Consider the following 70,338-nt stretch of genomic DNA (forward strand, 5'->3'; position numbering starts at 1 on the left):
TATATGGGCCGGTCAGACCCGGTATGCCAGATGGTCAGTCCGTCCCTTCCCCTACATATATCTGCACTTTGCGCACTTCAGGGTGAGACACTGTGTTTAAGGACACCTTATCAATGCATCATACCCATATCGTCATCATCACCCCTGACAAATGTTTTTAAAACTATGATAATAATAACAACAACAACCTGGGCCGGGATCCAACCCGGGGATCTGACCCGGGACACACGCTGATGATGATAATAATAATGATGATAACAGCTGGGTCCAGTCAGCTTGAATTAAAGGCATGAATCAGTTTTTCAGCATCCGACCCGGATCCGACCTGGTACCTACCCGGGTCCGACCCGGAACTTTCCCGGGTCGGTCCGGATAAGTTCCGGGTCGGTCCCGGCAATGTCCCGGGAAATTTCCGGGTCGGTCCCGGTAAAGTCCCGGGAAATTTCCGGGTCGGTCCCGGATAAATTCCGGGTCGGTCCCGGGTTAAATTCCAGGGACTTACCCGGGTCCGACCCGGGACCAGACCCGGGACCAGACCCGGATCCAACCCAGACACGCACTCACTAACAATAATAATAATATTACTAATACTACTACTACTGCTACTACTACTAATAGTAATAATAATAATAATAATAATAATAATAATAATAATATCTATAATAACAATAAGCCGGGAAGGGATCCGACCCGGGACACACACACACACACACACACACACACACACACACACACACACACACACACACACACACACACACACACACACACACTAATAATATTATTATTATTATTAAAACAACAACAACAACAACCTGAGAATGAGAGGATCATCTGTGTCTTTTGCATTACATCAACTGTGATCATCTGTGTTGAGGGCCGGTCGGTGGTTATGAACAAACTATTGCTCTGACTATTTTTTATTTTTTTCTCCCGAATGCATTATGGCCAAAGCGAACGCGGTTGGTGTTTAACGATGTGACTGGACCAGCCCAATGTCAATCGGGCCGCTGATCGACTGTCTGGTATTATGGGCTAGTCAGACCAATATTTAAAATAAAAAAAAAAAGGCCGACTATCGGCCCAAATAGCACGTTGGCCCACCGGGAAAATGCCCGCTATGCCAGATGGTCAGTCCGTCCCTAGTCCTCTTGCTGCATGACTGGATTACAGGCAGGATGCTGGAAACAGTTTTATTTTATTGTAAATCTGTTCCATCAAATAAGTGCACATCATCCCACCAGGGCTATTTTGCTCTTGTTAACTGCTATCTGCTTGGAAGGCTCTTGACTTGAGGGGCTCTCAATATGTTGTTATGAATTCCACAACATTTGTGGCCAGAGACGTGGGATCCAAAATCGTCTGTACTTGACCGGGCAGGTGCTCAGTGTTCAGGTGGTATGGTAGACTATAAGGAACTTTCTTAGGTCTATTTGTGAAAATGTATTTTGGCTCACCACAGTTACATTAAAAAGAAATGTATACAGATAAAACAAAAATGGCTCTGCCTCCAACGTATTATATTCCCTTCCAGGAGAGAGTTTACAATTTTATTGAGCAACAACAACAACAACAACAACAACAACAACAACAACAACAACAACAACAACAACAACAACAACAACAACAAAGAATATAAAGAACTGCATGCTTCATGGTTTTCTGCCTGTTACAGAGCAAACACTGACTCTCAGCAGCTGCCTCTGTGCTTTCCCTGTGATCTTACCAGCCATATTCCCAGACCTTGACAGTTTATTTCTATTCTTACCCACGGCGGAAACACCATACCAAGTGGAGACACTGTATGTCTGAACACTTTCTGTGACACTTTGGTAACTGTAAAGTATCTCAGCCTCCAGAAAAACTATCCACCTTCCTAAACTTTCAGCTCTCTCAAACGTTGCCCGCATGAATATTCATTCAGTCACTTCAGTGTCCTCTTTTCAGTGGTGGCTGCTGGCAGTGTGATGAGCACAAGAACGGCATGATCTGGGGCCACTGCCTGAATAGCAATTGGTATTGATTACTTGGGTTATAATATGAATAATTTAAACTCATCAATATAATGTTATATGTTATTAATGTTAAACTATATCATATAATTTCTCCTGCCAGCCTCTAAAACGCTTTATTTCCATCAGAAAGAGCAGTGTCAGGAGAATGCATTTGTAAGTTTGGCCACTAGGGGTCGGTCTAACACAGCGAACCGATGCGGCGAAGAAGAAAGTCCTCGTTATAGACATGAAGCGACTGGAGTGACAAGCTAAATACATGGAAGTAGCACGATAGCCGACTTCTAAACACAAGATTTATCTTCCAAATTATGGTGTATTTATGCTATCCGCTTTCACCAAGCAGTTATACGCATACCAATGCAGGAAAATGGTTGGGAAAATGTCAACTCATAGCTCTATGTGCTAACTGAGCTAACTAGCTAACGTGTGGCGACTGGGGAGGGATGGTGGCTAGCTTGCTGCTGCTGCTACACTGTAATTATTCCCCATAGTCATGAGCGAAGATGACAATTCAGCATCAGCAAACAAAGACTCAACCCTCCTGCTCACTAAAGACGGACAGAGATACTACGTGAGTAAAAGCGGAGTAGTCGACAGCAGAAATGTGACCACGCCGCACGAACCGGACAACAACGTCTCCTCTTACGACATGGATGATCCGGACGAGGAGAGCGATGTTCTGGACACTTCGGATCCCAGAGATAGCGCTGCCAGCCCGGAGGAGCTCAACGACGAGGAGACCTCGGAGGGCGACAATGCCCCCAAACAATGCACTTATGAGGGATGCACGGAGACCACAACGCAGGTGGCAAAGCAGAGGAAACCGTGGATGTGCAAAAAACACCGCAACAAGATGTACAAGGACAAGTACAAGAAGAAGAAGAGCGACCAGGCCATGTCCAGTGGCAAACTTGATGTAAGATTACGCTTCATAGATACTTCCGTGTTAAAGCATTCATCTGAATCCGTCATGATGTGGTGGAGACATTCCATACAACCCTTAAGTAAACCTTTAATACAACCCTTGTCTGCATGTAGATGACTGGGGAAGAAAGGAATTTGAGAGGTGCATCGGGGGCTGAACTTACTGGCACATGTGGTTCTCTGGTCCTGTTTTTCCAGACTTTACTGAACCACAACACAAATAAAACTCCCCCAGTTAATTGCTTGTTTTTGTCTTTCTCTTTTGCTAAACAGGAAAACTCAGAGGAGAGGCCTGTGTCTGTGAACAAACAGCGTCTGGGTGCCATGGGGGACCGGCCAGCCAGACCCTCCCTCATAGAGCAGGTCCTCAACCAGAAAAGACTGGTAAGTCAGAAGTGGTCTGATTATGCCACTACAGATGAGTGACACGTTAAAGGGAAAAACAACATGAATTATCTCTGTAAGAGATGCCAGAAGAAAGAAAGTCTCTGCATTTGCTACTCTTCTGCTCTTATTTATTGAGGTTTTTCCAGAGTCATCCATTTTTATATGCCTGGCCTTATGCTCAAAGCTATATCTGTCTTTTTCTTGGTGTTTAGAGCCTTTAATTTTGATAATGATTGTGTTTCTTGTGTCCTTCCACCTTGGAGTGGGCGATACGACACGGTGTATATATACAGTATATATATATATTTATGGTGATGTATCATATAACAGTATTTTCCGCTCAAAATGTTATTCTACCTCTTTTCTATTAACAATGTAAAGGAAATATCTTCAAAAAGAAAAACTGATTGAAAAAAGCAGATTTGTGAATTGGCTCCAAATAGGAATGAAAATGAGGTCTAGGCCTACATCCTCATTGAAGGAGTAACCTGCCGTGTAATTTAGGTTAATTAGTAAATGTAGTGTGGTTCATTCTCACAGTAAGACCACAGGGCATGTCTGACAAGTGCATTTACAGACAGCAGCAACAGACACAAATACTGACGTAATACACTTTGGCAGAAAACCAGAAACTTATTATCTAAGTACAACAGTCAGTGTGCCACAGGGCATGTTTTATCAAGTACATTTACACACAGCAGCAACAGACACTCACACCGATGTGGCAGATGGGGCTTTCCTTTGAAAACAAGGTGACAGTATGAAGTGATGAGATAATGTCAGGTCTGGCTGAGATATGAGATGACACAAAAATCAGTGTGAAAAAGCAGTTTTCACATCCAACTTACACCTGTGGTTATTTAACTGACTTCAAATGAGACCTAATGTTCACACTGTTTGTCTTGACTGTCCGGCAATATTAAATACTCCAGCCTTGCTGCAGCATGTTGGTCTACAGTGGATGTTACAAGCTACATTAGCTGCTAACAGCAAATTGTAAAGGCTAACCAGCAAAATGAGCAGTAAAGCAACATAAAAACTGCAAAACCTGCAGTTTTTAAGTTTGTATTGATCCATCTTTGAGCTTCAGTTTTGAAGTAATTCCTGCTTTGTATTGGCCCTCAAAGCAGCCTGACGTAAAATCATAAGCACACAAACACATAGCTTCAGAGTTTTCCAGTTGCTGCTCGTAATATTATCTTCCACATTTCTGTTTTACTGGAGTCAGTGTTATAGTGAGGAAAACAGTAGTTAGTGGATGTAACTCCAGTCCTGTGGGTACGTGCATAGCCCTCTACCTCTGTTACTGTAGTTACAGTAAAGCATATTATTTTTAATATGTCAAATCCATGTTGTGGCACGTGACACCAGTGATGAAATCAGTGTACCGCTGTCCCCTGCTTCCACCCAGACTGAGAGAAATTAGTTGTTAATGTATAGATACATTTATTATACAAAGGCACAAGAAGACAGCAAGGCTTTCTTCTGTAATATACGTTGTTGTGCTCTGAAATTTCAATATGTGTGTGTATTCTGCAGTCACTGCTCAGGAGTCCAGAGGTGATCAGCTTCCTGCAGCAGCAGCAGCAGCTCCTGGCCACACAGGGCCGCAGCCAATCACAGCAGCAGTTCCAGGGATGCTGACGTCGGCCGGTCGATGTATTTGTGAGAACACTGAAGAAACACTGGTACTGATGCACACATGGATAGCTGTACACCGTAAACACGAATCTCCTCAGCCAGATGGCCGTGCCGCAGAAAGAATAACGTGGTGATCAAGCCATGTTTTAAAATTGCAGTGAGACTGGTGGACTGATCAAAGCCCCTCAGAAGGTGTGACCTCCTGAAGTAGCACACTCGTGAAATCAAACCTGGTGCTGTTTAGGAAATACAACTTCCTAAATACAAGCCAAAATTTCCTTTCATGTTTACTTATTGTGAATTTGTTCTTTAGTTAGTCTGTCAAATCCCCTCCTTTCTGTTAGTTATCTTGTTTCAAGTGGCAATAATGAAGGAATTAGATTATAATAAGAGTAATTTCTAACCCTAATCCTGTCAAATTCGGTTAGATTTAAACCTCAGTTGTTGCCAAAATAAACCTGTGAGCTCACTTTGATGCTCCTGTCTTTTCCTTTGCTGAAAAAGAACATTGTTTGTTTGTGTGTCTGAGTTTCAAATGTGATCCTTTTCAGGCAGTTTTCTCTTGATTTGATCATCTCTGTGTTTTTAATGTTTACTCTTGAACATGTATTGTTCCTCGTGACAATCTATTGTGTAATGCATGTCTGTAGCCTCCTCTCAGTCAAGTGGGGCCTTTAAGGACCAGTGTGAAGGATTTAGTGGCATCTAGCGGCAAGGGCTTACATTTCAACCAGCTGAATATCTTCTGCCTCAACCCTCCCTTTGTGGTGCAGGAGAACATATGATAGCTGGGAAAAGACGCTCTTTAGAGCTGGTGTCTAGTTTGTCCATTATGGATTACTGTAGAAACATGGCGGTGATTCAGGTGATCATACACCAATTAAAGCATAATTAAGAATATTACGATCAATTTCTGCCAATATATCCCCTAAATCCTACACACTAGACCTTTTAAGAGACTCAAATTTGGTCTGGCGAATATTGGTCATGCTAGCTCTGTTGGCTTTGTGTTGGAAAGCGGCAGGGACAAGTCATGGACTGTGTGTTTCTGTATTTTGAAGTCGAATTGTACGTTCTCTGCTGTGAATGAGTAAAATTACAATGCTAGCACTGAGAAATTTGCATTGCAGTGTGATGCTTTTGTTCTTTAACAGGAGAAAAAAAGGTGATATTTAAAGAAAAAACAACTTTAATGGAACAAGTAAAAAGCAACCGGTACGCAAAGTCAGACATGAGTCAACACATGGAAATACAGTACATACTACCATAATAACATTTACAACACATAATAACAAGTCTTTGAGTACCTATAAATATATCCCATTTTTTCTTGTTTTGGAGTGCAGTTAACGTCCCACTGAAAACTGAGAGAGAGGATAAATGCTTTATCATAGTCTTACTGAAATTAAGGAACGCTTGATCATTTATCTACGAGCTGTAAGTTGTCCACATATCTTTGGTGATTTTCAGTTATGCGGCATAATGTGACAGAGCTCTGGCTAACATATTTTTGTCATTTTGTTTGAGAGGTCCGGAGAGGGACCATAGGACAGAAAACCTGGACATAGCAGAACATACGACTACCTGTTTGAAGGAACAAGAGCACACCCGACAAAGTGTGAGTGTGTGTTAGGACACTGAAGAAATAGGGTTGTGCGGGGAGCCCATCTGTGTGAGAACCTTGTCCAGCCACTGCAGGGGCCCGTGCAGATGTACCTCGATCCAGCAGGGGGTGCTGGTCACATCTTGACGGTGGTATTCAGCACCCCAGCCCTGATGAGAGGAGGCAAACATAAATCTCAGTTAACTATTAAAATGAATGGGTGCTAAGTGAACAAGTATAATCCCAGCTTGTGTATAATAGGATCTGACATGCTCAGCAGCACATCAAGGCCAAAATAACAACATATTAAGTTAGTGTGAGAAACTCTTGAGTGGATATCCAACCCTTCTCATTAAGCCATTTCTATTGTCGCTGCCTGCACCCAAATGTTTGATTTCACAAGAGGTCTCAGTACCTTAACAAAGCTCATGCGGATGGTACACATCTTAGTGAGCTCGTAGACGACCTCAAAGCCGTGGTTGACGGACTGGGCAAGGAGCTGGGCAAACAGCTGGTTGTTGAAGATCTTGAGGCTGCAGCCGCTGGGGATCTTGCACACGGTGGTGGCGTGGAAGCCATGCTGGAAGTTGCAGTTACGGCTCTGGACGAAGATGCTGCTGTCGCTCAGACACTCCGCGTACACCTCGCCGCCAACATAGTACAGATGTAAGCCTGAGGAATGAGAAAGTTGAGACCAAGTGAATTAACAATGTGAATGTTTAGGGAAAGAAAAGAAAAGTCAGCTTACTGTGGCGCAAATGCTTACAACATGTCAAACGAGCATTAAACAGCTCGTCCATCCAAGAGAACGTAACGCAAACATGTAATCAAATATATACATATTCAATCACTTCAAACTGAAAGCGCTGCATTTTTCTCATATTCTGCCGGAGGAAACCACAGAGACATTTACGCTTGTAAATGAGGAATGTCTGAGTAGTGTCTGTGAATTGGGGAGCAACTACCCTCAACCCTTTGTGTCACCCCTAGCATTCAAAACCACACACATCCTCACAGTGCACGCTTTAAGCCAGAGGCGCTTGATGTTTGTCCAACAAAGGCAGGCTTTCGAAACTCTTGTACCATGAGAAAAACTGTTTGTCCTGAAGGTTTCCGCACAAGGAAACGAGCTGAGCGTGTTCAGTGCCTGCTTACGAAGACACGTGCACTCACTGAGGGTCTATTTTTAAAAACACACACACACACACACACACACAGCCATTTCTGTTACGAATAACCTGCTCGAGTCGTCAGGCCTACCTTTGCCTATGTGCCTGCGCGTGTGCTCGATGGTGGAGTTGCGGTTGACGTTGGACAGCAGGCCGAGGCAGAAGCGGTTCTTGTTGTTGGATGGGTCTGTGAAGCCGTCCACCAGGACGCTGCGGGATGACGCGTGGAAAGTCTCGCCGACCCGGTTGTTGAGCTCGTAGTAAGCTATCGAACACCAGTACTCCGGCTCCTCGTAACATACGGGCCGTAAATCTAAACAAGTGGGCAGCACAGATGAAGTATTCTGTTGTAAATTCAATTTTGGATAATTAAATACTCTGATACAACCAGAGATGTTAAAGATTACAGCAGATGCTCAATTTAAACAGTCTTCAAGATCTCTAATTAAGAGACACATCTCTATAATCTGATGGATGCTACTTATATGTATTTCTACTTTCTGTACCTACCTCTGTGCGGAGTGGAAAATGTCAGTTTGATGGTTTCTGTGGAGTTGCTGGGCTTCACATCCTCTGGAGGGCTGCTCTCCATCATGCTGTACGGAGGCGGGGGAGTCTCAGCTGGAGAAGCATGTCACGTGTGACGGGAAGAGGATAAAAACGAAGAGAAGCAATTGATGCGCACTCATCAGAGAGTTGCGTTTGAGTCTGAGGTCATGCGTAAAGTCATGGCAAAAGTGCGACCTGCATGCGTGACAGGCGGTGATGCTTACAAGTACACTCGCTTGTTTTGATCCCTACCTGCGATGTGATACGGACTGCCGGGCTCTGCGGAGCTGTTGGGGGAGTTGGGGTAACTCTGAGAGGTGGGAGACTGGGCGAGGGAGGAGGAAGGGGAGGAGGAGAAGGAGGAGCAGGGCAGCGGAGGGAAGGAGTCCGGGTAGGTGGCGTTCTGGGGCATCAGAGGCTCGTTGTGCAGGGAGGCGTTTCTGAACTTTGCCAGCAAGCTGTGCTGAGGGTTGAACTCGCTGTGGCGTGGGACCAGAACTGGAGGCAGCACTGAGAGGAGACAGAGGAAAGGAAAAAGGTAGAGAGGGAGCAAGCAGAGGCAGATGAGAGCCAGATGCTGTTAAAAAAAAAAGATCACATTACTGCAAATCCTTTTGGCTTGGGAACACTGTATTAGATCACTGTCATGGAACCCACAAAAGCTCCACTCTTATGATATTAAAATTCAACAATAAGATTATTTTTTGCATCAAATTTAGAAGATGTTCTCGGATATCGTGTGTACCTGGAGTCTCCACGCGCCTGTAGTGGTAGGGGTTGACGCAGATGTCCTTCTGCTTGGAGCCGAAGGGGAACTCGCAGCACTCCAGGGCTTTCAGCTCGTGGTGGGACTGCAGGTCGGGCCAGCGCCACACCCTGCAGTAGATGACGTGGGGCAGACCCTTCCTGTGGGACACCTGCAGCCTCCCGTCCAGCGACCGAGGGATCGTCACGCACTTGCCTGAAGGGTTCAAGTGAAACAGCTTGAGGAAATGGGCAGCTTGTGTGTTTAAACTGCTGTTGTCTGAAGCCTTAATCATGATGACACATTTGACACCATGATTAGACAGAAATCAACACCCTGCACTTTGTCTCGTGTTTTGTAGAGTATGAAAATTGTTCCTAATACAGTTACTGCCTCTTGTGCACCTTTACAGTGTAAATATGCAGGGGGCAAGAAAACAGAAAACTGCTGTACTTTTATATTTTCAGCTGTGTCTTTGTTGAATATGAATATATACATTAAATACTGGGAGGCAGATAATCTCCCAATGATAAGACGGGTACTTTCTCTTTTCAGGCTTTTAGGCATACTATATTATGGTGGTGCAGGTTTCTGACATCTGCTGCAACCAAACCCGTGAGCTCACAGGTACGAAACATCCCCTTCACTGACTACACCTTTTTACCTTCTCACCCCCCTAATAAAGCAGTACTTGCACCCCCCCATCACATGCTGCGTAATGTGTCAAATAGTTGTGAGGCCACCAAAACATTACAGTGTTGACATTGGCAAAATATGATTATTTAACACAGCAGAAGCATGTTTTGTAAATCATATTGAGGCCCCTCAGGTTTATCTTGTGACTCCCCTGGATTGGCTTGGACCTCCAGATTGGGAAGACCCCCTCTGAATGTGTGACACTGTGCTACTCACTGGGCTGCCCAGGGCAGCTGAGGGCTCTCTCCAGCTCCTCCATGGCCCCTTTCTTCTTCTTTAATTTCTTCACTAGAGAGTCCACAGCCTTTTCCGCCCACTTCTCCTCCTCATCCCCTTGTTTCCAGCCGAGCAGGCGCTTCACCGCCGGGCTGGTGAAGGAGAAAAGGGACGTAATGGAGGCAGAGGAGTTCATTATGAGATGGGTAAATGGGTGGCGAGATGGGCTGATGAGCGCTGTAAAAGGGATTTAAAGTTCCCTTGAGGACAGGAGCGAGGAGGCAAATAATGAGAAGCCAGGACAGAGGTAAGGATAAAAGAGACAGCGCGATGAGTCTGTGTAAACAGAGGCTGCTTTCTGTATCCCGCTGTTGCTTCCAAGCAGCGCTGGTGGAGGACTTGAACTCCCGCCAGTGCAGCGCAAACACCCAAATCCCCTCTCTGTGTTGGCACAGAAGGGATCCGGCGGCTCTGGACTCGAAGCCTCCTGCAGGGAAGGTTGTTCCTCGCACAGTCAGAAATCCAGGTCAGGTTTCAATCATCTGGCAAGAGAAGTGAGAGATAGAATTAACTGCTAATTTAGCTGAAACAGATGCATGGCTGGAGAGAGAGTTCAGAGGTTAGGTAGGAAAAAAGAGCTCAGGATTTAATTGTGAGGGGAGTTTAGCCACAGCCACTACGGTGCTATGGTGATAAGCTGGCCTGGAGTGAAATCAAGGACCGAAAACCACATAACCAAAATCTACTCATATTTAACAAGGCTTCAGAGGTGGACTTCCATCATAATGAGGCTGTATCAGCAGGACATGGATACAGACACCGCATCACACTGATTTCCCACAACAACGAGAACATAACATACATAACAGCAAGGTTATTATTCTCTAAGGGGAAAACGAAACGTCCCGAAACTCTTCTGAGAAAGAGCCGGCCAAGATGGCCAAGCTTGTTTCTAGATTCACCAACAATGAGGAATGTCCTCTCTGGCCTCTGTTTCTATGATCATGCCACTGACGCCCAGGAGCCATACTGTCTGGCCAGAACACATCACAGGACAGGAGGGGGAGAGGGAGGCAGACACACACACACACACACACACACACACACACACACACACACACACACACACACACACACACACACACACACACACACACACACACTCACACACAGCCAGAGCTCTCCCTGTTTTTGTGTTTGTCTCTTTCAGTCCATCTAAAAACTAGGTGGTGTAGAAGTATTTAGTCTTTTCCACTATATTTAGGTAGCCTGCTCGAGTCCCACTCATAATCTTGGAATCATTTAGCGTGCATCACTCCAGAAGCATCTTACAGATAAGTCATAAACATTCATACAGTGAAGAATGTCTGAGTAAGTTTATTATGGTGATCTGCTTGTTTTGTCTCCTGTTGCAGAACATCCTGCGGTACAGAGTATCATGTTTGACCCATGTGGTAGACAAGATATGTCCAAGCTTTTGGCTTGTGTCTGTCATTCCAAAGTGCACAGCAGAGCCACGTTAGAGGCTCCTCTTAAATGTTGGACTTTGCAGCTTCTCAATAAGATGGATCTTTAAAAAAAACAAAAACAAAAACGTGAGTTATGTGCATCAACATACCCACATTATGTCCCCGTGCCGACACTGGTTTCCCGCAGACTCACGGACAGCTGGGGTTTACAATGACAGCAAAGGCGCACAAGCTCAATGCGGCATCAGTCTGCCGCTGCTGCTTTATGGAGCCTGGCGTCACTCAGTCTGCAGGCTCAGATAGGCTAATTACCTAATGCTTTATCACCAGGACACCCCTTCCCAAAAAAGTAAACACGCCAGCTTCCTTTTACTACTACTACACCGAGTCACGCTGCCGCCGCAGAATCCAGGTTAAACGCACACCTTGACGGTACCGATGTGAGCAGAAGCTTATTATCATGGTTTGATAACTTGTCACTAGAAACTTCAGTCCAAACAGCCAGTCCAGTAAATCCATCAAATAGAGCCCCATTAGTAGTGTGATTTTAATTTTAGTTAAATATGCAGAACTATTGATTACTGATCAATACTCAGCTATAACATATTTTTCTAAACTCAGTCATGTCAATAAGTGATAATAGAATATATATTCCACAAAAAGTTGCCCTACAGCGACAGTGAGCACATTATGACGAGTTTATAACGACAGATATTTTAAATATTTACCTGGGAAACAAATCCACGACATCATAAGACACAAAGAGGCAAATTACAGTTTCGGGAAAAATGCAATATTTGGTTATTTTCTCACCTCTGTTGTGATAACAAGTGCACCGCAGACAGTCCTGTGCGCACAGAAACTTCCCCGTCTGTGAGTGTTCAGGCCAGAGCACTGAGGCAGCCAAGGTGTGTGTCTGTTTGTGTGTGTGTGTGTGTGTGTGTGTGTGTGTGTGTGTGTGTGTGTGTGTGTGTGTGTGTGTGTGTGGATTGTGTCTGTGAGCGTAAACGTTGACATTGAGGTGTCAAGTGAGCCTAAATAAGAATTGCATCCTGCTACTTTTTTCAAAATAAATGTTTTGTAAAGTAGATAATAATATATAGTGTACGCTACACGTACACTATATATTATATTTTTATGTTGAACAATTATTACTGCTATTTTTGCATACGGACTATGCATCTTTTTGTATAAAAAGTAGAATAACAACAGTACCGATAATAATTCTGCTTCAATACAATACGTAGAAGCTTTTCAGTTTTACCTTCTTCTGTGTTGCAGCTATAAAGACGCACTAGAATGCACATTAATTTGGACATTTGAACATTTTTTACTTTTAACTTTTAATTATTTGCTTGTTATTTATTGCATGCCTTTTACTTAAAATTTGTGGAATATACTGGAACTTGTGAATTTCCCTTCAGGGTGAATAAAGTATCTATCTATCTATCTATCTATCTATCTATCTATCTATCTATCTATCTATCTATCTATCTATCTATCTATCTATCTATTGAATGGATAAACAAGAATCAATATTCATTATCTAAACTGCTGATAAGTGAATATAATGAGTAAATCGCACATCAACGTGCAATCTTTGAAACACTGAGTAAAAGTATAGACCGCCATTAAGGTCTATATGTTTTTATTTGCAATGAATTAATATATAAGTCTACTTTACCACTATTTTTTTTCCTCCAGTAGCCGACTCATGATTAACTTTTCTTTTATTATGAAGGTACGGTTGCACTACCTTCCGGTCTTGTCCTGGCCGTTTGCTGCCGCTTGACGCAGGTTTGCAGAGCCCGGAGCCTGAGCAGCCCCAGCCGAGCGCCACACAGCCTCGGCGGCGTCAGCCTGGCTGGAACCGCAGCGCCTGCATGTAAGATCCCTCCGCCTTCCCCCGCCTGGAACTTTCCCAGGATTTCAGGGATTTCTGATGCAGGTCCCGCAACAGCAGCACGCGTGTGTGCGTGCGTGCGCGTCCCACCTGAGCCGTCTCCCAACGAACAGACAGAAAACCAATCACACCTGTCCCCCTTTTCTGTCCCTGAAGAACAAATGAGTGAACATATAATGGTTTATATTTTAGTGTGTTACAAATCTATCATTCATGAAGTGAAACGACTGCGGCAGGTTCCTCCGTCATATTATTCTTTTAGTAATGTTTGTCGTCTTGTTTGCCCATATTGTATAAAATTAGGAAGGATTAAGGCGGCGGATCCGGAGTGATGGAAGCGACATGCAGCCTTTGAATGAGTTATTTTGTGCCTCTGCGGCGGGCTGCGTGTTTGCCGATGGTGCAGCCTGGATTATCGGTGCTGTGAGCCTTTGTTTAAACTGGTTTACAAGCAATAATTGCTTATCCTTTATGTTCGCGTGTGAAGCAAGTGGAGTCTGGCCCAATCTGACATGAAATAACAACTTCGGTTGTCACTGCTTTCATGTGCGCGCGCGCACCTGCACGCACACCGCACCTGTAGCCTGAAAGAAAGAAAGAAAAAAGGCTAACAGTGATATTTCTCCAGGATGAGGGACTAACTGCAGCCTTCCAGCATGAATTCAGACGCGTTGTGAAATCAGGTTTCGTGTTTTCTCCCTCTTATAATAGGAGTTGCTTCATTATCTGCTGCCGTGCAGAGGTCTCGCTCATTGCGGATGGACACGATCCTTCATTGGGAGTGCCGTGACTGGTCCAGTTAATGACGCAAGCCCGGCTGGCGACAGTGAGTCTACAAGTTTGACATTTTCAGTTTACAGCAACTGCTGCGGAACCTAACAATACTCCAAACATGAAGTAAAACCACTCGCGGGCTTCCTGTCAAAACCCTCGAGATTTCCCCCCCCTCAACCACCTGGTGGATGATCAAAATGCACCATAAGGTGCCGGTGCGCCACAAATAGGTGGTGGTGTATCAGAGCCAGGGATTTCCAAAGTCTGGTCGTGGGACCCTTTGGGAAGCCAAAAGGAGTTGGTAAAACTAGGAACAGTGCAACCAAACTGTTTAGAAACGAGCATGACAGAAACAGAGCCAATGATAATGATCAGTTCCTGCAGCTTACTACAGTTTATCACCTGCAGAAAATATGCAGGGAGTGATAGCAATCAATCAAACACCTTTCTCGTGTAAATCTTCAACTCTTTTCCATCTTTTCACTGCAGAGCGGACAGCTGAGGCAGGAAACCAGAAAAGCGCAGATCATGATTCATGGCTCTGTGTGTCTTGTCTGCTGGCGGAGTGCAGACAGACAGACAGACAGACAGACAGACAGACAGACAGGATGCGCACCCCGGGGCTCCGGGAGGCCCCAGAGACATCCGCATCAGCGCGAGCTCTGGACCTCAGAGTTGCATAAGCAAACAGCACGATGCAGAACTTCATTTACCCAGACCGCAAAAACGCTTGCTGGACTCTTTCCAGGAAGATGTCCGCCCGAAGTTACAGATGATTTGAGCGATAAACAACGTGATGCAGGGTTTCCCGCTCTCTTTCATGTCCAGAACGGCTGAAGTCATGATAATGCAGCACCCTACACCCATACCATGTCATACAGCTGACCTCATCTAGCTTCAGCTGAGGAGTTTAGCTGTTAAATCTAACTTTAGATCAAATTAAATGAACTGTAAGTAGAGTCAGATTCTGCAGCTTTCTACTAATAATATGTGACAGTTTCCTGAGTGCAGTCTGCTCGAAGGAGACCCTGGTCCTCAAGTGAACCTGACTTAAGATGAAAGCAGACAGTTATGCATACTCACGCAGTGCATCCTGTGTTCAGATCTTCTGTTTTGCAGGCTAATACGAAACACCTCATGACGGAAGACATTAGCGGGGTGTGAGGAGACAGGAGGCCGACTGATAGAGGATCGAAAACAACCTGCGAACGCTCCCCAACTTACAAATTCCCAGTTTTTAATGTCCTTTAAAGTGCACTATCTTGCTTTCTTTGGCTCGTTCTTGATTTTCTGACTTTATATTTGGTGCACTTCACCTCATTGTTTCCTGTATTCATTCTCTCTTTTCCTCCACCTGCTGTTTTGATGAGTGATGTGTAAAGTTTAATGGTGTTTTTATGCTGTTGATAGCAGGACTGCAGCTGATGATTACTTCATAAATAATAAATAATATCACTATAAATTTATTGATTAGTCAACTGAGTTTGGTCTATAAAAAAACAAAACAAACAAACAAAAAAAACCAACAGAAAATGTTGAAAAATGTCCATTACAGTATCCCAGAGCTCAAGGCGATGACATCAGCTGACTACTGACACCCCAAAATATTCTTTTTTTAACAACCTGGAACCATCAAACATTTTTCCCATTCTTGCCTGTAAAAATGTCTGTCCATTAACTAATCATTTGATCGTCTAATTGCTGTGGCAGCAGTTCGTAGGCTAATAATGATTATCAAATCATAAATCACCAACATTTGTTTTATTTTGGTTCAAGTCGTCCAGCCCATCAACCCACGGCCATTTCTCCTCAAGAATACAACCCCTCCCTTTTGGAAATCTCATATAATAACATTCATTCTTCCTTCGCTGATCCTCCACATTTCACTACAAGTCTCTCACTCACAACTGATTGGCCACAAGATAAACATTAAGTAACTCAGTACACGGATCGGACGGTCTGTACGCCGCGGCAACAGAAATGTACGTGTAACGACGGCCATCACGAGCCAAGATCCAAATTAAAAAAAGAAGGCAGGACCATGAAGGACTCGCAACTGTGTCATCGCTTCACATCCAGTGACGTCTGGAGAGGAAACCGATGTGATATCCTGTACTCTGTTCTTTGTTGTTGATTACAGCAAATGATGGACACAGTTTCCAATCCCACCTCATCTGAAGGTTTGACAGCCCTATCATAGGCTGTCTCTATGACACCGGGGCTTGTCTTGATTGGCTAGTCAGTCTTTTGCGGTGACTGCAGCTTCCAGGCTCCGGTGATGTAACGCAGACGAATGAAGATCAGGTCCAGTCCCATCTGCAGCCAGCTCCAAAAAGGGATCAGCTTGGACCCTGGCAGAGCAAAAACAGAGACAGCGATACTGTTATCTGAAAAATAATGGAAATCCGCCAGTTTGCTGACATTTATTGCTGATGCATGCAATATCTTCCTCACAGCAGTGCTACGCAGGCTTAGCTTAGTAGTTGAATAGATGTTCTATAAACTGGGTGAAACATCGATAGGAAAGCAGCACCCACACAGTTCATTTGTCAGTCAAAAACTCAAATGCAACAATCAAGCAAGCGAAAGAGAACAAAACTGGAGTAGAATAAAACACACAGAGGTGAACCGCTATGAAACGACATAAAACAACATGCAACAATGAAAACAAGGAATAACTACAAAAAAAATGAACTAAAATCAGCCAATCGCAGCCTGGCAAACACATCTGACAGAGATATTTATAGAAGTAGAGATAAGTGGTACAGTGGGAGGACGCATGTCAACATATTCCATGAAAAACCAACCTTCTATTTCAGTCCAGTTGACCGCCACCTCTGCTATGGGGATTTTAAAACACTGGGCAATGTACAGGAGCTCCACATCAAACGCCCTGTGAGAGGAAAGACAAAGGCGCACAGCAGATGTTCAAGAGCTGCTTTAAAAATTCATGTTTCATTTACAGCTTTGAAAACAAAAACGCCAAGGTGAACATGTTAATTGTTAATTATCACCTGTTTTCCAAAGATCCAGCAGATCAGTTCAACAGGTTTATTCTTTCCACACAAAGGCATCAGCACTAAGAAATAAAGTGCGACTGGTGGAGTCCTTACCATCGCTCTACGTGGAGAGAAGAGAAGGTCTTGAGTGCAGCCTCGCGCGTGAAAAGCTTGAAGCCGCACTGCGTGTCCTTGATCCCTCTCACACAAAAGAACCACACCAGGAAGTGAAATCCATACATAAGGAATGTACGGAAGACAGATCGCTGCGGCAGAGACACAGCAGTGGTTATTTCATGCTTAGACAGACATTGTATACTATACTCTCGTCTCCAAGCAGACAGACAACTACCTGAGCTACCGACTCTTTCTCCAGGTGAGCTCTGGATCCACAGGAAATAGCCATGTTCTCCTAAATGTACAGACAGGCATTGTTAGGATTGGCCCCACACTCTTCGATTAATACGCGTACGTGAGACAGAACAACAAAAACTGAAGACGGCCGCACCGGTTTGGGGTTGAGCTCATTCAGTCCGGCCTCCACTTTGTCGAGGTCAGAAAACTTTGTGGCTCCGTCAGCATCTGCCATCAGAATGACTCTCCCTCTGGAGCTCATAGTTCCCTTTAGGTGTGACAGAGAAAACACGTGAAATCAACACCTAATCAGTTCCATACTGCTTCAGTGCCGCATTCAGCCATGCTGACGTTTGACATCTACTGTCTCACCATCCGCACAGCTCCTCCTTTCCCCCTGTTCTTCACCAGCGTCAGGACCCGCACTTTATCTGCACCGTACTTCCTTGTGTACTGCAAAGCAACCTGGTGGGACATCACAGCAAATTAGATGTAACGTTAAAATGTTGAGGGAGCTGAGGAAGAATAGAAAAGACCAAAAAGGTTTAAAATGATCACCTCTGTGGTTTTGTCTTTACTGCCATCGTCCACTACAATGACCTCATAGGTGAAGGATGGGTGCTGCTTCTGCAGCAAGGAAACAGGAGGAACAATGTGAGGAACTTTAAGTCGAATGCTGCCACCTACTGGCCCCTTTCAGAATAACTGATTGTAAGAGACAGAGAGATGAAACTGACATATGAGGCCGAGCACTGACCTGTCTGTTTTCCAAGTACTCCATAGCTTCATCCAACATCGCAGGCACTGCAATGACACACAGTCACACACATTTTAGCACCTATAACCTACTGCATGAAGAGACCAGGATTACGGGATTTAAACTGCACCGACCTGTGTGGTAAGTTTTGCCAGTCAATTAATGGTGCACAGTTTGTCATCCAGCGCATAGTAAACTTTGCATTTATTGGCTTTCGGATGGAGGAATATTAAAGCACTGTAATGTAATTACATAGCTGTTTCTCCACTGGTTTAACTGAGTCTGCATACAGGTAAAGCTGCACTATTGGGACATCAAAAGCACCGGTCACTGTTCCTGACAGAGACCTGGGTGGACCCTGTATGACTCACTTCGGAGCTCCTCGTTGTAGGCCGGGATCACCACAGAGAGCTCCCTGGAATGGGGATCATGCAGGCTGGGGAAAAGCTCCTTCTCTCCTGTGGCTGTGAGGAAGCTTTTCTCCTTCTCGTGGCGTGTCAGGTTCACCATCCCGGCAGTGACGTGAGCGACGACGAGCACCTGAAAAGGGAGACACGTGAGAATGGCGCTCTTCTTTCTTGCTTCATGCTTGACTTCCACCTAAGTCTGTACTTGTGGCTGAGGTACAGCAGTCTTTGCTGATTTCATGATTTGGGGCAAGCCAATATCTGGTTTGTTTTACTTCATTTCATATCTATTTCTTGTCTTTGCATGTCCATGTCACATGTTGGACTGAATCTGTGTTTTTGAACTGTTTTCTGTGTATGCTGTTGTAGCACAGAATCAAATCAAATCAAATCAAATCAAATCAAATCAAATCAAGTGTCTGTCTTTATTTACTAAGTAAAATTTTAGTAATTTTACAGAATTTACGACTTTGCTGCTGCTTTGGAGCATTTAAACTAAACCACGACTGCCTCAGGATTAACAATCAAAAGGGACTGCTCAGTGACTTCTTACATGTAAGAAGTACACAGAGAGGTAATCCACTGTCAATCAGTGGGGGCAGAAATCGGGGAATGCATTTGGAGAGCATTTGCTTCACATTACAAATATCAAACACTTGCTAAAACAAGTTACAGCAGATCTCTGGCAACTCAATATAACAACTACTTACGATAATCAAACCTAGAGCTGCCAATGCGACCAGGGCTTGAACTATTTCACAGAGGAAATCCATCATCCATAAGTTATCCTACAGCCGGACAGACCACCAGTCCAAGGGGCTAGCTAAAAAGCTAGCTTGGTTTCTCCTTTCTTTGCTTCGTGTCTGGTTGCCGTTACTCTGACTCATTCAAGACGTACAAGAAAATACAAGCTTGCGAGGTTGTTTAGAAGGTGGAAGTACTAAATAAAAGCTCTTTCCATTGACTTCCAATCACAACTGAACACAACGCCGACGCGGAAGTGTCACGCTGGTCTCGACACATCATCAGTTTGAAACAAGAAAGCACCGAGCAGCCCTGCGACAGCCTGCAGCGCCCACACCGCCACCTAGTGAACAGGGGTGGTAACAGCTGCAACGACTCAGTTACTAGTTGATAAAAATAATAAAAGAGGGGTTTGAAATTGGTTGTGTTCAGCCTCCTTCATGTCATAGAGGCTAACTATGAAGGAACAAATAAAAAGCACAGGCGTAACTAATTATTTTTAATAATAATAATGTTGTAATTAATTAATTATACAAAGCACTAAAGATGTTTCTCCTTGTCACATATTCATCAGTCAGATCCACTATGAAAAACTGCCCCGGAAATGAAGTGGAGTAAAAGTATGAAGCATGAAAACAAAAGACTCCAGTAAAGTACAAGTACCTCGAATGTAATTAATGTAAATGTACTAAGTTACATCCCACCGCTGCATGCCTACATCAATACAAAATAGTCACAGATACATATGAATCTCAGTCGCTTAGTTTATAACAACAACAACAACAACAACAACAACAACAACAACAACAACAACAACAACAACAACAATTACTACCTGTGAAAAGGGAACTGGACATACGTTGTGTCTTTAACTTAAAATCGCTTCCTCCGCCAGGCTTCCGTAGTACGTACGCCAAACCCACGTGGTCAATCAAAACATCATGGCGGCTGGTTTCAAGTAAGAATGATGACTGTAGCTATTACACCGAAAATATCCGTTTTTCCTGTGTTTTATGCCCACCTATGAAATAAACTGATGAGTAGCGCCACATGATTTCCGATAATTGAAGGCTTTTATTTGGGACAGTTTCAGTCTCTCGAAGCGACTCACCTCTTCCTTCTTTCCTTGTAAACTTGTGCCCTTCCAGGACTGCCGAGCCTCTGGAGTACCACAGGAGCTTTCTGGTCAGTGAGGAGGACACTCGACAGCTGTCACGCGCTTTCTGCTGAATGACTGATTTCCTGTTTTGTACTCACGTCATGTTTTCTCCTCCAGAAAGAAAACTGTCGACCTGACGGACGGGAGCTGTCAGAGTTCAGAACCACAACACTGAACATAGGTGAGACACAGCGATCGAGCCTCGTGCGATCGAACCACAGTGTACGTGTGTGTATTACTGTGTTTTTCTGTAATCCACGTGGGATCTCGTTCTCTGCTCAGGGTCCGTGTCCACAGCAGATGGCTCGGCCCTGGTGAAGGTTGGAAACACCACAGTCATCTGCGGGATCAAAGCGGTGAATGATCAGGAATTAAAAAGCTTATTTCAGTCAGTGTGGAGCAGGTGAACAGGTGCCCACTGATTTCTTACGTTGCTTCATCTGCAGGAGTTGGCAAACCCGACAGTGGAGGCGCCTGGGAAAGGATACATCGGTGAGTACCACAAGTTGATTTAAGGCAAAGTGGATATGGGTTGTTATTTCTATTATTATGAAACTTTCCATGATTAAAATGATCATTAACACTTATGACATACTTGCATTTACACCCTCAAATCGTCAGTTTCTCTCACTCTGTATATTTTTATATGATGACACAGCAGCTCATGGACATCACTGACTCTTTGCATCCTTCTTTAGTCCCCAACGTGGACCTGCCGCCTCTGTGCTCCTCTCGCTTCCGGCCGGGCCCCCCGGGCGAGCAGGCGCAGGCTGCCAGCCAGTTCGTCGCTGATGTTATCGAAAGGTGTGACAGACGTTAACACACACGTCCTAGTTTTCATTTCACAGCAGCATAAGGTGTGTGTTAACGCTCTCAGTGCCTGCCGCTGCTTTTACTAACCTGAGTGGTTTTTATTTGGCTGTTGCAGCTCTGAACTGATACAGACGGAGGACCTGTGCATTGACAGAGGAAAGGTAAAGCCACAATCGTGCACACACTGGTCCTGTTGGATGTAACTGTTGTTCATGTTGGGGGTCATCAGCTGATTCTGGTTGCAGCTCTGCTGGGTGCTCTACTGCGACCTGATGTGTCTCGACTACGACGGGAACCTGTTGGATGCTTGTCTCGTTGCCCTGCTGGCTGCCCTGAAGAACAGTATGTGCTGTAAAAGCTCAGTGAACTCATTCTTTTAGGCCTCAGAGAGATTTTCAAGATGCTTTTCTATTGGAACACTAACTTCCTGCTTCTCTGGTCCCCACAGCACAACTCCCAGAGGTCACCATCAACACAGAGACGTGCGCACCCGAGGTGAACTTAGAAAAGAGACGAGGGCTGCATATTCACAAACATCCAGTTGCTGCCTCTTTTTGCGTCTTCGATGAGTAAGTGAACGATTTTCAGTTCGTCCAAGCAGGATACAAACTCTGGTCTGTGCTGACAAGTTTGACGTGCATCTTCTGTGATCCCGTCGTGCAGCTCCATACTGATCGTAGACCCCACGGCCGAGGAGGAGAGTCTGTCCACTGCTCAGCTCACTGTGGTGACGGACGAGGACGATCGACTCTGTGCTCTACACAAGCCAGGTCAGAAACAGGCTGCAGTGATTCGCGCGTCTTTCTTGCACTCTGTGACCTCATATTAAGTCTTTTCTTTTAAGAACACAAAGGTTGTATCTCAATTTCTACAATTAGTCTGATTTATCTTGGATTCTATCATGCACTTCAGTAGTTCACTAAAGCTTTTAAACCTGCGTTGACTGCGATATCACATCTGATATATTCTTTTTTTTTGATTGACTGATTTTTAAAAAAGCTATTTTACATTATTATTTTACATTTGAATGCATTCAGAACTTTTATCGACTACATTCCCACTATTGGGAATGTAGTGCTCCATCTCTTTCCTTTGCAGGTTGTCTGCATTTCTGTAGATTCATATGATACAAATGGCACATTAAAAACTACACACCAAAGAATACTGCTCCAATATCAAGTCCTCTCAATAGAAGAATGAGGACTTAGTCCCAAACTGACCAACAGTGCATGAATGCATCTCCTGCAGTGCAAGCATCAAAACAAATGGATGAAAAACAGACATTTCTAACAGTCTTTCCCTGTGGTCCAGGTGGGACGTCGCTGTCGGGAGAGAAGCTGCAGGAGTGCATCGGCAGAGCAACAGCGCGACAGAGAGAGATCCAGAAGCTCATCGACAAAGTCGTACATAGTGTGAAGACGGCGAAATAAAGAGCCTGACAAAGCTTTTTTTTGTATCTAAAAGCTGTATTTTCCATTGTCAATATATATTCTTTTTTTTTAATAACAATAAAACTGCTGACAAAGACTGCTTAAAAAATTATTTCTCAGTGTCCAGAAATGTGTCACACACTCACTCAGTTGATGTCTCGTAAGAATACGCTCAAGGCTCCTGAACTCATTAAAAGGAAATGCCTTTTTAAAATGTGCTGTACAAAAGCAGGTATGCCGTCTTGCATGTTTATCGTGAGTCCCCCGGTTGAGCCCTGTGCCGAGATGGCTAACAGAAGAAAGACTTCCGACAGACAGACTGAGAGGTAGAGAGCAGCCCCCGGGCACTGCTCCAAGATCAGATTTGCATTTTCACATGTAATGGTTATGTGGAGGATTTGGTGTCAATAAGCTCAGCTGGGATCCGTGCTTTAAGGGCAGTTCCTACCGGGGGTTGACCGAACAGAGGCAGGCTCATGAGGAAACCTCTGAGAATGTGCATTCGTGATCCTCTCAGTCCACGTGGGCCCCAATAGAGAAAAGTCTTCCTGAAGGGGTGATGTGTTACTGTGAGAGCCCTGCTACCTACAAGAACCGTCTCGTTTCATCTCAAAAAAATATCACTAAGGTTCTGTGAGTGTAGAGCTCCCTGTTCTAAAAACCCCGTCCTCTACGGCAGACACAGTTTTGGTTCTCCAAAACCTCTGACAACCATTACATACAAATTTGTCAGCTAGAAAAAGACACACAGAAAGGACAAAAGTCTTTTTTTTTTGTCTGCAGTCTCCACAGTGAGGCAGACAAAGAGCACAGTATGGATCATTCACGTCCTCGTGTAGCTGGGGAAAAGGGTTCTTAGTGTGGTTTCAGTCTGTCACGACTTGGGGAGGGGCTGTGGCATGCTCCTCTTCCTCTTACTTCTTGGTTGGCTGGCGGTATGTTGCCGCGGTGCTCCCCCCTGAGGAGCTGCTGCTCCCATAGCCATTTGCTGCTGCTGCTGCTGCATTTGGTGCTGCAAGAATTGCAACTGTCCAGTGCAGAAGAAAGACGACAAACAAAGCATATCAGAGGAGGTTCCAGTGCGTTACCACAAGCAGCATAATGCATGTTTTTGTCAGTGGATCTAAGAGATGTGTAAGCATCGGCAGCATGGTTAAAAAACTGGAACAATTACCAGCAGAATGCTTTGTGTCATCGAACGTCTAGAATAAGTGGCATGGGTTAGTGAAGCTGAACTAGAGCCTGGTACGACATACTGAATAAGAGGAGTGTGCGGAGAAACACAGAAGAGTGGTTAATGGGTTGCAGAGGGGAGGGAGGAGGAGGAGAGGATACAGATTCGGGGCAGGTTGGGATTGTGTTGGGGAGTGAGGCAGGATACAGTCAAGCAGCACCAGTGGCGTTCTGGAGACACAAATTATCGGCTGTGATCCTGGCAAAAACACACATGCAGCTCAGCAATCGTGCTTTCTGCTCAGAGTAAGTCAGCAACTTCAACTGGGCAAAAATACATAAATACACAAACAAAAAAAAAATCTTCCAACACCTTACGATTCATGCTTACAGCGTAGCAGCCTGTCATCTCTAATCTGTCATGATGCAGTCAGCAACATTTCAATAGCGCGTACCAGACAGTCTTTCAGATGCTGTCGCTAAGTGCTTTGTAAGAACATGCCTCCCAGCTGGACACGCTGTTAGTTTTTGCCATTGGAAGTGCCACAAGCTGTGGTGTGTGGGTTGCTGGGAGTACTTGGACTGCTGTGATCTTTGTCAAACAACATATTAACCAAACACACAACACAAGATGGGGTGAATGGCGTGGATCTACAACAGAGAAAAGAATTCCACAAGGCTCTTGATGAAAATGAGACCTGGGGGTGATCCGGCTCACGCTACAATTATCCATCAGAAGTTAAATAAATGAATAAAAATACAAAGCAAACACAAACATAATACATTCTCAGTTATTGTTTAAGATTTTAAAAAGAGAAATTTAAGGAAAGAATAAAGACTTAGACAAAAATATGTTCATTTTCAAGTATTTAAAAATTCAGGTTCCTACAGGCTGTAAAATCTCTTTCATTCTGTCTCAAACAGTTCACAATTGTTTACAAAGTGGTTTTTAATTAATTACCCAGGTCTGATGAAAATGTTAAACTTATGTGTAAAGAAAGATGAAGAAAACCTTTTCTCGACTTCAACACGGAGCGTAACTGACTTCCCAGACAGTTTATAGTGTAGCACAACACACACCTGCCTGCTACATAAAGGCATGGAGAGTTGGCTGATGAATCGAGTCCCTACAAACATGTATATGTGTATATAGATGTTAAAGTTGCTGTATTACTTGGATCTGTGGCTGGTGCTGCTGCTGAAGCCTTGGAGAAGGCAGCGGGGGCCCAGACCCGTCCAGCCCACAGCCCAACTGGGACAGCACTAAGGGGGTAGGAGGGAGAGAGGGAGCCCCAGAGGGAAGGATGTGACGGCAGGAGGGAGAGGAGCAGAGGAAGGAATGGAGTAAAGTATGAGGAGAGGAAATGCACGTATGAAAGGGGGATATAGAGGGGGGTGGAGGGGGTTGTGGTTTCAGTAATGCATAACCACACACGAGGAAAGAGGTGGCATGAAAGAAAGAGAAGAGAAAAAGAGGGAAGAGTGCAGGGAGTGCCAAGAGCACAGGTACATGACCATGTGCATGGACATTTTTGAGTGGGATTATGAGCAAATAGCATGAAGAGGGTTGAAAGGCGTGAGTGGGGTGGAGGAGAACAGGAAGGTCGTGCAGGAGGGAAAGAAATAAGGGTGGGGGCAAAACAAAACAACAGAGGAAAAATAAAAAAAAGAGAATGTAGCAGAGAAGAAGGGGAAGTTGAGTCTCTCCTGTCAATCGTTACATGCTCCACTGAGAGGAACAACGGCTGACTACAGTAAAATGATCATGTTCAGTTACAGACTATGAGGCCTACGGCACAGTAACTACAATAATGAATACATTAGTAACTCTTATCTTATTAGTACTAGTTAGTGGCATGGTGTCAATCTGTTTTGAAACAGGTTAATGGACTGAACAAAGAGAAATGTTTTAGAGAAATCTGCGTGGGTTTCATGTGTATTTGTGCGTCTGCTGCGGATGAAGGTCATACCTGCTGCCTGTGGAGACATGAAGCCTCCGACTCCCAGGTTGATGACCGCCGTTTGCTGGTTTCCTAAACTTTGATCTGACCCCTGCTCACCCTGCAAAGACAGTCAAAGGTAATGCAAGCCAGCCAATTCATCATCCACCCACACCTGCTCACCGCCATCACAAAGCCCCTGGACAGCAGTGATGTGTGCAGTGTCTCGCCATAACATTCAAGTTATAATATTCATGAAAAAGCAAACTCGTCACACTTGAAAAGTAATAATGCTGTCAAAACTACATTTTAAAAAGGCCTTTTTCTGACTTGCTGGTTCTCGTCAGAGGGTCCAGTCACTATGTGGCTACGAGGTGTTTTGGCAGCGCTCACAGCATTCTCTTGAATATGTCAGTATCACTTCAGCGTCACTGGATTCTGGGCTTTTCTCCCATTATTCCTTGCAGATTTGTTCAAACTTGCTCTTATATGATGCAGAGCATCGCCACAGCTGTCATGGAGTCATTCCACAGATTTTCCATTTTGATTAAAGTCTGGCCTTCGACCGGGTCACCAGAGCAATTTCCAATTTCTTCATCTAAAGTCAAGCTTGTCAGCACACTTTGGTCATTGTCCTGTTGGACCGTCCATCCTTCCCTCACTAGTTTTTAGAAGCAGCTTCATTTTTGACCCCTGGCCTCTCTGCCTTATAACCCAGTTTTGTGAAATCTGTAATGTCTGCTAACTGACTCTGGTTCAGTGGCCCTTAGCTAATTTGTCACCCCCCTAACCAAGCTAAGCTGCTAAGTTTTGTTGACTAAAGGGTGTACAGAGTCTTGGTAATTACGCATTTTTTCCGTCTATCTAAGAAATAAATTGCTGTGCTTTGGTGAACTAACAATACTTAACAAATGTGGTCAAATGTCTCCCAGATGTATTCCTCTGGACAGTTCATTTCAGTCAGTTAAGTTTCTGTTTTAACATGCTGTCGTGTGGTATCCAGTTCAGAAATGTGCAAAGATGGACTATCAATCTCTCTGACATAAACATTATTAAACTCACAGTCTTAATCTAGAATATCCCATTGCTGCTGTCCCAACTACTGAATGAAGAAATTATGAAATAACATTAATGTGATGCTTGACTCTGTGTGTGTGTGTGTGTGTGTGTGTGTGTGTGTGTGTGTGTGTGTGTGTGTGTGTGTGAACATGTGTGCCTCACCGTCTCCCCCTGCTGTTGAGGGCTGGAGGTGGCCGACTGACTCTGCTGTGGGGAGAACTGAGACAGCTGCTGCTGCTGCAGAGAGTTAAAGATGAGAGGACCAGTGGGGATCTGGAGATGTAAAACACAAACACACACACACCAACAAAAAACAGGGGAGTAACGGAGAGGGAGAGGAGGATGAGGGAAGGGTTGGAGACGGAGAGAGGACAAGCAGAGGAGGAGGAATGATGCACAAAGGGACGGGACCGGAGGGAAACGGGAGAATTAACGGAGCAATCAAACAACACAAGATAACGAGACCATTACCACTATCAGAAACTCAGAGCTAGGACAACTTGATAAAGGGTGTTCACGACATGGCATACGCAGGGAGGCAAAGTAACACCAGGGCACGATCAGGACAAACCGCTACGTCAAACAGATAACCCTGTGCATGCCACTAACAGCGTTAGAGACTAGCTGGTTCAGAGCCGTACCTGCAGCAGGTTCAGTGGTCTCAACCCAGCAGTGCTGTTCAGGCCAAATGGACTCCCTGCAACACAAATCCCAGTTACACTCAGCAGACAGAATAGCAGAGAAAAAACTGAATTTTCCTTACTGTATGACCTTATCTCTGGACTGTTTCATTAGGCCCACTGGACTTCTTTCACTGGATCTGACCACACATTAGTACTGGACTTTATTAAAACCACATGTCACTGCACATTGTAAACCTCTTGTGTTTCCACTTATTTTAACAACTTTCTGTTCATTTTTTGGAAATGTCTTTTTCCCCCTCCCTGACTCCCGTTGCACACACAGGCAATCAAGGAAGGTGGATCTCTCTCTCAAGTGCTTCTTCAAGGTTTCTTCCAATTTTTCCCTTTATATAATAAGCTTTTTTTTGGAAGAGTTTGGGTTGGGCTGGGTCTGGAAATTTTGTTGGTGTGGGCCCGTAAAGCCTGATACACTGTATGTTACACAGAGCTAAATAAATAAAGATGTAACAACTCTTTTGATTCTTGGAGAAGTCAATGTGTGTTCATCCCTTTCAAAATGTCCTTGAGCAATACAGTAATAGTCTTTCTGGACAGCTGATAGGAATCCTAATGTTTCTCCCTCTGCAGAGAGGTCAGAGGTCAGGGTCAGCATCCCTGAAGCTGGAATTCACTGTTACACCAAAGGACATGTCCGCTGGTTGATGGAGGGAAGTGTCCAGCCTGCTCCACACGGCTCATAACCAATTATGTTAACACATGAAAGGACATGGCATTGAAGTCTCTTTACCAGTCTGTGCTGCTGACTGCATGGTGGGCATCAGCCCTCCAGGGGGCAGGATTCCACTCAGGTTAAGGCCTGGACCCAGCATGGGGTTGGAGCCACTCATCAAGGTCTGAGGACTGCTGCACAAACAGTACGGGATCGTCAAGAGAAGCGGCGGCAATCAAGTGACAGCGTGGCAGCAGAGACGATTTATTCTCTTACCAGACTGAGCTGACCACGTTGATGAAATTGAGGCCTGCCGGGTTGGCCATGACCTGCGACGAGGTGGTTCCCGTGGTGATGGACGTGCCCATGGTGGGCAGGGGAATGGTCATGACGGGCAGAGGCTGGCTTAGGGCCAGCGGCTGCTGGGCGAAGGGCGTGAGGAGGGCGGGCTGCGACTGGCTCTGAACCATGGCGGGGTCTGAAGGGGTGGGGGTCACCGAAAGAGGAGCGGAGAGGGAGTCGGCGGGGTGCGGTGTCGAGCACGGCGTGTTGGTGGGGGTGGGGGTGGATGGCTTGGGGGTCCCGGATCCTAAAGCAGGTCAAAACAAACCAAACAATTAAGACAGAGAGGGGAACTTTTCAGCAGGTGATACTTAAAGTTTTGTGAAGAAAGGCTTAAAATGACAAACTTGTAACCTCATTATATCAATTTGGCTCTTGATTAGATGATTAAATGGCTAATCTTCCAGAATAACAGTTCAAGTATTAAATCTAAATTATGAGTCTCCTGTCATGTCAAGACCCCCTTTTCTGACAATCAGTGCAGCAGCTGGTTCTACTAAGAGTACATTACACTACAAAAGGCTTGGATTGAAGCAATATTCCATGTGCTTGACAAGTTTCAGATTCTTGCCTACAGTTTTATGTTTTTATGTGCTTTTCCCGATTTCTTAAGAGCTGGGCCCTCGCTCAGTTCATTTTTCATAAATTGTGGGAAAAAAAATCCAGATCTGGAAAAAGAGCTGATGTAAGACATTCCAGTAGAAACACATTCACTGATGAGAGCAAGCAGCCTGACAGCAGCACTCACTCTGTGTGGAGCCCATAGGGGAGAGGGAGGCAGGCGACATCAGGCCCACCTGGCCCAGCTCCATGGAGTGCTTCCTGTTGAGAGACTGGCTTTTGGCTGGAGGGGGCGTAGGACACTTGAGTAGACCACTGGTGGTTTGTGAACTATATGGATTACCTGGTGAAAACAGAGAGCAGTTGCTGAGTTAATGAAACTATGATGTTTGATTCAGTCCAGAAGTTTTTTGGAGCCATTTACGGTTCGCTCGCACCCTTTTCACATCAACCTGTCTTGTCTACTTTCGTTTGTGATTTTCTACAGTTTCCAGACTTTCCTTTAACTATCCCCACGACGAAGGGTTTGAATTGGTTCTTTCAGTTTCAAAATATTTGTTGGAGTGAAAAGTAAGTACCATTGATGGCAACAGGGAGATTTTTCCGAAATCTTTTTACAAATATTAAGCTATTTGCCTTCTTTTCCTTCTTTCTATATCTATTTCCTACCACACTCTCAGGAGTCATGCAGGGCCGCCACATGCACATGCTTTATCTTTGTCAGATGTACCTGAGGAGCTGCTGCCTGATCCTGAAGGCAGTTTGATGGGTGGGGGCCGGTGCTTCACCCCTTTTCCCAAAACAGACGTCTGGACCAGTGGAGAAATACCATCACCCTGCAGATGACATTTAAACTAGTCAGTACATCACAACAGTGAAACACGTTATTCAGTCCAGAATCACAACAGCACAGAGAATTATTCTAAATCTTTATTCATGACAACCATGAACTTTTCCCACGTCCAAGCCAGACAGTACTTACCTCATCTTTGCTGGGGGAGGGAGGCCCCTGTCCCACGCTGCCTGAGTTATGGGACATCTTGACCTGACACTTCACATCTCTCTCATACACTCCTTTGTACTGAGTAAGAAATCTATGAAACAAGCGTAACGAAGAATGTATAGCATCGTCTCCAGCAGCATAAAAAAAACTAAGAACTGTGTATTCGACAGGATTAGCTTCACGACAAAAGCAAACACGCCACTCACCGATCTGCATCGATCTTTGAGCCTATGAGGAAGCTGTGAATGAGACAAAAGAGACGAAGACGAGTGAATTCAGGGTGGCATTTTAAATTCAGTCGTGCACGCTGAATTTGTCTCACAGACTGTCCTTACGGGGGATGTATGAGCTTTAGGTCTGTGCTGTCCTCCTCTGCTTTTGGTTCTTTAGCACAGTAGATCTTCCCATACACCAGTGGGTCTCCCATCGATTGGTAGATAGACACCTTGGTCCTCTGGGCTTGGCCCCCCACCTCACACTCAAACGTGTAGTCATCCACTACTTCCTGTGGAAACAAAGTGGGCAAAGACAACTGAGTGAAAGAGGTTTGTGTGACATGCAGAATTAAGCTCAGTGAGGTCATGTTTTTGCTCTCAGCATCACATACTGACTGACAGAATCAGTATTGTTTTTGACATTTTAAGACACACAGTGAGAAAAGAGAGGCAGGGGTTGAATTAATTGCAATCACACAGAAAAATGGGAACTGTTTAATGTGTAGTCACAATCATTAACACTGGTTTTACCAAGCGGCCTTGAGACATTGCCTGAGCGCAGCACCACCTGTTTAATGGCCCAGCACCTAGAAAATATTACCCTGCACCTCACTGACTTTCACGAGGGATGAAGTGTGTTGGAAAGACCCCATCACCATTTATGGACTGAAGCAATGTCCCAGGAAAGGTCTATGTGCAGTCCAGTATGGTCGTTTTTTCCAGAACAGCAGGAGAACGTGTGAAATTTCGAAATGTTCCGCATCTCCTGCAGTTTTGTGGTTCATATTTTGCTAGATTTTTTCTGAGACTGTGTGGTAATTTTGCCCAATGCAAGGGGGCAACAAAGTCCCGCTTTATTTTGTTCTCTATGAAGCATTACACAATTATACAAAAATGCCCCCAGCTTACTACTAAGAGCACGCAGCCATCATTGATCTGTACCCTCAGGGAGTGTTAATGCTCCTGTCACTTACCTCAGCAGGCCAGATCACAGTAGTGGGCTGAGAGTCCTCCAACTGCAGAGATTTCTCAACCACAGCATACTTTTCCACCTAAAGCAACACACAAACAAATCCATTTGGTGTGTTACTCCCTGCACTGTAACTGCCAGACTATGAGTTGAGTGGGTTTTAAGTGGTATTGGTTCAAATGTTTCAGTGACAGCGTTAAAGAGGAACACTTGGCTACTTACATCAATTTCATTCGGTACAGTTAGTTGGCAGTTGCTCTGCTTCCACATGTCAACACACTGCAAGTGATGACCGCCGAGATGCCAGGACAACGTCAGCAGAGAAAAACAAAAAAGAGTTATGAGCAAAAAACAAGTGAGAGGGCACTATTACAGCATGCACTTAACTGTTCACATGGTGCATGTCATGCACGTTCTCAGCCTCTGTCACCTTTTTCTCAAGAAAGTCCAGGGAAAACCCCGAGCCTCAGGCAACGTCATCTTATCTTATCAAACCATGGGTATGTTGACTACTTACGTTTCCGATCTTTGAGATCTTCAGGTCTATGACAGGGGCAGGTTTCCTCTCCTTCCTCCTCTGTAGGTAGTCGTAGAGTCGTAGCTGTGGCGGCATGGGCAGATGGGACAGCTCCTGCTGCCTGTTCAGTGCAGCTCGAGAGTGTCTCTTGAAACACCTGCGAGGCACAAAGTGTGCGTCTTAAAAATGATCAAGGCTTTTGTTTCATTCACTGACTTTTTCTTTTCAGTCACACAGCTTTCAGTTTCACCTCTTGCATTTCAAAAACATTTGAAAATGAGCATTTTTTTCCCCCTGGCATGACTGAATTCAAAGTGAGCTGACTGGAGACTGTGCGACTGTGCTCAGTACCGTTTCATGGAGCGAGTGTTCATTTTCTGTTTGTTGTAGAGCAGGCGGTTGGCTGTGCAGGTGACGGAAATGGAGGGGTCCAGGCACAGAGGCTCAGCTGTGGCCAAAATCAACTGACTCTCCAGCTGTAATTTGTCATCCTACAGCAGACACAAACAGACACTACAGAAAACACCTGGACAATGTGCTGATGCTAAAAGACACACAGGGGAGGACTGCCTACTATTACAGACAGGTAAATTTGTATCATGTAAAGCAATGGAGATGTACTTCACTGTGAATTAATGGGACAAAAAAAGGGTAAATCAAAACAGCGAGGTGTAGATGACGATACCGAACATGACACTTTACCTGTGTCCATTTGTGGTGGTCACTGGTCATGGCATGGACATCACAGATCAGAGTCTGCAGGGCAAAGAAGATCATTCCAGGTCAAAACTGTACCTGCTCACATAGAGGATTTCTTTGTTTCAGCCTACGTGAGAGAACTTTTGCCTTTATTCTACTGGTTTACCTGCATGGTTGGCCGCAGCAGGATGTGTCTGCTTTGATAGGTGGGCAACTTGGTATTACCAGACTGCCTGTAGTCTCTCACCTCAACTATTACACAGCCGCAGTGGAAGATGTTCACCTGAGACACATTGCATATGGTGAATGTCAAGCTCCCCCCTAGTGCACTTAATTTTTTACCTCATAGACATTTTACATTGCACTTAGCCTCAGGCTACGGAAGCTGTTAGCTCCAGGCTGACTGAGGCCTTTAGCAGAGTGCGTGCGCATGCATGCAAATTAAACCATAGGCCAACATGCATAATTGGTGAAATGCATTCTTGGTGGTAAACAGATTAATGGTTAACCATTGACATCCCTAACAAAGACACACCTGTGATTTCTCCAAGAGATCCACCAGAATAGGAGGCAACTCCTCAGCATCTAGGTACTCCAGTAGTTCCCCTTCTTCATATGGCAGACGGATGGTTTCAGAATCTAGAAAGTAACACAGACATGAGCCTTGCAGATGGGATGATTGTGGTTCACAGATCAGAAAAACATAACTGGATGAAGTGGTGACTGCTTAATTGGCTTCTCATACCAGACCCATTTTTGCCCCTGAGCATTAAAGAGTAGCCTTCATTCCCAGGGTACAAGTTGACCACCAGACATGATACGGACTCCTGAGACACCAGCTTCTCCAGTAGATTCACATTTCTCCTCAAATTCTTCAGAAAGACAACAAACAAAAAACACACAAGACACAAATCTTCCATATTAGCAACAAAAATCTCACATGGTTATAACCATGGCAACTCTATGTGAGACAAATATGCTTTTATTTCTTTCCACCTACATTTACCTTGAATTAAAGCAACTAAATAATGATTTAATATGGTTTCCTAAAAGAAAACAGACCAGAACTGTTTGCTTAATAATATTAAATATATGACATGCATTTGCTAGTGCATAAATACGTTGACCTACTTTGACATAATGTGGAAAACTATTACTTAGCAGAAATGACTACTTACACGACTTAAGTGGATGTGGACTTACATGTTATATATTCCTACTGTTGATGGGCTGCCTTTACAATTTATGATTTGGGCAAAGTCTGGGTCCATTCAACACCAATTTTACCAATCAACCTGCCAGCACTACTTTACAAATACAATCCAACCATTTTAGTGGCTTATTGCATTTAATAAGCAGTGAACAAAGAGGAGCTAACTCTGACCCTGCGGGGATGCAAAATTGTTCATTTGCTTATTTTCAACATCTCATCTCCCTCGCTTTGATGCACTTCCATGCAATTAACAGATAACCAGTGCATACATATTTAGAGATCTTTTTCAACACACTTTTGCCACTCAATCCAGACAGACTTGAATGAACAAGGTTTTAATATGTGGCCATAATTACAAACTAGTCATAACTGAGCCCAATGTTGCATAATACAAACCTTTAACTCTGGCTCTTTCTCACATTCCTCCATGTACAGCTCATAGAGCTTCTGATACAAACTCTTCCTCCCGCCAGATGAAATTCTTCTTTTGGCTGGTCGTTGTCGAGCACTTTCAACAATGTACTGAATAAGAGATAATACACAGTGTTAATGAATGATGGGCCTGACTCACACGGACAGTGTATAATGCGTGTAACGGGTGCACAGGGTGAGTACAAGCTATTCATTTCTCTTTCTACAACACGGATGATTGAAGTAACAGCTTTTACCTCGGCTCGATCCAATGCATATTCCAAAACTTGTTGCTTTAGGGAAAAAAACAGCAATGAAAATCAATCAGTCATAATGGGAACTCCCAACATGATAGAGGATAGAGCAAGTTGTTCAAGTCCCGGTGAGGGTTTCTGCTCGGATGCTTTATCTTGTATAAAACTTCCTCGTGGATATCCACTGGATATGCAAAGATATATGTACTAAGGGAGATGAAACTTACCATTGTGGTCCACCGCCAGCTGCAAGGCGAGTGACGGTAGACGATGCTGTCCTTTCTGCCCCACAACTGTCACCTTCCTAGAGTGACCATTCACACCCTGCAGAGCAACACAGCAGACGAATTGCACACAGCACGACCAAACAAACGCCTGTTAACACAGATACAGTCGGTTTGGCTGGGCGGTTATTACGACAGTACCGATGCCAAATAGCCTGGCTGGCAATCAATCAGATGCCACACACACATACAGCTAAGAAGACTACCGAGCCACACAGTTTCATTTAAGTTATTTCACCATTTGCTTGCATTTAAAGCGCTCCAGCAAAGTAAACAAATGCACAATCTGTCTCACGGTCGATAAAACCGGGTAGCTCATGCTAGTGAACTCTGATGCCTGTGAGCCCAGTCAAGAGAGTGGCTGAATAGCAACAAGCTCGTTGATGCCTGACCGTTGAGGCTAACATGGCTAACGTTAGCATGCTAGCCCGTTCCTAGTGGGCAAGCTGTAAGTTACGAGCTACGCTAATGATGTTACGTCGTCTGAGACACAAACCGACAAAGCGACGTCAATCTCGGCGAACAGGATGGACTTACCTTTCAGGTTGCATAGCGGTCGGCTGTAGCTCCAACGCGAGAAAACGAAATGAAATTGAAATATCAGTGTCTTCATTGAGAAAAAGTCGGAGCAGCAGCCATTTTCTTCCAGTGTGACAACAACAGCTAAACTTCCGGTTTGGGCAGCAGTGGGCGGAGCCACACTAAGTGCCTACTTTACAACTGATGCTTGATGTACATGCCTGGGACCTGGAGACAGCTTTCTGCACACTGTCACTGTTGCCCTCTTTCTCAGCGACTATTTGCACACACTTTAATCAGGTAATTGCTCAGAAACCGTTTGTGACTGAATTGAAGCAATGAGCCCTTTATTTTAAAAAGCAAAACAATTAAAACAACTGATTAACAGGTTATCTTAAATTATGATAGCATTTGATCTTAAGTTCGCTAAATAGATAAATAACAAACAATACAGTAATCAATACAAAACACACTATAGTGCTTAATAATGGAGAATAAATTGCAGATATGCAGATCTTGACCTGTAAGCTTCAAGTTTACTATGTGCCAACTAGAATATGTCAAATTTCATTGCAAGTTTGTTTAGGACTGTGTACCATTAAAACACAATATAAGCTGACAAGAGAAGAGTGAGTCCTGCTTTATTTCCCAATCTTGAGGCCCTGACTTGAAGGGGGTCTGTGTGTGAGAATAGTTTCATGGCCTTTATCACAAAGCTTTGTGGTTATTTGTTGCATAATGCTTAAATAATGTCTAATCATATTACTACACAGCAAATCTGGGAAGAGGCAGAATTCCAGCATATGAAAACTAACTTTGCACAGAGAGCAGGGAGAAAGGGAGCACATAAATGCCCACTTAAGTGAATGTGTCTTTATAATTCATTGCATGTTTTGTTACAGCCATTGTGGTGGTCATCTTTTGCACTGTGCTCTAGTCTCCTTGGGTCTGTTTGGAGGCTGTTTTGTTTGGATTCACTCACCATAAACAGACTGCCAAAGGTAGTTAACAGAGATTATAGCATGGCTATCAAATCGCAAATAGTGATTAATATGCAAATTAGACTGCTGACCCTGAATTAAATTATCCAAGTCAGCAGCATGGATATTATAGCCTAATTAAAAAATCCAAGACCAATCAGATGGATTATAACTGGTGCATAAACAGTTCAGATATTGCACTTTACTGGCAAGTACAAGACAAATAACAAAATGGAACGGACATATTCTGCATCTCAATCATTTTTATCAGCCAATTCTGCTGATGTGGAGGCTGTCAGTAAAAGCAGGATCCTCTGCCAGACAGTGTTATAGTAATACTGTTGGCCTTAGTTTTGAAGGGGGACAATGAAAAAAAAAAAATGTCAGAACAAATGTAAGGCAGTCACAATGAAGGTAAATGAGTGGAGAAGGGCAGAAAAAAAGCAACATCAGCCTATATACAATGTATATATGGGTTGAAGTCCCATAATTGTACAGTAGGGGGAAGAACAGGATAGCAGATTCATTAGGCTGAATGCCACAGTCGAGCAGGCCAACAGCAGCAACATCTCACCGGATTCATAAGAATTTCAGATTTCCACTTGCACATATTTGTGCATCTAATATGTACAGCAGACATTTACAGCAGTTTTTGAAGACGTCATAAAATTCTACATTTTTCCATAAATGTATGTATACAACACCCAGAGATCGAGTGATGTGTCCAGACTTTTTTGACTGGGGAGGCCCAAGCGCAGCACTGACTTATGCACGGGTAGAAAAATACCTACGTGTGCATGCTCTCTCTCTCTCTGTCACACACACACATAGACACACACACACACACACACACACACAGAATAGCATTAATTTACCGTTTCTAATATGTACTTTAGTTATGTTCCATTGCATCCCTTCAGCTGATGCTTGTATCCAGAGTGACTTACAATAAGTGCACTTAAAAGATATAAAAGACAAATAGTCCTACCAATCACAAAACAACAGACTGGCACCATACAAATATCACATAAAACTCCTATACTTTATTCTTTAAGACCTCAAAAAGAAATTTTACCTCCGTAAGTGCTACACACAAAAGAATGCTTGTCAGACAGTTGGTTTGAACTAAGGTCCTGCCTCTCACTGGGCAGATAGCCAGTCATGCTTTTGGATAATGTTGTGGCACGTGGGGTAGCACGTGGGGTGGCCAATCAGACTTCAGGACATGACCCTGCAGAGTGCAGAGAATGAATCAGGTTAACAGTAAGGATACAAATATGAGCACTTATTCCATATGTGTCACTCAAAAACACTTTAAACACCTCTGAATTTTACCTTAAACCAAGTGCCCTGACTTCTTTTTTATGTCCTGAGACACCAAGCGTAAAGATCACTGACTATCATGCTTGATAAAACATTCTTTAGCTTTATGAAAGTGAAAAAATAAAGCAAAGTCAAAAAGCCAAGATTTAGAAGTGCCAAGAAACTTGCCAATGACAAATTTTTAATCTAAAAAGCCAACAGAAGAGGAAAAGGTGCTAGTCGAGCACGTGGATTCCACAGAAAAGTTGCATAATTGCGTTGTAACCATTATTGGTTTAAGCTTCTGTGAACAGTTTTGTTTTTTTCTTCTGGCTGCCTGTCCTGAAAGGTGTCCATTCAACATCAGCGTATGAACAGTGTAAGTATTTCCTTTATGAGGGCAGAAAGGTTCTGGGTGGGGCTCAGCGAGAACCAGTCCTCACCTGCTGCACACACACACACCCACACACACTCCCACCCTCCCACCTCCCCCTCACACACACACAGACATCCTTTCTTTCAGGAGCTTACAGTCCACATACATGACAGGGCTTGCTTGGGGTCAGTGTAAGCTTGTAAGAGTCTTTGTTCTCGACACAGAGGACAGGATTTCACATTTACTTTGAAACCTCATGTGTTGTCAATTAAAAAGGCTGACATTGGCTCATTATTGCAAGTTTCTCCAGTTACTCAAATCCCAGAGCTTGCTTTGTTAAGTGACTAATTGACTAGAAATGGGGCATCAATGGTTTTAATCAGAGCTGATCACAGCAACACCACTTGTATCTGACCACTTATGTCACTTTCACGTTGGCCAATGAGCACCATCTCTGCAGCTTTTCACTCTGACTGGTCTCCATCCAGGACATTACCACAGACCCAGGCTGTGGTGTTGAACTGACATACATCCTCTCAATAATTCATTATTTATCTCCCCGTCAGTAATAGCCTGGGCCTGGTTGAAACTTGGAATGAATATGCATATAATGCTGAACAGCTGAAGAGCTGGACATATTGAAGAAAACCATAATGGAGAAAAGACAAAATGTGAGACTGAAGTGCGTGGCAGTATTCCTGAGAATAGTGTCTGCATTCAGAAATGTGGAGGATAAGTCTTCCATGCTGGATGTGGACCATGTGATGGTCTTTTAGCTTCATAGTTTGTACAGTGAGCATCTGCCAACGTTTCTGCGGGCTTGTTTATTATGAAGGCAGTATTCCAAGCGAGGTAGAGTCCATTTTGATAATGATGATGGTAATGAGGATTCTGACTCCAGGCCTCTCTATGAAACTCTATCTCCTGCGGAGGGAAATGTTTGGCAGGCTGTCAGGTGTGCAACAAGGAGGTGCAATGCATCCTCTTGTGGCTCAGAAGGTAGAGAGCGTCCATTAATCACAGGGTTGGCAGTTAGATCTCCAGCTCCTTCTCCTGTTATTACTATTATTCCTCATCAACAACAGAAAAGGTTACTGTATGGGAACCTACGATGGCTCTGAAAAACGTTCAAGGCACTCTCTAGAGCCAGTGCTTGGATTGTCCGTTCAGGGCTACTGTAGCAACATAGATAACTCTGTAGATATACAGAGCACATTCTCAAGAAACAAAAAAACACAATAATTCTTATTTTCAGGGGATCAAAACATACTTATGAATCTAATATTACATTTCTGCTATATTTTAACTGTAGATCCCCATTAAAGTACTGGTCCTTTAAGACTTCACTTGAAAAGGAAATGGCAAAAATCTGTCTGCACCTCTTTTTGACTACATCTTCTTAATGGTGCTGAAGGGGCCCGTTTAAAATACTGATGAAAGCATTAGCATGTATCAAGGAGCTGCCCTTAGAACAAAGCAATGTGTGAGAATTTTCTTTCATACGCTGTCCTGACAAATCAAAAATGATAGTCAAATAGTTACAAACCCTTGACCGACTTCCTCCATTGCAGCCATGTGGAGAGACATATAGGACTTCAGGATTTTAAAGTTAGCTTTTCTCCAAATTACGACCTGCAATCAATTATGCAGCTCATTCAAGGTGCACTGTGCTAAGGTAGAGGTGGCAAGTGGCCAGTGCTGATGACTTAGTGTCTGAGACATCTATGTAAACAGAATTTTGATTCCAATGTAAGCAGCTCTTGGTTTTTGTGAGTGCATCCAGAGTCAAGACCTCAGCGGAAAGGAATTTCTCTCTTTTCGTTTGTATGGGCATGTGTGGCGAATACAATAAATGTCAAGTTAAGTTTTCTCTATTGTTTTTAATGCACATCAAATATAATTCGGATTGGAAATTAATAATGAGAAGCAAACTTGCACGGGAAAAAAGGATCAGACTTTCGAAATTCCTGTCATGTGGACTGCTTTTTAGCCTTAAGTTGTTGGAGGCTTTCAAATCCAAAGAGTGTTGAGGCGTGATAGATCTCTCACCATAAAAAAAAAGGCTTTAACAGCAAGAGCCATGTTGTTTTGTTTATAGAAAGGATGGAAGGACTTTATCCAGATGCAGTCATTAATTTGCTGTGCCTTGAGCTTCGGCCATGTTTTTTTCCAGTCCAGGATGAGCTGTGAGAGAAACCAACACACACACACAAAGACAGTGGAGAAAGGGAGATGTGAGATGCCATAACTGAGGCCTTATAGAATCATGATCTATAGTGCGTGTTATTCATGTCCACTGGGAATGGCACAAACAAACTCTTCACACAGCGTTGACAAGCAGTTGGCATAATTATAAAAACAATGCACTGATTCTCCCTCCCTCCACTCTTTAGTCTCTTCTTCGTGCTTCTCTCACCTTGATGGACGTGGGAGCGGGACACTGCAGGAGAGAAGACTTTTCCATCTCTGTCTGTTTTTTCTCTTGAGCGAAGAGATGAGGACTGCAGCTGTATGAGAGTTCACCTCGGCCCAATAGTGTCACGATTTTCCAAATTCAAAACTTTCAATAGCAGATTGTTAGAGAAAACCATTCTCTGGAGGATGTCACATTTCAAAGTTTCTGGTGCAAAAGCACGGGAACTAAAAATTTACGATATGTTACTGGTGCTTTTAAAATAACGAGGATCTGCTCTAATCATGAGTTAAGATTTAGAGATAAGGAGATGGAAGGGCAGAAACGAAACACTAATAATGCAAATTAACATTGGGCTGCAAATTTCTAATTTGATGCCTTAAGATTATCTAAACAAATGACAATTACACCTCCTGAATGGCTCCCACAATGCATATAAGCCAAAGTGTCAGTCTTGAAGATTCGTAATTCACACAGTTCAGTGACACTTTAAAAGTGTCCTCACTCAGAGTTAGTTGATTTTTACTTGTTGAGCAAAGATTCACACCAGTCTGAGAAGCTTTCATGCATTACATCTTAGCTGTTGCTTCTCATCATCTCACATCCTGATCAAGACTTCACAGAGAAAGATTTAGATTTGTATGCAAAAAAACCTCAGATTCATAGTGTTGATTTATGGATGGTTAGAAACACTAACTGCTTTTAGGTGTTCGGAGCCACATACAGTACTCACTAGTTTATGGGGTCCAGTTGTGGTCCTGAGGGGATTATATCTGGACTCTGCACACCATGAGCTTGTGACTCTGCTATTGTTCCAAACAATGAGCTATTCTGTCGTGTTGCATAGTATTACAGTGCTGAAGAAAAATCTCACATGGGAGAGGAACAACAGACCCACAGAGAGTTGGCTGGTGACTGCAGTGAGACAAATGGCTTTCTCTTCTGAAACTGTTGAGCCTATATCTTTTATTTGTGGTTAGACAAAAATAAAACAGCAGCACACTTCTATGGGAACGTTTTAAATTGTGTATTCAAGCGGAGTTTGATGATTGTGCTTGAATAGTAATGTGTTGATATAGTTGTAATTATGGGCCCTATGGTAAAACAGAGGGGAGAGAGGAGCAGGCTTTCTAAAGGCTGTCTTCAATTACACAGCTGATCTTCAGTTTAAAGTCCTCAGTTCCTGTGCCATTCTCTAAACGTGTACAGAAATTAATTGAGTTTTTCATGTTTTTCTTCAGCTGCTGCAGTCTCTCTTTCTGTGAGGTCTAAGCTGACTTCATCCATCTCAAACAGGAGGCAGTGCTGGGAGAGAGAGAGAAAGGTCAGAGAGAAAATTTCTCTGGTAATCTGCTCAAGTTCGGACTTACACCTCCCCAAAGGCTCACATGAGTTCCAAACTTCACATCATTACGTCTTTCGCTCGGGGTAGAATCTGGAGATTTGGAGGAGGAACTATGTCACGGTCAGGTTTTAGTCCAGAGATCACAGCTGGATGTGTCTTGTGAGCTGTATGCTCTCAATCTTCCATGTTTTTGAGTGTCAGTGTAATGAATGACATTGAACATGTGTTGTTTTGGAGCAATTGTTCAATCCACTGATGCTGTTGTTGTTCAGCTTCATTTGTTTTATTATTATTGAGTTTGGCTTTTAACCCTGTCTATAATGATATTCTAAATTGTCATTATCATTGCTAAAACATAAGCACTTTAAAACATTTAAAAGAACAAGTTAGCACAATTTAGCTGGAAGGTATAACTATTAACTATTAACACATAGAGCTGTTGGGTGCAATCTGGGATTATAACCAACATTTCAGATGAGCTGATGGTCTGAACTGTTTTTAAGCATCTTACCACTCGTGTTTCTTTCGCCACTGGACTGTTTCGAGGACACTGTGTTCCCAAATCTCAGACATGGGTTTGGTGCGTACCATGTTATCAATAAGTATAGAAAGGATGGCCAATGAAAATAACACCCAAGTTGTGTTATCATTGAACACAGTTATGCTGATCTTGTGTTTGTGATTCATTTGTGGTAAGAAGAGGCTTTAGGCCCCGCACTGGTGCTAAAGGATGAGCGGGAGCTGAGGGCTTCCCCTCTGAATGTTTGGGAATGATAAGAACAACCATATGGGGTTTCATTGAGTAACACTTAAAATCATAGGGAGAAGGAAACTTGAATTTAAGCCCTGAAGCTCTGGCAGCTGCCCCTCTTCCCTTGTAATAGCCTGGTAGCAGACTGCGTGTCTACATTTCAATAATGTGACCTTTTGTGACTCTTTGGTACTCACTGTGGTTAATGTTAGTTTCATAGTCCAACTGTTTCTGTGCCAGAAAGGGGGTGATTCACTTCCAGAGAAGCGGCACAAGAGCTGCTGGATGAGTAAGAGCGAACGTCAATGTTGGACATCATCCCAAAATGGCAGGAGGGACCAAGGGATATGTGGGGAGGGGAGATGGGGGTGTGAGGGATTGAGGGCAGAAGAGGGTGAGAATTGGAAAGAGCTGTTTGAACCAAGAAACCCTGTCCAATCTCAGCTAGTTAGCCTGGTGGAGTTATTAGTTTTGGATGTGTATCCCCTGTGGAGCCTTAATAAACAACAGCCAAGATTGATTTACTGCGTAATGAGGTCTTTACTGGCTGAAGGAGCAGGCGTTTGACTTCTTGTTTGTTTCACTTCATGTGTTTTTTTTTTTCAATCAAAAGAAATACACAGTTGCCTCACTGCACCAATTATTATGCTGATGGTTTTAAATTCTTATAGGCTCCCTAATCTGAGACTGGAGAGAAACAGCAGGGCATTAAGAACACCTGAGCGCATAAAACATCTCAGAAATATTCAAACAAACATATGGTGTTGTATCAAGAAAGAGAGAGAGGGAACAGGAAACATATGGCTGTCTTTGCCAATTATCAAATCAGCAAGTTGAATTTGCACCGTGTTAAGCAGGCAGCTCCTCTCCCCTCGTCTGAAAATGAGCCCACTGGAAATGACTAAACCTCCAGAGAAAATAAACTGCCCACAAAGAGATTATCAGGAAATGATCAGATACATTTTCCCTCCACTCTCCTGCTAACACAGAACTGAGGCGTTAATTATCGTACTCAGGCGCCGACGTAAGTGAGTTCTCTGTCAGCTACATTTTACCGCCGCTAGCTCTCGTCTCAAAAGAGCACCAGCTCAGCTTTAACTGACATGTCGTCCACAGACACATGGACGTTTGAATGCACACAGAGACAAGAGCAAGTGGACGCCAAAAACTCAAATGGACAAATAGGGCAAACAACACACACATGCACACATTTCAGATAAGCAGCTGGACGGGTGTTTGGATTGGAACAAGGATTCTGGGTAGAGGGTCACATGCATGCATAATGGGAACGCATGCACACACTCACAGACAAACATGATAGGAAATGCAGACATAACACCAGTGACAATTAAAAAAGCTGTGAAGTGACTGACGTTTTACTGATGAATCAAAAATGTCACACACGAAAGTAAAGACACGAAGGTGGAGAAAATAGTCAGAGAGGGGTGAAGCTGGTGGTAAAAGCCCGGACGGTGACAATAAATTAGCTTCTGCACATTTAGTTATTCAGCTAGCTAACGTGGGATGCCGAGCTAGAGTGTAGCTCTGCTGTGGAGACCCTGAGAGTCTGAAACATACAGAGTATATGGATCAACTTTGAAGACATTTCTACACATGCGGTGATGCATCGTGACATTTTTCCCATCTTCCAGGCCAACAGTTTTTGATATTAAAGAAAGATTTACTTTCAGTGTAAATATAACCATATCATTCAAATGTGTACTGCTAGTAAACTTGCAGTGAACTGTATTAAAACATCTGACATTGATCCGTTATTGGAACTTGATAGAGTTTTCAAGCTGCAGCCCCAACTCACATGTACTTAGTTACTGCAAATAGAAAAATGTACATAAAAATCTGAAGCATGCAATGCAAGCACTTTGCATTGCAGAATTTCTGAAGCAGATACACTTTACTGAGACATGAATAGACGTCATCTAAAAAACAAGAAAGCAAGACTGAGAAAGAGCGAAGAGACACATCAGAAGGCCACTCCACTCCATTGTTAGGCTGCTGTAGGTGCATGACAATCAGACTCAGTTGTAATTTAGTTGGTGCTCCATTATGGCCATAGTATTTGAGTTAATGAAAAAGTCTAAAACTGATCATCATTCCATTCATTATGAAGTAAACAAGCACATACAAGCAAAAACAGATGTGAACACAAACAGCAACAGCTGCTTTGAAGTGTTCTGGTGACCATAAAGTTTTAAGGAAACGGAGAGAGAGATGCTGATGTTTGGTTCCAATAACTTGCTTTGATTCAGTGTCATGGACACAAAAATAACTCCACAAGCGAGAGATTAAGAGACGCGAAGTCACGAGTCTGCAAGAGACGAGCAGAGAGCAGTCGCTCATCATCACCTCTTTATAGAGAGTTTAGAAGATGTTTGATCTCCTAAATGGGAAGACTGACTTCTTGCTAGCATCAGCGTCATGAATCATGTAAAAAACATGCTGAGGAAGGAAATAAAACAGAGTGACAGAAATCAAAGAGATGGGAGCAGACAAGTGGGGGAATTCCTTTGGATTTAACAAATTTGTCAGTTTGGTATCAAAGGATGATAATAAAGACATGATAAACCACACGACCAAAGACACACAAAGCAAATGTGATAATATTCCCCTGTTATAGATCTAGACAAAGACAGATGCTATAAAAGCTGGAAATACAAGTCTAGGCAAACTAAGTAGTCGTTTGCTTTAGGCGAGGAAAATGAATCTAGTAGTCCGTTTAGCCTCGGAAGATTGAATCTTCAAATCCTATTACAGAAAAAAGTGTTTGGAATGGATCTAAAGGGTTTCAGGCAACTTGAATTACTGTGAATTGCAGCTAAACAGGTGTGCAGGCCTTTGTGCTTCAATGTACACATTTTTGGGAACGCCAGACTCAGCAAGTTATCAGTGAGTCACTGTGAAAGCGCTGACTCATCAGAAAGTCCCGCTCTGCAGATGACTCAGATTTCCTCTTTGTTTCCCTCAGGTCAACGTTTGGCAGATCTCTCTGCACATCTCCTTGAGACTTCATATCCTTTTAAATTAGGTTTAATTCATACTTGTATGTATTACTGTGGATGATTAGAAGGGCATGGTTTTAATTAGAAAGTTCCCTGCAACTGATTGTATCTCAAACCTTAGAGTTTGGGTCAACACATTGCAGAATTTCAAACACATGAAACTGGAAACAGAGCCATGTTGTGTGCCACAGCGCAGACCTGTGTGTGTGTGCGTGTGTGTGTGTGAGAGAGAGAGAGAGTGAGAGAGAGGGGAAGCCAGGAATCATTTCAGACAGGAGTGGCCTGATGGGACAACCCAGCATGAGGTCTTGGCAAAGGCAAACACACAGCGAGCCAGGGAGTGAACACATGTCCTCTATGTTCCAGTGCCGTGACATGTTTACTCCATTACCTCTCTGCCCACTTTCCTACTACAATTGTCTGAGCAGATTAACTGGACATTCGGGGCACACGCTTGCAGAACGACTGCCTCGAACTCAACAAATGGAACAAGGTTTTGTCATGTTACTGAAATTGCAATGAGAGCTGGATCATTAGCCTCACAGAGAGCCTTGTAACAGGGTCTCACATGGTCATTAGTTCCTTTTAAATCATCTGTTTCAGAGCTGTACACAAAATGATTTCACTTACCAGCAGCCTGCCAGTCACTGCAGATCCCTGTGCTGAACATGGGCCTTACATTTTGGCCTGCTGGCTTCAGGCGTCCAGACTTATTTTAGTTTATGCTTCAACATTTGGCAGGAAAGAATTATTTAGACTCCTTTGATTTAGCTGCTGCAGGTTGAAGAGTTGAAGAGTTTATTGAAATGCCCACTGAATTCATAGCAGATGAAGTTGCTTGAATTTTGACATAGTTCCAGCTTCTGATGGCTCTACAGTGAGCTCTGTTTTTGGAGGGATTTCAGACCATTTAGAAGAAATGCTATGGGGAACTCTTTGCTTAGGAAGGTTTCTCAGAGAAAAGATGTCATGTGGTTAAAATTAAGCAAAAACAAAATACATAAATCTTAGGCTAATTTACCATTTTAACTGCTTTTAGCTACATGCAGTACGCGATTTGAGGGAGGCTGAGGTGGGATGCCGTCCCTCCTGTTAGCAAAATGACGAAAATGCATCTTCTATACTATATTTCAAGCATGGCTACAGATATAGCTTTTATTATAGGGTTAGATTCAGCGCCATCCCCCCTGCTCAAATTGAACTGGTTACATGTGTGATTCCCAACCTTCAGGCACAACCAAAAAAAGTTTACCTCTGCCACGGCAGGTATGCTTCAGGTTTTTTTTTTTTTTTTTTAAGAACCCAGTAGATTTTGCAGCGGATCTGAATCACGGGGCAGAAACACAAATTATTCTTCACTTTCGTTAACGTTGCAAGATAGTATATTTGACTGTGGCAGAATGAACACTGTTCATCTTAAAATCCAGTAGATGGTGGTAAAGTTCATTATGACAAAACATGGCCAATTGTAGAAATACAATGACTCCACATCATAATGCACATTCACATTCACAGCTACCAGTAATCCTCTGGGGTAGTTGAACTTGATGCTTTATGAGACCCAGCAATAATACTGACCATGAATTTTGCACCTGGAAATTTGCATAGCACAGAAGCGTGGACTATTAGCCTTGCCGGAGGCGTTCTTGAGGTCTCCTCTGTACTTTTGTCTCCATCCTTTCTCCCCACAAAGTCACACATGGTGCAGGGAAAATATAATCAGGCAGACAAAACATATGCTGAAGTCGACGTGGTGACCATGTAGCATTAAATTCCTTTATCATTCACAGATTTCCAAACCCAAATAAAGTGACCAGTGTGGAAAGTGACGTGGATTTTTTTTTTACAGGACTTTTCCTACTACCTTCTGTGGGAGTGTCCTTATAGTATAAAGCACCAGCTCTACTTGTTTGAATTCTTTCAGCTTTTATTTCAATAAAATGCTTTTGAAAGAAAATGTATCAGGGATAGTATTGAAAGAGTGATTGCGAGCATCATTAGGACGATGACAAATCCAACCAAATCAACACTGAGAAACTACAGCTCCTTATTCTGCTAGTGTCGTTAACGCAGCTATAAATTCTGGCTAATTGTTCACAACTTGTCTCCGCTGTCCACAACGGGGCCAAAAAAAGCAGTTGCGAGTTTAAACTTGTGCACATCAGGATTTATTTTACAGATACTTCTGTACAATAACAAAATAAGACTGGCTTCATCAGACACATTTGAAAGAATTTTAAAATTCAAAATCCCATACAAGAAAAACATAAACTAACACTATTCAAAAACCAAAAAAAGATTTGATCAAAACATAATTCCCAGAAACGTGCACGAGCATACACAGCTTAGCTAAGAAAACATAATGGCTGCAGACGTTGTGTAAGAGATATTACAATTCAACAAGCAGCCTGCTACATATTAAGCAACAATGGGAACTGGAACTAAATACAGTAATTGATGATGACTCTTGGGAAGACATATGCTTCAGATGCCACGGGGGGATTGGAAGCCAACTTTATAAAGAATTTGACTGGAAGGTCAAAACCAGGTTCTTCAGAACACCATTAGCAACTTCTCTCTCCAAGAGTAACCCTAGCAACAAATGCTGGAGGAACTGTCTTATGGTCGGCGACCACACTCACATATTCTGGGACTGTCCAAAAATACAAATATTTTGGAAAAAAATTAAAGCGGAACTGGAAAAGATTTTGAGAATGGACCTCCCCATGAACTCCTCGCTATTTCTATTGGATGTGTTCCCCGACCACCTGTTAACGACAGATCAGTGTTATTTATTGCATGTACTATTAGTCATTGCAAGAAAAATGATTACTGTTAACTGGATGAAACCTGACTCCCCTACAATTGCTCAGTGGCTGCAGAGGGTAAAACTTGTATATCAGATGGAATTTATGACTGCCCAGTTACAGCTTAAAGTACCTATCTTTATGAGAAGATGGGCCCCAGTTAGTGACTACCTACCCTAAGACTCCTAACGAGTTACCTTTCATTTAACTAACCATTATTATTATCAATATGTGAATTGCTTCTATCCGTATGTTGCTGTTTGAATACTGAACCAGCAATGTGTAAGTGCATTGTATATATGCAAGAACTACTTCTGCCCGACAGATATGACCCAATCTCAGGATGCGTTATTGTTTTAGTTTAGCTTTGCTCTGTTTTTTTTGTACCTCAATTGTCAATTGTCACTCATTATGTGTATACAGACAATAAAGTTAAAAAAAAAACAAGCAGCCTGATAATTCACCATCACTCAGGCAACGCAGACGTGATGTTTGAGGAACACTGATAACTTGATATGCTTCATCCTGCGGTGGAGTTTTCTGGCTTATAGAGTTTATGAACCAGCTCAAGGTTGAAGGTTATATAAGAAGAAGTCCACCATGATAAAACTGGTAGGATCTTCAATGTCTGTCAAACCTCCAGGCAGCTGCAGGTTTTATTGTTTCCTCCGTCTGTCTGCTCGGGACACCCAGGTCATATCTTGCTGTGAAACTGATCTACAGCTGCCTGCAGCTGCTGGATACGAAGCCTTCCCTCCCACCCAAACTTCATAACTCTCCGAGCTCACTGCTTTGACCCTCTTCGCCATAAGATTGCTGCTTTCATGTCAAGTCCAAGAATACTGCTGACCTGCTGATTTACTGCTCTGGGATGTGGATCAGACTGAGATGTAAAGAGGGAGCATTGAATTACAGTCGCTGCGGTATATGCACATATTATTATAATATCTGGTGACTAAATATGACTAAATATTTAGAGTCTGCAATTGAGGCTGGCTTTTCTTTATAGAATACACATAATTGAATCCCTCTGCATGCCTTTGGCTTTGGCTGTCTTATGTAAATGTTAACTCTAATCAATAATGGTAGACAAAAAACACTGTAAAAGCCCTGAGAGTTAATGTGGGTGAAAGTGCAGCCAATGGTAGAACCACAATATCAAAATCAGACTGAGCCAAATCCTTTGTGACCATAAATCATGCTCTCGTTTTGTTTTATGGTTTGATTTTATTTTTATCATATATATTATTTGCATTCCTCTGACAGCCTTGGCTGTGCTGTGCACTTGCCTGGATGGAAGCAAAATTGTGGATGTGTGATTTAAATGTGTTTGGCATTAGTGTTAGTCTCTCTCCAACTCCTTTCATCACAATAATGAATTTCCCCTTGGAGAAAAGAGTTAAAATGATGGGATGACAATTCCTCTCGAAGAAACACCGGAGAGCTGAAAGAGCTTACAGTGAAATCTCCTAGATTATGACAAATGAGCCACTTGTAGCTTAACCTCTGACCACAAAGTGTGCCGGTCAGTGTTTTTAATTTGCCTGCGTGATACATTTCTCTGCAGAACTGTGGCTCCAATCAGATCCTTAGTTAATCAAAAGCTTATTCAGAGCTCAAAAGTAACTAATACATTTACCCAAGTTTGTAACATTTCCCAATCACCTCTAACTTCTGAAATGTCCTCATCATTGTGCAACAGTGATTCTGTTGGACAATCCCCCTCCATTGCTGATGGACTTAAGGTCAATATCAAGAGATAAAGAGTGAAGGTGCACTGATCAAAGTTTTTCTCTCCCAATACTGATTCACATACCTCAAATTTGCCAATACCGGGCACTGAGTGCTCTCTTTTTCTCTGACTTTTACTTCAGTGAGATAATGTGAGAAACATGAATCAAGGCACGGCTGCGGCACTAAAAGCTGGTTTGCCGGTGTACGACAGTGACAATGATACTGACAAATCACATCGTATCATATCACATAAGATCATAGTCACATCATTGCTGATACCCACTTAGAAAGGTCAGTATTCATAATGATTCAGAACTGAGATTAGATCAGTGCCTCCTTAGTGAAGACTAGATAAATGAAGAGAAAAGCAGCGAACGTGTGAATGGACTGAAGCAATGTGAACAAGATGACAGAGGCATGACTTACGGTTCCCTCCCTTCTGTTTCATCTTAAAAAGCCTGTGAGTAACAGTATGAAGAGGACTCAGCAGACTCTCAGTTGGCTTGCTCTGCCCTGGTCTGGTTCTCAGGGGTTGACATGTTTATATTGCCCCCTCATCTTGAATAACCTTTTACAGCGGGATCCAGCGGGACAAGTGCCACAGAGAGGAAGAGAGGGACAATGTGGATGCAAAAGCTCAATGTGCCCTGTGGGAACAAGAATAAAAAAAACACTCAAAGCTTTTCCTAATTGAAAGTGAAAAGCAGGAAGCTCTGGGACTGTTGGTTGCGTGAGCTTAGTTTTTGTGTTGTTCCACTAATGCCCCCAAAAGAGAGATTTGTCTTTTTCGGTTGCTGCCTCCACAGAGATCAGGGTCAGATACGAACGGTGCTGGAATGAGCTGCTATGTAGTTTAAGGACGGTTTGGCAGCGGGGATGCAGGTTCTGTAGCCGCACTGCTGCTCCAGATAAGATCCTTGTTCATGCTGAGCCAAAGGCAGCGTTGATTGATTGGCTCTAAATTTCAATTGGGAGCAATATTCACAGCTGAGATATGAATTATCCTTATGTGAACCATAAGAAAGTAATGATAATTTGGCAAGGAAGCCATTACTGGCTCGAATACACTGTGTTCTGATGTATTGTGTTTAATTTTCTCCAGAGCTCTGGTGTTGCAGCTTCCCGAGATTACAATGAGCTGATGTCAGGGCTTTTCGGGCCGCTATGCTCAGCACCTCGGCCTGCTTCTTTCCAGTGTGACACTTAATTGTTTCTCATCTGGTTCATATTGTTGTACAATTTGCAAACAGTTTGGCACACTGCAAAGCGCAGTCAGTAAGACACCCCATGCAGGGCTTGATGCTGCTCTCGTGGGGTGTGAGGATGAATTATAAGTAGCGATGATGATATTGCTGATAGTGCTGCCATTCATATAATAAGACACAGCTTTGATTTGAGAAGCACACGCTGCCACATGCACACACACACACACACTGACACACATTTGGATGGAGAGAGTCCCCAGCGTCTCAGAAATGATAGAAAGACTCAGGTTCCCATCATTGATTCTTGCACTTGTCATTTGAACTCAGTGACACTCCATTGGTATTCCTACTCAGCCTCTCACTTACTGTTGCCAGGCATAAATATTCCCAGGTCTGTGTTTGAGAGGAGGCTGGCTCAGACATGAACGTAACCTGCAGGCATGTGTGTGTGTGTGTTTAGGTTCATGACAGCGAGCCTATCCCTCTGTTTCAAAGTCACAGTTGGATAGCTTTAGTTTGCCCATGTGAAGATCTCAGCGTGCTTTGCACATGGTGCTTATACCATTAGTTTCATAAGAAGCTTCATAACAACCTAGAACAATGGCATTTGATTAAGGAAAGAAACATCCAGGGGTGCACATGGGGAAGAGGAAAAAATTCAAGCTCTAAGCAATAAACAACAGAATAAAGGATTTGAGAAAGCAATAAAAGCAATGAGCTGATCAATTAGGCCAAAACAGAGGAGTTGCTTTGTGTGTGTGTGTGTGTGTGTGTGTGTGTGTGTGTGTGTGTGTGTGTGTGTGTGTGTGTGTGTGTGTGTGTGTGTGAGTGGCACAGCACCCACTACATCAAACACTGAAAAGTCGTGCGACAGCTCTGTTTGCTCAGTAAATAAACCTTGAACCCTTCGTATGCACTTTACTCCCGCTGTCACATGACCTCACTGGTCAAAAATGTCATGTCTGCAGCCACTTTACCTGCAACAAAACCTGGTGTGACACGGATGGAGTATGATTTCAGGCATGTGTATGTTTGCTTGTAAGGGGCTGTCACTTTCAGTGTATGGTCAGAGGCGGGATGACGTCGGAGCTCAAACAAGGATGATATAACTTTGTATGGTTCTGGATAAAGGTTGCAAGAGGTTAAAGAGGATGAAGATACGGAATAAACTGGGATATCGTGTTTAACTATGGACCAATAACAAAAATGTTTCATAGCAAAAAGCCGTATTTTTCTTCATACCTCTAATGATGTTTATTCATGTCTGTAGTTTGAGAAATTACATGTGAAAAACTCAACTGCAAAGTCTTTTTCCACAAACAATGTCCTTGTTATTTTGGACAATCCCCAGACCTCAGTTTCGACAGTAGTAGCAAGTATTGCCAATGAAAACGGTGGACAGTGAGGTCCTGAACTTTATCTTAGCCAGGACATTGTTTCTGGTCAGACACACTGGTGAGTATTTCAAAGGTGATTTTTAAATGCTGTGAAACAACATTCAATTTATCTCTGCTGTATTGGGGTTTGGTAGCAGATATCTCATAACAGTCTGCTTTGCTACTCACAGGCTGGAGCAAGTGAGAAAACACTGTATGCTTTTTTGTGTGATTACATGAAATGTCCCTTTTAATCCACATTTAATAACCTTTCCTCAGTTTTACGTGTTTGGAACAGTATTACGTCTATAAAGTTGTCCTCTATGGCTCATTTAAAAGTAATCTCTCAGCACAGTTAAGTCAGGGCTTGTGTTTTGGTACATATCGTGGGCCTACCTCATGTGGATTTAGGTGTTTACATGGAGAAACATTAGCTTTCACAAATGTCCAAAGCTCAAGATGTGAATCATTTAAAAGTCATTTATCTCTTTCCCCTCAGAGGCAATTTTTAGGTGGATATTCTTACCAGCGTTAAGTGTTTCGTACGCCTGTGCTTTCAAACTGAATACTTGAAGGTGAAAGCTGAGAATATAACCTGGCCTCATGCTTTGGGAGATCTCCAGACGCAGACTTACGGTTCCCGCTTATGCTTCATCATTCGCAGTGACTGAGTAATGATGCTGAGCGGGCCCAGCAGCTGAAGTCTGGTCTGGGCCAGTCTGTTCTAGTCTTGTGTGCTATGGCCCCCTTGCCTTATATAACCATCCACAACTGCATCCCGTGGGATCTTCAAATGAACAACAAGCTACAGACTCATTGCCATAGACAAAAGTAAAGGCATGTGGAAGGCGGTGAGAGATTACCCAATAGTTTTACAGGAAAATAAGGTAGAATCCAGGTACGTCAAAAAAGTGTGTTTTGGGATATTATCAGAGAACCACCATGATTTTTTTAAAATCAAATTTGATGCTTGGATGCTGCTCAGTTTGAGTTATTATTCATTAGAAAGTAGTGGTCCTCCCGCTAGCCACAATTCAGACCACAAGTTCAGTGAAATGTGTTTGACCCTCATTGTGCAGCTTGATGTATGTGCAGAGTTTGGCATGAAAGGGCCGTTTACACATTCACCTGCTGAAAGTTTCTCTGTGCTCACCTCAAAGGTCTGACATGTAAGATGTGGCCACAATTTAAGTTTGAAAGCAAATGTTTTAAGATAATTGAATTTTTGCAGAAAAAGCATACAATAACAGACAGACGGCATTATTCCAAGCAGAGTGTTCTTACGCCATAGAACATGTCTGGAAACAATCTTTAATTCTGTATTCAGCACAGTTGATGTGATCAAATCACTAGTAATACAATATCTGAATAGAAACCGTTTTACTTGAATCCACAACTCTGTGTCAGAAGTGCATGTCTCTGAGGTACATTTTGATGACTGACTGAGTCTTGTCTGTAAAAAACATCGTCAGTCGCTTCTTTGTATCTGCGAATGAGGAATTTGCTTTTCATATACTGTATTTCAGCAGCACTTCATTTGAAATAAAAGTAATTTTACTGACGACCACTGTTGAAAACATCAGTTGTATTAAGTTTAGGATGCTTTTTGGAAATGCATAGTGCACTGGGTTGTCATTTTGCATGTACACTTTTCTGCACATAAGATTTGATGTGAACTGGCATTTAGGGCAATGCCTCCAGATATATGAGACCACTGACTGTCAGAGGTTTGATCTAACCAGCTGAGAACAAAAAGTACATTCCTGTCTTTTTGTTCTGACACATGTAATACAATAACTGCAGCTTGCTGTGTTGAGTTAGAGTGCGTTTCTGCATTCAAAGACTTAGTGTGCAGTTACTCTTTAAAACAACAATTTTTACACATGATGTAAGAAATATTTGAGCGAATGCGTTGCATCTTCGTGCAGATGTTTTCAACGTGCTCTCAGCTTTTAAAAAAGACTCACTATCACATTGTCTTTTCATTTGTTTTTTTGCAATATGTGGTCCTTGTTTGTCACGCTGGGAGCTTGCTCCACTCCACAAGACAGCATCCAACACTTGACATAAAAAAAAAAGCTCGTAGCCTGTCTGATGGAATCTCTGACTCACCTCTAAACATCACATTGTGTTTCCAATCTGTTATGGAGACATCATCTGTCAATCTGTCTGTCAACACAAACTCTTTATGACATGCACCAGGATACACAATTATTATTAACACTGCTCAAGTGTTAAGTGAATTCAAGTATAATGCGTTTACATAAAAATGTTTGATGATTCATATCTAAGTATGATGTATTATTATGAGGTATACTGCAAGTAGCTGATATGCTGTTAACATGTGAGACAGTAATCATCACTAATGACAAATCATATTTAATAATGAGTGCATTGAGTTTTTTCAAGTTTTAAACTTGTTTATATGTGTCTACTTGTAGCTGCATTATGTGGCGCCTCTGCAAATGAATTCCAAAGGGAAAACTTATTCAAATAAATTGATAAATGAAAATAAAACTTGACAAAAAAATGTTTTGTTAAGCCAAGACAAAAGCCCTTAAAAGCATCATGACAATGCATTTTTTAGATAATCAAACAGGTTTTAGCTCAAGAAGTTGGAGTTTTTTTAACCTTTAAACGACGGATTAATGATTAATTAATCACTGGACAAAAAACTAAACAAAGAAACAAACAAAAACAGGTAACCAACAGCCATACATATTTACATTGATGTTCATATTTTTTTTTATTTGACTGTCTAAGCTAAAAGTTGTGACTTCAGTGGGAACTGAAGATTTATGAGGCAGAAACGTGTGCATCAAGGCTTTAAGAAATAGCTGATTTAATTCAGAGGAGTAATTAGATTCCTTTAGCATATCGCCATGTTACACAAGCTGCACACAAGCTGGGATTTGCTAGCCTTCACTGCCTCATAAAAAGCACATATGTGGCTGACATGCCTCACATTATCATGATCACTGACCTCACACTATCAGTGGTCTGAGGTCAGTGTGACACAGCTTATGGATTGCATCAAGGTTAAGTGTTGTAACGTGGGTGCAGGGAATAAAACGGTTAAACTCACACTTCTTGGTGTGTAAAAAGCAGCAGTAGGAAAAGATGACTGATTACAAAAATAATAAAAACCCAGTGGTTATGTGTTATGTGCTCCATGTCTGCAACAAATACTTTGATTCATGCTGCATCACAGCCATCCACCCTGCACAGGAAAAATAAGCATGCACACTCCGTCAATGCTTCTCTAAACACAGTACTGGAAACATGCGTGCGTCTGTCATCGCAGCGGAGGTGGGCAGGTGTGCAGTCTTCTGGCCAGCAGCCAGTTGGCACCTCACCAGAGTTAGATTGACGGTTACACTGTGCAGCAATGAAAAAAGTATAGGTGGTGTGTTTAAGAGCTCCTGTGTGTACATGATGCTGCTGTATCCAGAAGGAAAAGGGTTGCAGGATGAGGCCAGAGTATTAACTCTGACTAAGGGTAGAGTGAATTAACTGGATTGTGGTTAAATGTTTTGATGGTGAAGACGCTAAGAAGTGTCCTTATGGTAGATAAAACATAATAAAATGCCCTCTACGATGGTCCGTTGTGCAAGGAAATGTGAGAAAGTACAGTAGTAAGCTGAAATCTGGCATTTTCAGATAACTGGCATCAGCCCACTCACTCAACAAATTGCTATTTTATCAGATGCAAGAAAACAACAGCGTGATATTGGCAATATATATCGGCCATCAGCTGCCCTGGTCTGCACTGGCATCGACCGTTGAATAATCCATATTGGCTGACTGCTACTCTAGGGTGCCCTTCCAGTGGATAAAACATGATGCAGTGCACTAATGGCTGTCTGTAAAATGTAGAAAATGTGATAAATTGCTCTATAGGCAGAAACAAGATGCACTGCCATAGAGGGTGTCTTACATGTTAGAGAAGGATTTTGTACTGTTTCACCATAAATACACCCCACCCCTCTACTCACACATATTATACTACATGAGATCAGTTGTCACAGTAGATGATTAATGAAAGTGCATTTAACAGATTTCCTGTAAATTACCAAGCATGAGATAAGGGTGGAAAAGGGCACTGAGACACGTGCTCTTGTTGCTTTTGGTATTATCACAGGGAATAGCACTAAGGCTGGGTGTGGGTGTTCAGCGTGTGTCAGACGTTTCAAACCAGCCCTGTAGAGAAAAAATCAAGAGCTGTCATCCCTGTATCCCTCACTTTTATCACAGCCCCAGCATTGATGAGGGGGGATTAATTGTGAATTCCTTAGCTTTAAACCACTCAACAAAACTGTCAAGTGAATGGAAAAACTGAGAAAGAGGTTAAGTCACATAAGACAGAACAATGAGAGGGTTGTACATTATTGTGTGTGCGTCCGTTTAGTGACATCTCTGGCGATGCCTTTTGGAATGGAGTGACAATTTCTGTTTGCAGACAGAATAACAGCAGAACCAGGAGATCAAGTTTGTGTGTGTGTATTTGTGCATGTGTGTGCGTGTCTGTGTGTGTGTGTGTGTCTGTGTGTGTGTGGGGGGGGGGTTCGTATTTTTTTTCAGTCTGTTGCTGTGACTTTAGACTGATTGACTACATAAACTGGCCTTGGTAATTTGTTAAATGACGAGGAACCGTAATAAATTCACGCTCCGATGACGGACAATGGGTCTGTCTACTGTCTGGCTCCCATTCTGATGAGGGCGGGAGAAAATATTGATGTTATTAAAGACAAATGACAAATAGTGAGAAAAGAGCGAGAGAGAGAGCGAGAGAGAGAGAGAGAGAGAGAGAGAAAGAGAGCGTGGGCATGTATTATTCACATCGTGGGAACTTGCCTTACTTGTGGGGACAAAATGCAGGTCCCAATAATGTAAATCATTACATTTTAAGGGTGAACACTTGGGCTAAGTTTAAGGTTTAGAATTAGACAAGTAGTGGATATGGTTACGGTAAGTCTCCAAGAAATGAATGTAAGTCTATGTAATGTCACCAAAAGCGTTGAAAACCTAACGTGTGTGTGTGTGTGTGTGTGTGTGTGTGTGTGTGTGTGTGTGTGTGTGTGTGTTTGTGTGAAAAACCCACTTGGTGACTGGTGATTTGTTTTAAGCAAAAGGACGTTTATTGACAACAGAAAGAGAGTAGAGCTGTGAGGAACGGAGAAACTGCTCCCTTGTTAGTGATGTTGATGTAAGTGGTTTGACGTTGAGTAAGAGTGGATGAACTTACTGTGGATAAGATAAGGCGGCAGTTCCTCAGTCTGGTCTGTGTCAAGACAAGAGTCCAATGTGTCATTCAACACCCTCCTTTGACTGTAAGCCTGCGTTACTGTACACTGAACCTTAAGTCTCTTCACTATAATACCTGATGCATTTCAACATGTATCATACATATATACTGTGCGTGTGTTTGAACAGCTGAACATGATTATTTCTGTTGGTTATGGATCACTTACGTAAGCTGCTCTCATTGAGTTTCCTCAACTGTGCGGTTGGCTTCTAAAAACAAACTCAAACATAATAGAAGGCAAAAAAGAAACTGGAGTCGGCTGTATGAGACGGAAGATGGATTTCATTGACTATGAATGGAAGTAGACATGATTGTGGAATGGACCTTTCTTTGCTTTTCCTTTGGCACATCTCTGTGCTGCTGACTTACAGCAAAATAATGGTCACACATTGGACCATGTGTGGTTGAGGTAAACACTGGCATGAATGAATGCACCAGTGCTTGCACGCGCACACACAGAGGCACACGCAGAGGAAGGTCAGGGAGCAGTTTAATAATTTTTACAAGCTCTTCTAGCTGTTTCCAGCTTTTCCATCAAAAGATCCCATCATGTCATAACTGAAACTGACTGTAGCACTGAAGATGAAGACGAGGCAGAGGTGCTCCCACGCGTTTCTCATTGTTGAAGCGGAGGACTGAATCCATTTGTTGTGATTCGAGAGGCAGACCGGCATTGATTGATGCTTGACAATGCAAATTGTTTTTTCCAAATTTGCTGAACTTGAAGTGTGAGATGGAAAAGACGTGATGGACACCGCAGTCCAGCAAATTCAAGGCAATTTTGTACAATCATGATGAACTTCCTTGACTTGGTTTGCTGTTTCTAAATCCAGCACAGGATAATATGAGAGCTTTCATGAGACTCTCACGAGGCTGTGTAGACCGTCTGGAAAATGATTTTGGGAACGAATACATTGATATCTTGTGGCACATTCCATGTGACGTATCAGCCCTGTGAATACAGGGATGTTATAATACTTTGAGGAAGGAGTTGAGACTCCTTTTGAGTGGGAGGCAAATATTTGCCTCTAGCTTGGCAGCCAGGCTATGATACAGTACGGACGACGGTGGGATGGGACGAACAGGTCTGAGTCTGGAGCCTGGGGACGTAATTACAGCTTGAAATGATCCTGAGTGGGGTTTCTAGGTGGGCGAGTATAGAGCATATAACGTAGTTTATGTTTCAGACTGGCTCTGTGTTAAACCACTCAGCAGTTCATCTGTCCAGCGTTTGGAGAGAGTCTCTGCTGACGAGGGGTTACACATAAACTGCACTTAAAACTTTACAATCATAAAGAGCCCTGGCACTTCATATACAGTCAGGAAAAGCAGTTTTTTTTCTAGATTCAGAGGATGTAAAGATGACATAAGTAAAAAAAAAAAGAAAAAATCACCATCTTTAAGTGAAACGTTATTAAAACAAGACTGTGAGTCTACAACTATGCTAACAGTACTATGTACAATGTCAGCATGCAAATATGCTCACAATGACAATGCTAACAGACTGATATTTAGCAGGTAGAGTGTTTATACTCATTATCCAGCATGCTAATGTGCTAATTAGCACTAAACACAACACTGCAAACCAAAGTATTGGACAAATTAATATCTTGCCCTGATGGTGGTGCTAGATGAAAAATGAAAGGGAATCAACCAAGTGATTCCAATTTATCTCTCCGTATCTAATTGCTGTGATATCTGGTCCATCTCATTGTAACAAGGTTCAGGTCCTCAGTTCAGTTCTTGGTAAAAGATAACAGCAGTGATGATACGAGACTGTTCTGTTGAATTCATGTCTCTTTATGGCTCGGCTGTGACTTGCACTTTTAGAAATTAGAATTATGTATTTAGTATTTATAAATTCAACATTCCAGCGATAATAACATATTAACAATGTTCACTTTCATCGTCTTTACAAAAATGCCTTATTTCTTCAATAGCCGTCCAATCACGACTACAATATACCAACAAACGGAACTTAAACTGCAGTAGTTAAAATAAGGGAGTCTGTGGTCATGGTTAACTGCGTTTCTGTCACCTTCAGTCTCCAACTGATCCCTTTTATTTAGTCGCTGTTTAAATAAATTGACATATTTGAAAAAATCATTTGCTTATTTTATTTTTTAACACACTGCAATTAAATAGTGCACAGTGTGGGTTGGTGGTGGTGGTTTTGGTGTGTGTGTGTGGTGGTGGTGGCGTCATGTGTTGATATCTCCACTGCTTACATCACGCCGTGGCCTTAACCTTTTCACTGTTTATGGATATTTATAAAAGACTCTCCAGTGTAAACGTTAAGGAAGCTACAGAGATCTTTGAAATAGGTGTGACTGAACTATTTTGTGTTCTGCACGACGTCCTCATGCCTAAACACAGGCCTGTTCATGCCAAACACTTCTGACTCTCACCTTAGTTTGTGTAAATGCATCCGACCCTCTGGTGCCTGAACACACACTCATACACAACATACATGATTTCAGCCTGTGCTCAGTTAATGTGTTGTATAGATTCCCATGATATAAAATCTTATGGGGTGCAAGTATTGTTTGGATTGTGTCTTTAGTGGTTCTTTATGGGGATATAAATCTCTTTGTGTGTATCTTAAATACTCTAAATAACATACAATCAGATGTTAAGGACAGGAAATGGAAATCAGGTATGCTGCTTTGATAAGAGTGCATGACCTCTCACACACTCTTGGCTGAACTCTGAACAGTTGAAAGTCATAAGAAACACATTCCGAGAGCTTACGCAGCACATTAAAAGCCGATTGTAGAATATTGACACATTAGAGACTACTTTACAAGGTTCCTCATCCTGAAACAGTGGAAAACAGACCAGAATGTACGGCAATCAGCTGAGGTAAAACAATCCACTCAGCTTACTGTTGTGTAAAATGTATAATGTAAAATTTATGGTGTGATCAACTTTGACAGCAGCAGCGCTGCAGAGTTTCAAATCTGGCCTTCAGTCTTTTCTAAGAGGATACAGTTAAGTGATTAAAGTGTTTCAACAAAGTGGAATTTTACCAGAAAGAGCAAAAGTTATTCCCTTGTGGAATGACGCATGGCAGATGTGCCCTTTCCTCTTCCTGTGCACGCTCTTTGTTAGCCAGTATGCGTTCATCACAGAGTTCAGTGTTGTCTGTGAAGATTATGGTACAAAACGACCTGCACCTTGTGAGATCTGCTTTCAAGTTATTGTTAATTTACAATGAGTTTTTTGTTTTCTAAAGGTTAATGTTTGACTCCTACTAATCCCAGAAACATTTTGTATTTGAATGAGAGCGCTTTGACAAAGCTGTTAATCCTCCGCTGCAGGTTTAACGAGCCCCATGATAAATCAAGTAATGTGGTTTTATTTTCTGCCTTTATATTGTCATTAACATATTTTACATCTTAATGTATTACTGCAAATTAGAGAAACACGGCAACTGTGAAAAACTCAGTAATTACATACTGTTAATTTGCAACGTGAGGTCAGTGGGATCTATGTTGCACTGACAGCAGGCTACACAAAGTAGCTGGCACATCCTCTCGTTAGCCATGTCCTCCAGTTCTTCCTGCGGGGATCCTGCAGCGATCCTTGGCCAGATGTGATATGTAATCCCTAGCTAATGTCCTGAGCCTGCTTGGGAAACTAGTAGGGCTTAATACCACGAAACAGGATTCCCAGGACTACCCATCCAAACCATTTCCTTTTTTACAAGAAAAATAATAACAGGAAAATGGGAGCAGTTTTTATTAAGAACATTATATTGGAGTATAATTGTGGGCCTACAGTTTACTGTCTTAAAACATATGCAACAGCTGTGTGAAGTCATCTGAAATCTCACATCAAGTGAGTGAGAGCTTTTTGAGAGCTTTTTGCTCCTTGATGCATGTTGTGTTGCTACAGTCAGCCACAGCTACAGTTCAGCTACAGTCATTTTGACTGTTGCTGAAGTTTTGCTTAAAAACAAGTGCAGTTCTCGGGATTCCCGGCATAGTGTGCTTCTGTCCCCTGGACAGAAAATATCTCATTTTCTGGAAAAATATGAATTCCGAGAAGCTGCTGTCCAACTTGCCTTCGAAGAAAAATAAAAAAATAAGGAACCTGTCTGATTGCAAGAGTCAGAAACAAGAATGCATAAGACAACACTCATTAATCATCCAAATCATCAAAGCCATCATTATTACCGTGTGTGCATTTGAATGTCGGTATGTGTGCATGTGTGCTTTTGAATGCTCTCTCCAGAGAGCTGTCAGTGCTACAGTGACGTTCTCCATGTCCACAATGGAAGACAGACTGAGCGTTATGGATGGGAAAATAACCACTGTGGTCACACGTGCGTGCCACTTTGCATTTGTGTGCACACATGACGGTGGTCAGTAAAGGGTCCAGTGATGAAGATGATGAAATAGAATGTAGTCAGAGTTTTTGGTCCCGAGATGATTGAGCTGACTCCATAAGACGAAGGTTAATGCTGTTAAAAGCTGCTAAACTTTGGACCTGTTGACAACACAGTGGATGTTAAGCTTTTAGAGTTAGTGCTAATGCACATTGGGGTGATTTGTTTCTCTCTTGTGGATGTCTGCAACTGAAATCCATTTTAGAATCATCAGTCAAATATGCTATGCATCTAAGAGTGAGCCAAAAGCAACACAGATACTGCTTTGTATCTGTAGCTTCTACACTTTATAGACTGTAAATGATGCAACTGGCTCCATCGCTGTGTGGGGTCTTTACATAAACAGTCCAAAAGGCCACACTGTTTACAACTGTTTATTTGAAGTGCTTTATGGTGGATTGCAGCATAGGATGCCGACTGGTTGAGACAAGTTTGTTCTTCATTCACTGCTCAGTTGATCTGAGGACTGTGGACTCGGTCACATCTGTTTGTTACATTCGTGATGAAGGTGAAAATGTCACGCTCTGTCATGAAATTTCCTTTGTTCTCTTTAATGGATCCATATTTTCTAATCAGGTTGTCTGGTTTGGATAATCAGAAAACAATGAATAATAAATGAAGCATCACGAGAAGGTTCACCAGCCAGCACCCTGAAAATGAGAATTAAAGACAATTATTAAACTTTGCGAAAGTTCATTTTATGATGCACAACTTGCCTGACACTGGAGAGAAGGTTAATGAGGTGATTATGTTTGCAAACCATGCAGACTTTAGTGCATGGCTGACCTAAATGCACTTATCTCTGTCAAGCCTTCAAGTCTTTGCATGTTTATTCTTATTATTAACTATTCAAAATGGTTGGTGGTGAATTTGTTGTATATTAAAACATATGGCCAGTAAAAAGAAAAGATACATGCTGCTATTTATTTACACAGGAGTATGTTGAACGATAGTACACACAGACTACATTTATGAATGCTGGCTGAAATGGCAATGAGGTATTGAATCTTCAGCAAGGAGCAAACACTCATTTTACCCCTCGCTTCACTGTACAACAAATTCATGACATTTTCTAAATTGTGTGTTTTATCGTGGCAGTTACAGATGTCATTATAATCCTTTGGTAAGCTGGGATGATCCCATGTGGCTCCATAATAAAACAGGCTCTTCAGTCATATCTATGAAGTTTGCCTGCAAGGTGTAATTGAAATAAACACCTAAAACAAAGGTAAGACAAATCAAAGGCGTTTGGCTAAGATGGAGCCTGTAATCAGCTTCATATTTTGTCTCAGAGAACTTATCTGTCCTTTAATTCAGGATGTGTATAGGAAGTTGTGAAGATTAAAGGTCAATTTGCATGAGTGTGTATTTGTTTGAGTACGTATGAAGAGCAAACTAAGGCCTCCTGTATGAGCAACCAAGCCAGCGTCCACCTCCCGAAGAGATGTTTTGTTCGCAAAGGACAAAGGATTTTCCAGAGAAACTATCCATCACTGAAACACTTTGGCTGCCTGTGCACTATGTTTCTTCCTCGAGCAGGTTGGCACATGAGAGAGAAGCTTCATCAAGCTTCATCAGGGTGTATCTTGCATCCGTGTTTGTTTTTAAAGGTTTTCATCTGTCAGCTGCAAGATCCTGCTATAACGCGCTGAGATCATCATCATCTCCACCCCGGGGAAACTTGAACAGCTCTGTTCCAAACACACACACACACACACACACACACACACACACACACACACACACACACACACACACACACACACACACACACAGAATGTCACCATAATGGGAGAGTCATTTGGCAAGTGCATACCTGCTCTCTCTCCATCTGAAAACGGAAAAAAAAGTAAACAGAGGAATGTGTGAGAGCTCTTTCAACAGAGGTGACACTGAGCGAGGTTCCAGTTGTCTGATCAGATTGATGTGTCAATATTGGGCACTTTAAAGGGGCACTAGGTGATGTTTCAACAGAGTTCATCCAAAGGTTTGTCCTTCATTCATAAAAATAACTGACAACAGTCCATCCAGAGGTCATTAACTTAGTTCAACATTTTAATTTAGCTTGTGATTGTTCAGAAATAAATAAGTTGTGTTTCAATCCAAAGACTTTTTTCCATCTTCAGAGCCGTCCATCTTGAAGACACCAAACCAATATTCAGCCTCATTTTGCTCTTCAAGTTTTATCTTCTTCAGGTCATGTGACTGCAGGGTCAAAAAGCTATTACCCTGCTTTTGACCTTTAAGAGAGAAAGTTCTTGACACCAAGCTTTATTGGCTTTATTCAACTAGTAATAAATAGCCATAAATTTGGCTGATGTTTTTGGCGAGTCTTGAACACTCCATGTGTTGGTGTGAGCTTTGCCTTTAGCGACAGGATTTGACAAATGTAGTGTTAATTGATTAGTACAAATTACAGCTGAACATTTGTTTAAGTTGCACATCTTTTCCACTTCTCGTTGCCAGTGAGTTTCCCCCATCTCAAGCCTTTCCAATCACAAAAGCTTTTGTGCACTTTTGCTCTTTTCACATGTGGTTTCCTCTTCATTCTTTCTGTTCACTATTGTCACAATAACAACAATAACATCATCATTCTTTTATCAAACTTTATCCCCTTCATTCATTCATCACTTACTAATATCCAGTCTTGGTTGTGTGGCTGATAAGCACAAAATCACAAAATCCTTGTTAAGGGTCCTGCAGTGTAACATAATTGTGATTTGCTCCTAGTGCAAATATGTTCCTTTGGGGCCCCTGACCACAAACACAAGTGCGCACGCTTAACCACTCCAGACAATTGCAAAGCAGACAACTGTCATCGTGGAGAGGCTCACCGTGCAACTCCGATCCTGCAAACCGAGTTAGAACCTGTCACTGCAAAGACAACATAACTTCAGTCAGCTAACCATCATAAAAACAGTTTCAGCGCACTGAAAAAATGAGCTGGGATGAAATGCTGGAGAATGCAACAAAACGTTCTACTGCTGGGGTGCTGTCTGTCACTCAAACATGAAACTGTGCCACAAAAATCCCACTTGTAGCCATAAATATATTACATCATAGTTATGAGAACTGCCATAGAGAATGAATGGAAAGATTGGAGTGGAGTTAAGCTCTGTCCATGCTCTGACCCTGGCAGCCTCTGGGCCGCAGTGCAGCTGCACCAGCTGCACTGTTAATGCTTACACCAGTGCACAGGTCCATTGATTTAGACAGAAATTCCTCTTATTTTAAATGTTCAGAGTGAGCGTATAGCTCTGAGGATTAGTTATCCTAATCAAAGTGCCTTTAGTCGATCACATCATCCTTGAATTCTGATTACTTTCATATTTGTTTACAGTGTGTATTGATTTGGTGCATTCATTTAGATTAGATTATTGCAAGATAGGATAATTATTATTATTATGTAATGTTTATTTTAGTATTAGACATTTGTCTGTCTTACAACACATTTCAAATTCAGCTTGCAATGGCTTGCATTTTTTTTTATTATTTTCTTTATTTATTTATCTATCAAGGACAGTATTTTTCTTCGGCCCTCCATGGACATAAGGATGCTACACAGATGTCGAGCCCCAGTCATCAATATTGCTCGCCTACTAATGTAAGACAAACCCATATACACATGGACACATGGACAATCCTCACCCAGATAACAGCTGCTGCAGGTGACATCAGGGCCCCCACATACTTCATCTGTGGGGGAGACAGTTCTCATTACTACCTATTAATTTATTTTTCATTATTCCTGTTATTATTATTATTATTATTATTATTATTATTATTAGCAGTAGTTGTAGATTTTTCTTCTCTCCCATCAATGTATTTCCACTATTATTATAATCATTCTGACTATTGTTTCATCCTTGCATGCATTGTTTTATATATAGATCTCATGTCAAGTTCTGCTTTTCTTCTGTCTGTATACTCGTTTCTATCATTTTTATATCTGTAAGGTCACTAAGGTTTTGTTTTTTCATCAATAAAGGAAGGAAAAAGAGAAAGATGATACTCATTAACTGACTCATTAATCAACGAATGACCTCAGTCGACACAAGTCATTTCTTAGACAAAACGTTAGATGGCCAATCAATGCTGTCTCATGTAAAGCTGAAACAGGAGACTCAGATACAGAGCGAATGAATGGGTGGCTCAGTCACTGAATAAACAAACTGCAGGTGAGAAACTTGTCCTTATTCATTTGTGCACATGCTCTTGTAATCTGGCCGCTCCGTGCTTTGAAGCTGTTTCTCATTCGTCATGTGTGGCGCTGCAGAGACCTGTCTCAGATGTGTGAGTCAGACATCCCTGGGTTTCCACATGGTCATTATCCTGTCCTGTGCTGACAAATGAAAATGGCTTGTGCAGACTGTGACCAAAAAAATAACCCTTCTGATACTGTAATGGCAAATTTTATTTATTCAGACTTCAGCTGTTACATAAGATGTATGACATGGCCTACTCCTGTAGACATGGCTGAGTGGGTTTGGGCTTTAATGCTATTTTCATTTTTCACATTTCCCAGTTAATCATTTTGAAGTAGTTACTTCATGTGGATTATTTGACAGCTGATGATGAGCAAAGGCCATCAAACCTAATGCATAACAGATTATGGTCTCGTGTACTTGGTGTGTTCGCCGTGTTTGATATAGCTGGCCAGAGAATCGACTACCAAAATAAAGGAAACACCTGGAAAAATAAGGAAGACAAACAACGCCCTGGGAGGTAAGTTAAACACCAGTATACACAAAGTGATCCTATCATTTTATTTTCATCATACCGTGAGCGTGAAAATCTTCATCTCTTTTGCCGTCTTAGTCTCAAGATCTTTCCCACTTTATCTGTTGCTGTATGGGTGATCTTGGATGGCTGCCCGACACTGTGTTTCCTCCATCAACAAACCACGAGATGATAAAATTTGTCATGGAAGACATTGTCACAGGGATTCGTCCTCCTCTAGCTGACTTGCAAGGCCTTATTTAAATCATACACGAGGTCGCCTTTATGTTTAGTAAGCTGTATGGTGAAATTGCTTTTCTACGGGGACTTAAAAGTCTGATGTAACTGGAACAAAGCAATTCCATTTGAAAAGGACTGTATGTGGGACTGATGGTGGGAGATGAGTAATCCCAAATCTCACATGTGAACCATCTCTCTTTCTGTAGAAACTAAAATGCTGTGTGAGTAAGTGGGGATGTCTAGGTTGCACGCCAGACTGCCATACAGATCCTCCTCCACCTCCTCCGCCTCATGTGGAGATATATTGTTAAAATCTGATTTCCATCAACAAATTGCTCCAGACTAAACAGTCATTCACTGCTCCAACTGCTCCATGTGGAGAGTTATGGAGTTTTAACCAGACTGTGATAACTATTAAATGCTCCATCCTTGAAACCACCTTCCTGTCAAAATACCTTAAACTATCGGTGGTGGGAACCACCATGGTTGGAGATCTTTTCCCTCTACCTCTATATGCCCCCTCCACGTCCTCGCCAAGTCCACAATAAGAAAACATAAAAGCGCAGGCAATAGGACCCTGCAGAGATTGCTCAATGTGTGCACTGTTTTTTTCCTCTGGCAAGGAAACTGGAGGATTGTTTTTCTCTTGAGCGTGTTCAAGGAAACCAGTGAAAAAAGCAGAGAAGCCAGTGTAAGCTCTGTGAAAACTGACTCACAAGCTATGCGATTTATCATATTAGCACAACTATTTTCACTTCAAGAAACATAGCAGCACTGCAGGCTTTGCCTTGACTGAACTGAAATATGAGGAGAGTTTCTATCAGGTGGACCCAAAGGGTCTGAGACTGTGTAGTGAATGTTGTTTCACATTCAGATAGATTCAATGAATATTCTCATGGTGGTCTCATCCTAAGCAGTGGTGAAAAGTAAGAAACTATTAGGCATTTGTACTTGAATATTCAAATTTTATACCATGTTGTACTTCTATTCCATTAAATTTCAGAAGGAAATTCAAAAATTTTGCACGGCTACTTTTACCTGACAGCCTGACAGCCTGACAGCCTCTGAGCTTATAACATGTTCAGGGACACCCTGGAAATCTCAATGACGGCAGTAAACAGTCCTTTTTTATCTTAAAAGTGACACTGATAGCATAACTGTTAAACACTAACATGTTACCCAGTCTGTTACAATATGATGGGCTTTTAAAACATGACTGTATATATGCTTGTAAAGATTGAACTACCCAACATTAAAGTTAGAGCTGAAATGATTTGCCTATCAATTAATTGTGTAGTTAATCATCAGAAAATGAATCTGCAACTCTGTTTGATACCTGATTAATTGCTCAAGTTATTTTCCATGATGGTTCCAGCTTCTCAGATGTGATGATTTGATCTTAAATTACCTCAAACTGAATCATTTGGGGCTCTAGGTAATTGTGACAGGACTTTCTCACTATATTCTGATGTTTCACAAACCAAACAATTGATAGATTGATGAAGGTAACAACCGGGAGATGAATCCATGATAAAAGAATTAAAAACTAGCTTCACCTCAACCAACTCCAACAGTAAAATTCTGCTTACACATTAATGCACCAGGAGGCTATTAATGATGTAATGATGTAATTTATAACATTACAACACTCACGGGGGGAATTTTCCAGCATTAAATACTTTCACTTTAATATTTTAAGTACATCTCCTGACAATACTGAGACACTTTTAATTGGACAATAACATTTTCTTGCAGGAATTTTACTTGTAATGGAGTATTCTTACTGTGATTATTGGTACTTTTATTAAAATAAAGGATCTGAATACTTGCTCCACCATTTATATAAGAGTGGATGCCTTGAGTCAAGTGAATTCACTTCTGAGACCTGCAACATACATTCAACTAGCAGTCATATGTGGCAACAAATCATGGCAAACAAACCTCCAGGTCAAAAACCTGTAGAAAATAAGTGCACGAGGTGCTGAAGGCATGATAGCTTATGCACGTATTTTATCTGAGAAGCTAATATTTTCTCCAGCCATTTATTTGCACTATTAACATGATATGCATGAAACTGGATTAGCATTACACAACCCACTCTAATGATCTTATGAAAGAGGTCACAGGTTCTTCTGATGCAAGCATGGCTGAGAAAAGCACACTGAAAAACTACACTGCAGAGGATACTGCTTTACTACCGGCAGTTTAATAATACTACTAAATGTCATGGCATGACGAAGAAGACATAATTACTTTGTTTTTTGCAGAAAAGTCCTCGGGGGCACCACAGCTTCATGTGACACGTGTCACATGTAACTCATTTACCTGTGAAAGGACCAATCAACTCTGAGACTGGAGTTTGAACTCAAATATGTAAGGAATCCTTTAGAAGGACAGTCAGTCTGCAGGCAAGTAGGATTACTGCTGTGACTCCTGAGCATGGGTAAGTGAATTTCAGGAACATTATCATGATGTGGCTGCTATCATACGACATTATCATGTTAAACTTTAAAAAGATGCAGGTGCATGTTTGTTTTACCAGAAGGAACAGTTTCTTTATATTGTTTTCACCTGATACAAATTCACCTGATACTAATTCATAATCATTCTAATTCTATAATTCTGTTTTGTAAGGAGCACCTGTAACAAAAACAACTTCCCCTCGGGCATCAATAAAGGAATGCTGATTCTGATTCATAAACCTGTTAGGCACATTTCCTCTACATTATATGTTGAAGCTGAAGAGGTCTCTCATGTTATCATCTCTCACATTTTAGGAGCCATGCCACTGCATCGTGTGTGTGGAATATTTGTATTCCTCAGTGTATGTCTGATTTCCTTCACGCCACCTTGTGATGGAGGAAACATTCTGGTGTTTCCAGTAGACGGCAGCCACTGGATCAATATGAAAGTCCTGCTGGAAGAGCTTCACGCCAGGGGACACAGCATCACTGTGATTCGTGCCTCCACCAGCTGGTACATCCCAGAAAAGTCTTCTCTCTACACATCCATTACTATGGATATGGATGAAAGTTTGGAGGACTTTTTTGAGGTGTACCTGCAGGAGCACATGAGGGTATGTCAATTTGGATTACGCATTGGGCCTCATGT

General features: G+C 42.5%; 6 protein-coding genes across 10 annotated transcripts in view; 3 read left to right on the plus strand and 3 right to left on the minus strand.

Annotated features, from left to right (window-relative positions):
• The first annotated feature begins 2,198 nt into the window (after positions 1-2,198).
• Positions 2,199-6,089, plus strand: rfxap (regulatory factor X-associated protein). Its single transcript, XM_070983273.1, has 3 exons — positions 2,199-2,931; positions 3,213-3,323; positions 4,866-6,089. Exons 1-3 carry the CDS (start codon positions 2,509-2,511, stop codon positions 4,968-4,970), a joined length of 639 nt encoding a protein of 212 aa, XP_070839374.1. The 5' UTR covers positions 2,199-2,508; the 3' UTR covers positions 4,971-6,089.
• Positions 6,090-6,138: 49 nt separating this feature from the next.
• On the minus strand, positions 6,139-12,394 carry smad9 (SMAD family member 9). Its single transcript, XM_070983272.1, has 8 exons — positions 12,228-12,394; positions 9,946-10,487; positions 9,034-9,249; positions 8,541-8,798; positions 8,250-8,360; positions 7,831-8,052; positions 6,986-7,242; positions 6,139-6,740 (listed from the first exon to the last, which is right to left on the minus strand). The coding sequence occupies exons 2-8, from the start codon at positions 10,139-10,141 to the stop codon at positions 6,597-6,599; spliced, it is 1,404 nt and encodes a 467-aa protein (XP_070839373.1). The 5' UTR covers positions 10,142-10,487; positions 12,228-12,394; the 3' UTR covers positions 6,139-6,596.
• A 3,143-nt stretch (positions 12,395-15,537) lies between these two features.
• On the minus strand, positions 15,538-19,640 carry alg5 (ALG5 dolichyl-phosphate beta-glucosyltransferase). The gene is made up of 10 exons (XM_070982945.1): positions 19,319-19,640; positions 18,573-18,741; positions 18,202-18,248; positions 18,003-18,071; positions 17,817-17,909; positions 17,599-17,712; positions 17,443-17,502; positions 17,205-17,356; positions 16,899-16,984; positions 15,538-16,442 (listed from the first exon to the last, which is right to left on the minus strand). Exons 1-10 carry the CDS (start codon positions 19,382-19,384, stop codon positions 16,327-16,329), a joined length of 972 nt encoding a protein of 323 aa, XP_070839046.1. The 5' UTR covers positions 19,385-19,640; the 3' UTR covers positions 15,538-16,326.
• A 633-nt stretch (positions 19,641-20,273) lies between these two features.
• Positions 20,274-22,857, plus strand: exosc8 (exosome component 8). Its single transcript, XM_070983054.1, has 11 exons — positions 20,274-20,310; positions 20,501-20,537; positions 20,629-20,692; positions 20,794-20,867; positions 20,958-21,003; positions 21,210-21,315; positions 21,440-21,485; positions 21,570-21,666; positions 21,773-21,893; positions 21,988-22,094; positions 22,636-22,857. Exons 1-11 carry the CDS (start codon positions 20,294-20,296, stop codon positions 22,752-22,754), a joined length of 834 nt encoding a protein of 277 aa, XP_070839155.1. The 5' UTR covers positions 20,274-20,293; the 3' UTR covers positions 22,755-22,857.
• Positions 22,778-35,421, minus strand: supt20 (SPT20 homolog, SAGA complex component). 3 transcript variants are annotated; one of them, XM_070983051.1, is made up of 24 exons: positions 35,286-35,421; positions 34,692-34,788; positions 34,468-34,503; positions 34,196-34,321; positions 33,332-33,458; positions 33,122-33,225; positions 32,753-32,869; positions 32,590-32,643; positions 32,239-32,378; positions 31,888-32,044; positions 31,593-31,649; positions 31,375-31,452; positions 30,521-30,690; positions 30,392-30,424; positions 30,165-30,276; positions 29,913-30,018; positions 29,370-29,525; positions 28,556-28,868; positions 28,358-28,473; positions 27,568-27,623; positions 27,089-27,199; positions 25,898-25,988; positions 25,102-25,190; positions 22,778-23,781 (listed from the first exon to the last, which is right to left on the minus strand). In XM_070983051.1, the coding sequence occupies exons 2-24, from the start codon at positions 34,692-34,694 to the stop codon at positions 23,629-23,631; spliced, it is 2,505 nt and encodes an 834-aa protein (XP_070839152.1). In that variant the 5' UTR covers positions 34,695-34,788; positions 35,286-35,421; the 3' UTR covers positions 22,778-23,628. The 3 variants fall into 3 exon arrangements, with proteins under 3 accessions (XP_070839152.1, XP_070839153.1, XP_070839154.1); XM_070983052.1 differs by having other exon boundaries at positions 28,358-28,470; positions 35,286-35,400; XM_070983053.1 differs by lacking the exon at positions 25,102-25,190 and having other exon boundaries at positions 35,286-35,400.
• A 32,544-nt stretch (positions 35,422-67,965) lies between these two features.
• Positions 67,966-70,338, plus strand: part of ugt5d1 (UDP glucuronosyltransferase 5 family, polypeptide D1) — a 5,435-nt gene continuing 3,062 nt past the window's right edge. The window contains exons 1-2 of one of the 3 annotated variants that reach the window (XM_070983517.1): positions 67,966-68,079; positions 70,005-70,303. In XM_070983517.1, the coding sequence (XP_070839618.1) occupies positions 70,010-70,303 (294 nt within the window). In that variant the 5' untranslated portion in view covers positions 67,966-68,079; positions 70,005-70,009. Of the gene's footprint in view, positions 68,080-69,554; positions 69,671-70,004; positions 70,304-70,338 lie in introns of those variants that run through there. The other 2 variants (XM_070983518.1, XM_070983516.1) reach the window with 2 other exon arrangements.

This window comes from Chaetodon trifascialis, chromosome 16 (assembly GCF_039877785.1).
Source record: "Chaetodon trifascialis isolate fChaTrf1 chromosome 16, fChaTrf1.hap1, whole genome shotgun sequence".
Taxonomy (NCBI): Eukaryota; Metazoa; Chordata; class Actinopteri; order Chaetodontiformes; family Chaetodontidae; genus Chaetodon; species Chaetodon trifascialis.

Excerpts from the sequence above, each read along its gene's own strand:
- rfxap (XM_070983273.1), top strand. The coding sequence starts at position 2,509 with ATGAGCGAAGATGACAATTCAGCATCAGCAAACAAAGACTCAACCCTC. Across the intron at positions 2,932-3,212 it reads TGTCCAGTGGCAAACTTGAT|GAAAACTCAGAGGAGAGGCC; the intron begins GTAAGATTACGC and ends TTTGCTAAACAG. Across the intron at positions 3,324-4,865 it reads TCCTCAACCAGAAAAGACTG|TCACTGCTCAGGAGTCCAGA; the intron begins GTAAGTCAGAAG and ends TGTATTCTGCAG.
- smad9 (XM_070983272.1), bottom strand. The coding sequence starts at position 10,141 with ATGAACTCCTCTGCCTCCATTACGTCCCTTTTCTCCTTCACCAGCCCG. Across the intron at positions 8,361-8,540 it reads CAGTCCGTATCACATCGCAG|CTGAGACTCCCCCGCCTCCG; the intron begins GTAGGGATCAAA and ends ATGCTTCTCCAG. Across the intron at positions 6,741-6,985 it reads TCCGCATGAGCTTTGTTAAG|GGCTGGGGTGCTGAATACCA; the intron begins GTACTGAGACCT and ends TCCTCTCATCAG.
- alg5 (XM_070982945.1), bottom strand. The coding sequence starts at position 19,384 with ATGATGGATTTCCTCTGTGAAATAGTTCAAGCCCTGGTCGCATTGGCA. Across the intron at positions 18,742-19,318 it reads CAGCTCTAGGTTTGATTATC|GTGCTCGTCGTCGCTCACGT; the intron begins GTAAGTAGTTGT and ends CTCCCTTTTCAG. Across the intron at positions 17,713-17,816 it reads AAGGAGGAGCTGTGCGGATG|GGAACTATGAGCTCCAGAGG; the intron begins GTGAGACAGTAG and ends TCACACCTAAAG.
- exosc8 (XM_070983054.1), top strand. Across the intron at positions 20,693-20,793 it reads AACCACAACACTGAACATAG|GGTCCGTGTCCACAGCAGAT; the intron begins GTGAGACACAGC and ends TTCTCTGCTCAG. Across the intron at positions 21,667-21,772 it reads GCTGGCTGCCCTGAAGAACA|CACAACTCCCAGAGGTCACC; the intron begins GTATGTGCTGTA and ends TGGTCCCCACAG.
- supt20 (XM_070983051.1), bottom strand. Across the intron at positions 30,019-30,164 it reads CCTCCCCCAGCAAAGATGAG|GGTGATGGTATTTCTCCACT; the intron begins GTAAGTACTGTC and ends TGTCATCTGCAG. Across the intron at positions 28,869-29,369 it reads CCCTATGGGCTCCACACAGA|GATCCGGGACCCCCAAGCCA; the intron begins GTGAGTGCTGCT and ends GACCTGCTTTAG.